This window comes from Furipterus horrens, unplaced genomic scaffold (assembly GCF_987537825.1).
Source record: "Furipterus horrens unplaced genomic scaffold, mFurHor1.1.pri manual_scaffold_13, whole genome shotgun sequence".
Lineage (NCBI taxonomy): Eukaryota > Metazoa > Chordata > Mammalia > Chiroptera > Furipteridae > Furipterus > Furipterus horrens.
The window spans coordinates 18,547,770-18,609,015 of record NW_028327183.1 but is presented as its reverse complement, the minus strand read 5'-3'; the positions used below and the strand labels follow the sequence as shown (position 1 = coordinate 18,609,015).

Sequence of the window (61,246 nt, the reverse complement as noted above, 5' to 3'; positions counted from 1 at the left end):
GTCCTACAATGGCGCAACCTCTGAGGCCTTCCCAGTCACCAGCGGAGTAAAGCAGGGCTGCGTCCTCGCGCCTACGCTGTTCGGAATCTTCTTCTCCATGCTCCTCCAATACGCCTTTAAGGACTGCAGCGAGGGTGTCTTCATTCACACCAGATCCGATGGCAAGCTCTACAACCTGGCCCGTCTACGAGCCAAGACCAAAGTCAAAGAGGTGCTCATCCGTGAGATGCTCTTCGCCGACGACGCAGCCTTGACATCACACTCCGAAGAGGGACTCCAGCAGCTAGTCACTTGCCTTTCCCACGCATGCAAGGAGTTCGGACTAGCCATCAGCCTGACGAAGACGAACGTTATGGCTCAAGGCACGGGGACTCCCCCATGCATCACCATCAACGGATACATCCTGGAGGTTGTCAACGACTTCACTTACCTCGGGTCCACCATCTCGAGCTCTCTGTCAGTTGACTTGGAGGTCAACCGGAGAATCGCCAGGGCAGCCACAGTTATGGCCAAACTGAACCGGCGAGTATGGAACAATTCCAGCCTCACTGAGAAAACCAGACTGCGCATCTACCAAGCCTGCGTACTCAGCACTCTCCTCTATGGCAGCGAGACGTGGACCACCTACGCAAGGCACGAAAGGAAACTCAACAGCTTCCACATGAGGTGCCTGCGACGCGTCCTGCATGTCGCCTGGCAGGATAAGGTCCCCAACACCGAGGTGCTGAAGCGAGCCAACATGAGCAGTTTGCATGCAGTTCTTAGTGAGAGACGCCTTAGGTGGCTCGGCCATGTCAAAAGAATGGATGCAGGCCGTATTCCCAAAGACCTCCTCTACGGCGAGCTAGCAGAAGGCCAGAGGATGACAGGGCGCCCAAAACTGCGGTTCAAAGACATCTGCAAAAAGGACATGGCACAATGCTCCATCAATCTCAACACATGGGAAGTTTAAGCAGAGGACCGCCTAGCCTGGAGGCTCGTGGTCAGACAAGGTACGTCATGCGCGGAGGCTGCGCGCAACGAGGAGGCGGTCCAGAAAAGATCGAGGCGGAAGCAGCGTCAACAGCAGCAACAACAGCCATCTGCCTTCACCTGTAACAAGTGCGGCAGGGATTGTCACTCCCGAGTCCGACTGCACAGCCATTCTCGGCGGTGCAGATAGACTCTCGGGAAGCTACGCCATCGTCTCTCGAGACGGACAGCTGCCGATTCCGAGACCGGGAGATTATCACTTAATGCTCCATTGGTTCATCAGCCTTTTCTGCAGGTTCATCAGCAGGTTGAGCAGGCTGTGCCTTTCTTTGTGGCCTTTCTTCAAGACCTTCCAGGAATGGAGACACATCATCATCATCATAAATCGTAAACTCCAAGTCTTTACCAACAATTCCAATGGAAACATTCTTTGTAGTTAGGTCCTGTTCTGCAGGAAGTGTCTCTCTTAAAGCACGCAGACCATGCTTAACCAATTCATTCAAATTGCACTCTATAAACTCAGACATATGTCTCTCCAAGTAAGTACGAGCTGATTGAGAACGGGCTCCAATGGACATAGCTCTGCAGTCAAAATAGTTAGCAGATAGACAGGTTTGGAAAATATGAGGACCCATATCATCATAACCAGCAATAAGCAGCCCAACGCCATATGGTCTCCGGCCATATCTTTGCGTTGGTATCTGGGTCTTGCTTCCAATTAGAGCTATGAGACGAGACACAGGAAGAGGTCTGTCAAATACAAATCTGGAATCCAAACACTCCTGGCGCATGAAATTACATAACAGTCTAGCATCAGCAGTAAGTCCCGCAATTGAGATACCAATATGGTTGTCAACATGAAGAATTTTTTTCTGATGAGCTGCAAGCTCTGACTGTGCTCTCTTCAAAGCAACCAACACTGCATGGGTTTTTGATTTTAGACCAACTGTGGCTGAACCTTGTTTGACAGCTTCCATTGCATATTCAATTTGATGAATCCTGCCCTGAGGACTCCAAACAGTGACATCATTGTCATACTGGTTGCGAAACATGGTTCCCGGAGACATAGAAGTCGCCTCCTGCAAAGCGGCAGATCACGAAACCAGTAAGTATTTTTTAACCATCGCCGTTTCTATTTCTAAGGCGGTAAATATCGATAGTTTTAACCCACATAAACAAAAGCTCTTTGGGTTATCTCAGTAAGTTTTAAGAATGTAGAGGGGGGAGGTCACATGTTAAAAACATGTTGTGAAAATGATCAGAGTAAGAAATGGCGTAACACCTCGCACCCCCTTCATCACAGCACCTTGTCGGTCAGAAGATCCAGTCCATCTCTGCACTGATAAAAAAAGAAAAGCAGCAGCACAGGACTAGCAAAACAGAAATAACAGAAAACATATAAATGCTGCTGCTGATGACAGCAATTAATTCAACAAAGAGGGGACAAACCGGGGACTGGCAATCTCCTATCATGGAGAAGGAATATTCTGCTAGTAGCGGTTGTGGCTGGCAAATGAAAGAAGTAGAGAAAAATGAAAATGACAAATAGACAACAGAAGAACCTGTGATTGCCCCAGCGTCTGAGAAGGCTGCCTCACTAATTGGTGGTCTACTTCCAGTGAACGATAACAGCAGTTAAGTGAACTAGACTGCAAAGAAGACATCTAAAAAGAGAACAGGATTCAGTTAGCTTACTGAAAATTCAGGATGCAGGTCTTTCATATGAAAGATTTATAGAACTTGGGGATAATGATCTGCTGTGAACTGAGGAGTGCCCTTACATTCACCCTCGGCACTGGAGGGTCCCACACATCCCCAGCTGCCCCGGAGAGAGCGGACACCGTACAGACCCTCTCCCAGGCTCCCAGCGTCATAGTCCATCCTGGAGCATTTTCTCCAGCAAATCCAAGAACAAGTGCAGAGCATGGGGGAGTTGGCCTCAGAAGGAGCAGCTCCCAGGAAGGTAGAAGGGGATTGGGTAGATACCAGAGGCAGTGCATCCATATTGACTACATACAGACCACCTACATCAACCAAGGGATTTGTTCAGTTGCAGGGATAAGGATGGGAGTGCTGGCCAGGTGGGAAGAATCATACCTAATGGAGAAATAGACAGAGAGCGACGGAAGTGGTTGGTGGACCACCCATGCTGTCTGTCATCATTGTAAGTGGATATATTTAAGGTTCAGAGTTGTAGCACCACGGTACCTGTGGTAGTGGGGGGATCAGGGGAGGAAGGAACCCAGTATAGACACAAAGAATCCAGACTGGAGGGCCAGAAGCTGAGAAAGTAAAGTTCTGCAAAAGGCACAGAGAGCAATCCATGGGGTCAGGGCCGTGGGCTCAAATCCCACAGATGTGCACCAGAGGGCATGTTAAACCAGCAACAGAAGCATCCACGATCCATGCTATCATCAACCAGTGCCCTGACCGGGAACTTGCAGCTTGTCAAAGAAAACACATCCCACCATCACTGTGCTTGGCTATGAAGTTTGTCATTGTTTGACAACTACTGTTTGGAGCATGAATTCCAGGCTGTGAGCTATGCTCCACTTGCACTGGGGGTTCTGTAGTGAAGAACCAAAGCAGACCCCGACCCCCACCCCGCCACGCACGGGGCGCCCAGCCTGATGAGGCAGCACAGCATTCCACAGGGCAGATCATCACATACCAACAGGAATAGTCTTGCCTGGCTGAGTCCCACACGAAACGCCTCATCTCTCATCCTATTCATTGTGTTGCTTTTAAGACGACCCCTTTCCCTTACCCTCTGTACCCACCCTTCACGCTCTTTCTCCTGAACCCCAGCCTTTTTTCACAACTCTCACTGCCCTCAGTGATATTTCCAGGATACCATCTAGTCTGTAACTGCCCCTCTTCAGGACCAACCAGGTAAATGTGTAGGGCCCAGTGCTAGAGGAAAACGTGGGGCCTCCTTCTTCAGAAAAATGATTAAACATTTCAAGGCATTAATCCCAGCACAGGGTGTGGGACTGCACAGGCTGCACATCCCCTGGAGCCAGGCCCCCTCTGGACCATGGAGAAATGCACTTGTGACTGCCCGGCACAGTGAAGAACAGAACTAGTGAAGGTCTGTGCCCCCCAGCTTACGATCCCTCGGCTTGTTGTGAGCAGGAGATGGGCCTTCCTCCCTAACTGCTCCCAACAGGACCAGAATCTCACCACTTCCTTTTAAGAGAGAATGAGAAAATTTGTTATAGAACAGAAACCGCATCTGGAATTTAAAAGTTAAGGAAAAACAAGGCCTTAATATTCATCTTAAAAACGAAAGTGAAGTTTTGAAGAGTCCTTCCCGACCACAAAGCTGTGTTCTAAGTCACAGAGCTGGAGCAGCAGGCCCCAGTTTCAAGGCAGGTGAGGATGGGCAGCGTGTTCCCCAGGCTCTCAGTCCAGAGGGGGGATTTCCTGTCTCACCCCCAAGAAGCCCTAAGTCCTGAAGAAGGAAGGCTTCCCAGTGTCACTTTTCTTGGCCAGTGGTTTCCTGAAAATCACGGAAGTCAGGAGACGCTCCTCACCTCAGAAGACAGGCTGTTTCATCAAGGCCTAGGCAGCTGACACAGCTGAGTTCATTAGTAAGCAGCTGAAGAGCCACAGTAAAAATATAAACGGCAAAAGAAACGGTCCCCAAAAGGCAGGGAGGCCACAAGTTCTGGAGAAAGTTTGATACAGCAGAAACTACCTAAGGAGATGAGTTGGTGGGTAAATCCCCAACTTCCTGGTGCCATGGAGCATGGCTCACTCCACCTCACTCAGCATCTGATGAGTGATGAATCAGAAAGCAGTGGAACACCAGGGAAAGAAAAGTACAAAGTCTGGCGTGTCAGGCCCTGACGAGCCCAGGACCACATACTATCCACAACAGTTCAAAAGAGGCAGCCTCCTCCTCTTCTGCACGGAGACAGGAGGCATCACTGTGCCATAGCAGGGGCAGCAAAGAAGGTGTGCAGCCTGTGCTCTACTGGGAACTCACTCAGGACGACCATCACACGCGCCTTCAGAAGGCCATCAGCAGCAAGGCATGGCCCTGCAACCCTGGTGAAGTCAGAAAAGAAAAGAGTGAACTGAAAAAGGTACAGCCTTCCAACCCCAGGTGAGACCGTGTGTGTCCCCCCCACACCCCCCACCGTGGGCACGTGCTGGAAGGACAAGGAAAGCAAGGTAACGAGGAAGGTAGCACTCCCTGCATTCAGTCTGCACACTCTTGGACACGAAGCAGTGAAACCACGCAGGCCTCCACGAAGACCACCAGCAACAAGCCATGTTGAAGCACCGGTAGAAAGTAGCCCATGGGGAAGGAGAAAGAGCAGAAGCTGCTTGAGGAAGTGAAAATGAGCAAGTAGAAAATCCAAGACCTGAAGAAAAAAATTAGAAAAACAAGAAAGGCCATACAAAATGTACATTTGTGTTCTAAACAGGAAAGCCACATACTCTTATTCACGGCACAGAATGTTAAAAGAGCTCTTGCCAGAAGAGGTGGGAACTGCCAGCTTAAGACGTGTTTCAGGACCAACACACCGAGGAGGAGAGCATCTTTCAACAAGCCGTGTCCTTCAAAACAGCTCCAAGAAGTACACAGTCACAAGAAGCTTCCTAGAAGACACCCTCAGCTACCAGAGAGTTCCTCTGGCCCACCCCCCAAAACAAGGTGTGATCTTGCTCCCAGCGTCAGCAAGAAGGCAACATGTGGAGTCACCCTCTTCTTGCTGCAGGAGCCTGGCCTGGACAAGAAGCCCCAACACCAGCTCCTGAGAGCCATCTCAGACCTCCAATGCAGTGCCCAGGCATCCCAACTGGTACAACTGGGGTCCCCCTAATAGATGCAAGAAACCCTTCTCTTCTAAAGAGCTGGGCACCACAGACCACGTGTCATTTTCATAATTTCCATGTTCACACCAAGGTGAAGGTGCCCAGTCCACAGGGGAGAATGCCGCCCCACCTGGGTAAGCCTCGTGTCCATCCACCTAATGGTTCCCCATAGATCTACTAAGAAAATACAATCTGTGCTCTCCCCAAGAAAGAATTTCCCTTTTCCCAAGAGGGTGTATGCAGACAATGATCTGAGGCTTGGAGTTTTAAGGAAACTGACCACTATAAAGACACTGCCAACACTGTTTCTTCCCACCACCAACAACGAGCCAACCTGTAAGGCCCTGCTCGACCCTCACCGGGGGAGTTCCTTATGCCTCAGACAAAGGTCCTAGACCGTCTCCCAGGCTCATCTGAGGCCCCTGCTGTGCTTTGCTGAAACCCTTCACTTTAGCAGGTAAGTGCAAAAGAGCCACCGCGTCACATCATCGAGGAGGAGCCAGCTGATTTCCTACAAGGATGGCCAACCCAGAGCCAGCCCTGCCATCACCTTCCTCAGCAATCCTTACTGGCTATTCCAAGTGAGACTCACCAGACTGGCCCCACCTGAGGAGACTGGCCATTCTCCAGCACTGGCTCCGCTGTCTATATAGCAAATGAAAGGACGCCACACTGTTATGACAGCTTGCACCGCAATCCTTGGTGCCATTCGCCTTCCTTGAAGAAATGTATTCTTGGAGGTGCCATTTGCAATTAACCCCAAACCTGACACACACCCCAGCTCCGGGGCTATATCGTGCAGCCCTCAACACCCTAGTGCCATTGTTCAGACTCCTGTGACAGTAGCCACATTGACTCTGCAGAGAACCACCTCCAATGCTTTAAAATAACCAACAACGTTGCCATGGTGTGCATGCCTTCCCCAATTCTAAACGTTGCAGCATAGCAATGGTGTCACGAGGTGCTGTCACCAAGCTCACAGAGCCAGATGTGCAGGTGGCAGTACAGGTCCACATGACTGCAAGGGGGACTCCGATGGCCACACTCAACACTACTGACATGCACCTCCCAGCACACCAGGCTTCACATCGGTTCTTATTCCCGGGGTCATTGGCAAGATCCCCAAGTACCACAGAGCACAGGACCAACTCAAGGCAAAAACCGGACCAGGTTCCCTTGGTCTAAGGCAATCCACACCCAGAGGCACTCCTTGCTGTATCCACAGCATTTGCAAAGCTTGCCGCCTGGAACCAGGCATCAGAGGCCCAACAGTGAGGGACTATCGTGCCAGTGACCCTGTGACAGAAGGGCTGCCCAGAAGCAAGCTCCATGAGCTTGCAGAAAAAAGCTTCCAAAGTCCGGATGAAACTTCATCACTCATGAGCAATGACACATCCTGGAGTCGTTTTGGAATTCTGGTGAGATGTTAGGCAGATCTAGAAAACTTGAAGCAAGAGGATAGCTAAATAAACCTAAGCCTGATTCATTTGTGCAGGACAATTGATTGTTTTTTGTTTTTTTTTTTTTTTTGTCTTTTTAAATAGAGTCAAAGACCCTCATCATATTTAGGATGCCCCAGCCTAAGTAGTGGGGATCTCCAATGCTTCTGGTTCTTCTTTCACATCAGCTGCCTGCAGGGCCTTCCCCTAAGTAAAGAACTACTGGGTATGAGGTTTGTGGTTTAAAAGAAAAATGTATTCACCACGAAAGAAGATTACCTCAAGGCCTTGCTCCCCACAGAATAAACTGTGTAGTTTTAATTATAGCTCAGGTTTTAATGAGTAGTAAAGGACCGAGTAATTAATATTGCATTGAATGCTTGAAAAATCCTTTAAGTTTGAGTAAAAAGAAATACATTGAAAACTGAGCACCAGTTGGCCCAGCTGCCCAGCAGATTGAGGAACCAGTCATGTGAATGAAACGGCTGGGGTTTGGCATCGACTCTCCATTGGCTTAGATAAACCCTTTGCCATGATTTCCCTGGACCCTCCAGACAGTGCCCAGTGGAGATCACCAGTGCTCAGAAAACAACAGCCACTTAGTGAGGGCTCACTTCACAGGGGACATAGCAAAGCAGTGACTCTCAACCAGAGGCACTTCTGTCCCCCTCTCTGCTCCCCAAGGACATTTGGCAATGTCTGGAAACATCTTTGACTGTCACGACTTGGAGGGGATGTTCTGGCATCACATGGGGAGAGCCAGGGATGCTGCTAGCCAGCCTACAATACACAGTCAGGCACCCCAAGACAAAGAATTACCTGTCCCCAAATGTCAATAGTGCTAAAGCTGAGAAACTCTGGTCAAGAATAAAGCATTTGAATAAATATTAAAAAAAAAAAAAAAAAGATGACAGCATTTGAAACGCCCTAAGCATCCACTCAACTCATGACCCCTCTGATCATCTAAGTGGTCTGTTGGACTCTTCCACTGGGGAAAAAGTACTTGTACACAAATATGCAGACACAAAGCTTTGCAGTTTGGGGCATGGGGCGAGTCAACAATTCCTGATGCCCATTCCTGAGCCTCGCCCCGCCCCCCCATACCAGGTACCCAAGGATATTGAGGTCAAGTATTCTTTTTAGAGAGTTTTCCATTTTTTTTTTATCCTTGTACATAAAAAAAAAAAAAAAAAAAAACCCTCTCAAAAGAAACTTTGGCACATTTTACCTCATTTAAACCTCACAGCCCTCCAGTTGGGTTGGGACTGTGAGGCTCACCATGTAACACAGGAGACTGGGGTGAAGGTAACTTTTCCAAAGTGGCAGAGCTGCAGGTATGGCCCGGACGCTCCGATTCCCCTATGGCTTTCTATCAGGGACCCCTCTCCCCCTCCAGTGCCCTCCCCTCTCTGGGAGATGAAGTCAGCAAAGGGGCCTGGCCAGCCCTATTACCCTGCCCTCACCAGGGCAGAGGTGTGGATGTGGACACCTGGCATGGAGCAGAGGCCACTCCCTTTTCCGGGAGGAGTACCCTGCCCTGAGCCTCCCTCTCTGCTGGGCTCCTGGCTCCCAGCTGCGGGCAGCCAGCCTCACAGTCTCAGTCAGCTCCTTTCCTTCTCCAACCACACTCACCTGTCACCAGGAGCTGACTCATGGAGTAAGCATGTCAGCCCCAAGACCCCTCACCTGTGCTCCCAACCTGCCCACTCAGAAGGCTCAGAGGGCCTCTCTCTGCGCTCCTCTGAGACCAGCAGCCAACCAATATCTGGAAATTAAAGAGTATTGGCAAGTCCCGGAGGTTTCCATGTTTTTTCCTCCATTAAAACTCTCCTTGGTTCTCTCAGTCTCTCTCCGCTTTTGGTTCATTGCATGAGGCTGCTTGTGGACCAGGTGGGGCCTGATGCCCAGGCTCCGACACCCATGGCCCAGAGCTTCTCCTCTGTCCTCATTTCCTGGTGGTCGCCTTTTAGACTGATCACAGGGTTCCTGCTGAAAGCCACCTGGAACGGCACCTTTGCATCCCTGGAGGCCTGTGACAATCAAAAAACTGCCTTCAAGCAATTGTCTTTCAGAAGCATGTTTTTCTTAATTTGCAGATGCACATATACAAATCCAAATGTTTTGTTTCAAAAAACAACAGATTTAACCGATGTTATCCATGCACCAGCCCAGTTTTTTCAAATGTAAAGCTAAGCTCCCTACCCCACCACCCTGCTATTCCTGCCACCCAGCTCTCTCTGGGACAAGCACTATCTGAGTCAACAGAACATCCCATCTCTGGATGTTTCTCACTGAAATGGGACGTTCCTCGAGCCAGAATCAGCATGTCACACTGTCTGGTATGTTTTGACAACTTACAGACCAGGCATTGTACTGCCCACTTCTGGACCCTACCTGAGCTCACCTCTTAAAGGGACCCAGCTCCGTTCCTTGACTGGATGACTTATTCCACCAGCTGTGCATGAGTGGCTTTGGGGAAAGAGCTGGGAAGTGCCCAGCTTAGGATCCGTCCCCACAGTGGGAGAAGGTTTGTTTCTGTGGCCCCGGTCCACTATAGGCAATGCATGAAGTATAAAGCATGGACGGTCAGTACAGCAGCACCACAGCCCTAAATGACTGGGGGCCTGCTCTGTGTGCTAGAACAGGCTGAAAGATATGAACCCACTATTTGGTGGAGGAGAAACGGGGGAGCGGGCCCAGAGAGGGTACGTGAATGTCTCAGGATCATACAGTCACAGTCAATGGTGAGGTAGGGACCAGACCTGCACTCTTGGCCACAGTACATTTGCCAGCTGGTGGCATCATCAGAACCTTCTAACCTCTCACCCGACAGAGAGCAGTTGTGAAGACTGGTCTCCTGCGACACCCTCAACCCGGCCCAGAGAGAAACTGCCAGCTCCTAGGCTGTGAGTTGCTGCATTTCCACTTGTGGGCATCCTGCCACTGGGGTCAGTATCTCCGGTCAATGACAGAGGATTCAGGCACTAGAGGTAGGAATCTAGGTGGGGCCAGACTGCCCCCTGCTGTCTAATTGCTTACAACTCAAACCTTAGTTCTGTCTCTCAGATTTCTTGCGGTCCCTGTCCAGGAAAGCTGAGGGCTGAGTTCAGGGTTTACCCATCCTGGGGAGTTTCTCCTTTCGCTCTAGACCACCCGTGGAGAACCCGCAGGACCCCTGTGGATGGGAAAATCATGACCACCATGTACAAGACACTTTTTCTCTCTTGCTGCATCTCTGAATGTGTCCACTCAGCATCACCTACTGATGGCTTCCTGTAGGCCAGCCACTGGGTCTGGTACTTCGGGACTAGAAATGACAAGACACTGCTCCAACCCAGAAGGAATTTCTTGAGTGAGGCAACAACCAAGGAAGCCTAGTGAGGCAAAGATTTCACACAGGTGAGTGCAGCAGGCTGGGTGGGGAACCAAGTACCAAGGAAATGGGCCAGCGGGACTCTAACAGCCGATGTGGTGATCTCTGAAGAGAAAATAGAGCCACACAGATGTGAAGAGAAAGGAAAGGTATTTCGGGGGGGGGGGGCAGGAATGACACAGCCAATGCCCCTCCTCACTTGTCCCTTGTCCCAGATGCCTCCCCTCCTTCCCTCACTCCTTCCCTCCTACTCACCGTGGTCACAGTGGCTGTTTACCTGAGAATCCACCCACCCCTCCAGGTTGCAGCTTTCCTGTCTGGCCAGGTCCAGGTCTGGCATGGTTCCTGTGATTCTCCCAGCCCTCATACGCTGACCCTGCTAACGAACACCTGGTTTCCTGAATCCTGCATAAGCCTGTCCACAATCTGGGCACTTGAGAATTTGGTAGGTGGGAAATATCTCTTATGCAGGGGATTCAGCAAAGTCTAAATGATCTGTTGCCCCTAAGAAAGAAATCATCCCAAGCAAGGAGAAAACAAAGGTGCAAAGGAGTCATGCCGAGAGAGGTTCAGAGGACAGATCAAGTTCACTCAGGCTGTTATAGCAGGAGGAGGTGGGGCAGAGGGCTATGGACCCCATGGGCAATGGCACCGGTTCGCATGTGTAAGATGGAGAAGGGGAGTTAAGGGCAAAGGTTTGGAGAAGGAAGGCTCAAGATGAGTCTGTGGAACAGTGCAAGGGGGAATCTTTCCCAGTAGGCAGTTGGGAGCCACTCAAGGTCGGAAGCAGGAAAGGGACATCACAAGAAGTGTGTTCATCAAGATTCCCGGGACAGAGGTGTCCCTGCACCGGCTGTGATCAACAACAGCATGCCAGCCAGGGAGGGGGTGCAGGCCTGGCACCAGGCTCCTGTGTGAGCCACTGGGTTCAGCCCCAGGAGCCTCTGTGCTGGGGACGCTGCCTGCAGGGCTCTCCTCTGTTCTTCGGGTCAGAAGCCACCCTGCCCAGGTGAATGAGGATAAACACAGGGCTCCTGCTGAGCTAGGAGAGAGCACAACGCAGGCCTTTGCCCTGAATCTGCCCCTGAACCACTAAGTCACCTTTAAAAAGCTCCCTCTTCTCAGCCTCCAAGGCCTTCTGATGGCCACACTACACCCTCCAAGTCAACCAAGGACCTTTTGCATTCCTAGGTTCACACTATGGGCTTTTGTGGAAGACGTCATTAGAAACTGAAACACAGACATGTTGAGCAAGGTCCTGGATCATGCCCCAAGCACACATCAGCTCCAGCTGGCACTAGTGCTGGGATCCAGGCACCTGCCCCTGGCCCAGCTGGCTTGGCTGCTCCTCCAGGCCTCCCTGCTTTCCCGGATCCTTCCTGTCCCCAGGCCAACCTGGAATTTTTCACCTCACTCATGCTGTTCCCAGGACTCTGGGACTGAGGCCATCAAGGAAATATTTTCAGCATAAGGGCAGCGAGGAGTCCATTCCTGGCAGAGTGGGTCCTGGGGGCGCAGGGAAACCCATCCACCCTGGGCAGCACGAGCAGCATCATTTCTTTCTTTTTCTGATCAGCTTGAGTTTGAATGTGCAGGAACAGAATGGCCACCAGGGGGCAGCAGAAGATAAAAGCTCTAACTGAAAACAGCTATTTTTGTCTCAATTCTCTGCACACCGGGTAGAGCAGTGGTTCCCAACCTTGGCTGCACATTGGATTCACCAGAGGAGCTTTAAACAATACTGATACCAGGTTCCCAACTCCATAAATTAACTTAATTGGTCCGGGGTGCAACTCTAGCATCTCACTTTTTAATTTTTAAGATGGGAAAAGAGGTAGAGGAGGAGGAGCAACCTCGCAGACCATTCTCCTTTCAGCAAGGGCAGAGAACCATTGGGCTAGATCTCTGTCACTCAAAGCGTGGTTCCCAAACCAGCAGCACCTGAAGCTTGTAAGAAATGCAAAATCTCAGGGCACATCCAAACCTACTGACTCAGAATCTGCATTTCTAACAAGATCTCCAGAGAATTCACGAGATTAGAGTTTGAGGAATGCTGGTCCTAGTAACCAGAAGGGCCCTTGGGGGGTTTCTAGTCCAGTGCCATATCTAAAGCTTATAGCTGCAAAGACTGAAGCCCAGACGGAAGAATCCATATGCCCATGGTCATGAGCCACGCATTTGTTGGGATGGCGCAAACCTCACGACCCTGATCCCAGTCCACAGCACCCTGCTTCTCCAGCCCAGTGCTGGGCCTGAGCACCAGATGGCAATAAATGGCGGCAGAAATGTGGGGGGGTTGGGAACTTCCCAATAGCTCTCAGCACACGGACTGTGGCAATCCCAGAAATGGCTAAGATGGCATACCTGGCTCAAGGTGCTTCCATCCTTGTATATAACTTGGGACATACACATGATATGAGCCAAGTACAACCTCTCACCTTGAGTCAGGCTGTGGGATGGTCTCTAAGTCTAGAAAAACAGAGAAGGGAGAAAGATCAGTGCAGATCTATAACCTGGAAAGGGTGAGCTTGCTAAGGGAGAGGGTTAGATTTCAGTGGCTGGTATGGGGAGGGGCAGTATTTCAGGCCAAAAGACCAGGATGAGCAAAGGGTATTAACAGAGCAGAAAAGGGATCAGTGACCAGGGTACCAGGTAAATTTCCTACATCAGTGAGCAATAAAGCTGGGTTAGGATGGCAGCTCAGAGCACAGAAAGGGTCCTGAAAGCAGAGGACTGCGGGGTAGAGCTGATTCAGTCCCCAGGATGAAGGTCACAGGAAGCCATGGAAGGTGCTTAAGCCAGAGGAAGAGGATTGGCCTTAGAAAGCCCTTCTGGGGTGTACTGAACATAGCGCAATGGAGACTAGGACTACGGGAACCCTCACACTGGGAGCTCACTTGAGAACGTGGCTCAGGTTCATGCACCTCAAAGTCACAGGTATTTGGCAGAGCCTTGGCCGTGAGAAGGCATTCTGCAGATGACCGTCTTCAATGGGAGGCCAGCCTTTAACCCAAGGGCCATTTAGTACTCAAGGTCCTGATGAGAACAGGAATTGTAAATCATGGTCTTGTGACCTTGAGCTATATCACAGTGGGGATGACAACAGGAACTCCCTCCTAAGGTCACAGTGAGAACTGGCTGTGATAACACACAATGCATACCTGGCATCTAGCTGGTGCTCCATACCATGACGACTCCATTCCACTTAAAACCTGCTCTCCCCGGGGTCTCTGTGACTTGCATGCCTCAGTATCCTCTGCAGCCCCATCAGTTGTTCCTGCAATCTCTTCTTACGTGTAATTAATGGGAACATTTGTTGAGTACATATGAAAGCAGTTTATACGAGCTCACTTAATCCTACAATAATGCTTTAAAATAGGTTTTGTTCATATCCCAGTTTAAAGGTGAGGAAACTCAAGGACAGAGCTCCCAGGTGCACAGCACAGGAGTTTAAGTTTGGTTATTGGATCAAGCACCCCTCTCCTAGCCACGCTGTCGTAAGGCCTCCGAGCTGAGACAGCCCAGGACCTCCTCCAAGAAATCCGAGCCACACTTTCTCCTCCATAACCCCTCCTCTGACTGTGTGGTGCCAACCTCTATTCTTCGTTTTGAACCTTCATCTTACCCTTTGACTGACAGACCCACATTTCCAAAGGCCAGTGGGATACAGCTACAGGAATGTCTTCCCTGGAAACCCAGCCAGCCCCAAGCTCCCACCCGTTCCTCTAGCCTGAGCCCCGGGTAGCTCATTGCTTTTATCTCCATTACAGCACTAAGTTCATTCTACCCAGAAGTCTAGTTCAGCATGGCCGAGCTGGGCCCCTGCCCCTGACAGTGGGATCCTGGCGAGCAGGAATCTCTCCTCAGGGGGGCTTCTCACAGACCTGAGCACAGTGAACACAGGACTTACCCAGCTCTCAGACCAGTGTCCCCTCCCAGCAACCCCATTTGGCTCCCAGCACAACTGGTCATCTGATCTTCTAAGCTCTGAAACTCTGCCCTTGACCATCAATCCCCCAACGGTCCTCTCTGTCCAGAACTGCCACCCAACTGCCTCTTAGATTGTTCACTTCCCCACATTCCAACAGACCAACTGCTCCTCAGCTGTTGATATTTTGGAAGAGTACTGGCCAGTAATTTTGTAGACTGTCCCTCAGTGTGGTTTCATCTACTATTTCCTTATAAATAAATCCTGATGATGCACTGGGGGCAAGAATAACACAAATGATGTTCTGTCCTCAGTACACTGTATCAACATGTATCACCGTGGCGGGTTTTAACTGTGTTGACTTGGAAAAGGTGATACCTGGCAGGCTTCCCCACTGAAGAATTACAATTTTCTCTTGATGATTCTTAGCTGTCATTATTATTACTGTGCTGTTTGCCAAGTGGTGATTCCCCCGCCTGTCAATATATAGATGTACGTAGATATACTATATACATAATATAAACATATGTATACACAGCCAATTATTTCTATCAGAATGGACTCACAGATATTTTACTCTATGAGTTATAATCAATTACTATCAATATTTATTTATTTTGCCAAAAGGATCCCAGATTTGGCCACTGGGAGCACTTTCAAGTTCACTCCTGAGTCCTCCTGCCAGCCTTCAACATTTGTGAGTCCTTCTAACTTCCTGGTACTGCAACAACCAGGAGTTCACTCTGACACCTTTGATTCCAGCACAACACCAAGGATTCATTCTCGCCATCCCCCTTTCCTCACTCATAACTCCTTCCTCCACCCTCAAGAAACCTGCCTCTTCCACAATGTACTTACTCAACCTACTTAGTCCTACAACACAGTACATTAAAGGCTTTCAGAAATGCTAAACCATTCCCCTGTGAAAAACAAACTTACTAACTAAAGTACAACACCTATGTGCAGACTTTTTGGGGGGTGGTTTCCAGCCTTACATTATCTGATAGAAATATTGTCTTCACCAGTTACACAGCTGAGGTATTTTCTTCTTCACCTCCTTCAGTGTGGTTATATTATTTATCTGACAGATAGTGAGGTTCATGGGTTACTTTTATATTCCATTTCAGATTACCCCCACATCCTGGTCAATTTCAATTATTTATTTTAGGGGTAGATGAAACAAGGTTATGTTTCCAAATGTCAGAACAATATAAAAAGGTGCATAAAGAGAGGCATCACCCACCTTCTCCCTTCTACCCCATTCCTGTTCACCCATTTCCCCACCTTGGTGACTAATTTCATGGTTTCCAGTTTATCCCTCCAATATTTCTTTTCGCACAAGTGAGCAGAGACATGTATAATTTTATAATCCTTTCTTGTTTGTGTACTATAGATTGTCTGCCCTTTGAGTTTTTCACTTAACAGTGAAATTCACCCCATATAAGTTCATAGAAAACTTCCTTATTCTTTATTACAATGCGTAGCCTCACACTTCATGATGGTAGATTTCAAGACCTTGCCCCTCGCGGGGTGGGGGGGGGTGTTCTCCTTTCTTACTCATGCCCGCTGCTGCAGAATCCCGAGAATCCTATAGATAAAGTCAGGACATCATGTCTGAGCTAAGTGTTAAGAGAGAAAGAAGATGGTAAAACAATTCCTGGGGAAGAAGAAAAGGGAGCCCCCCCACCCCAAACATTCCTTGGTGCCTGCTCTGTCCCTCAGCTCCTCACTCCCTGCCCACCACAGTTCTGGGGCATCTCTGATGTCTGACCCCTACAATAGCCTCTCCACGGGTCGCACCTGCCTCTCCTCACAGGTCCTCCCCTCTCTGACCTTGGCCATGTCCCCTGCAGTTCTCACCACTCACCCAACTCACACACCCAACCCCAACACTGACCCCTAGATCAGCAAGTTCTATGCAGGCCTGTCTACAATGTGCACATTTCAGAAATCAATAAGCTAAACTAGTTCTTGTGTACCTGTTGCAGAGGATCCCAAAAACTGCAAACCAACCTCTGCCCCAAAGAAAGAGAAGTCATCTTAAGGGAAGAGTAAGGGAGCAAAGCAGTGATGAAGAGAGAAGCACTCTCTGCCAGTTCTGGGCCACTGTGCAAGAGGAGCCCAGGAAGGAGGGACTCGGTGGATGGCTGCCATCAGTCAGATCAGGGTGAGGGAGGAGGTGGGAAGAAGGCAGGAGCGAAGGCTGGGAGGCAGGAAGGCAGCGGATAGATCTGCAGAACTGTGCACACATGGTCGGTTTCTCTGGATGGTAGGCTGAGGGTCAGCCTTACGGTTGCCGGCCCTGGGGAATATTTCTCCAAAGGCTGAGAGGAGCCACTCAAGATTAGGTGCAAGGACACCTTGAAAAATGTATTCAGGGAGATTCCTCAGACAAACTGAGTCTGTCCCTCTTCAACTTCTCAAGGTGGGGGGAGCTCTGGTTGCACCTAAGAACCCCTCCACTGGGGACACTGCCTGTCCCGCACACCGTCAGTGTCTGCCTCCAGTTCCGGGGGGCAGAATTCGGAGCACCCCAGAGTGAACAAGAGGGGAAGGCACTAGGCCAAATCTCAGGAGTAGCTGAGAGAGAGCCAACGCCGAGCTGCAGATGCTCCCAGCAGTGCTCTTTGCTCGCTGCACACTCTCCCCCCGGTACTAAGTCTGGACAGGAGACGGAAGCAGAGGGTGGCCTGGGGGAGTCGTCCAGAACACCCCCCCTGACCCATCCTTGTGTATGTGGTGTTCCCAGGGTGGTTCGATCCTGTCCCTGGACCACAGAGCGCCCAGTCAATCAGAGGAGGAGATGGGACTGAGAACCTCAAACCACAGGATGCACTACAGTCGTTAAGCCCCCAGGAAACCGGGGAGCGGGGGAGGGGGGAGTCCGTGTGAGCTGCTGCGCCAGAGATGACCTGAAACCTGTTTCTGGTGGAGCACCAAAACCCAGAAAGGGGCAAGTGGGGGCAAGGGGGCTCGTCCTACCAGTATGAAAATATATCCTTGCTCTGGTGAAAGTAAGAACTCCACAAGAGCTAAGAGAAAGAATAAACCAGCACGTCCAAGGCAGTCCTCTTAGCCCCTCGGAACCTTGGGTAAATGGGGCGGGCGACATTCCTCCGGGGCCATCCCTCGGGGCAGCGGCAGCAGACCCTTCCCTGAGGTGCTTACACGCTCTGCCCTCCACCCAGGCCCCTTTCCTCCTCCTGCCTTTGCTGGCGACGACATGGAAACCCTGCGCAGCGGGAAAGGTGCTACTCTCCCGCCCTTCCAGAAGAGACGCCCCTATTTGCAATGAGGAAGCAAAACTATTTGAAAGAAAAGAGAAAAAACAAATACACGGGGTTTAATAAACAAAATATCTGACAAATCCAAGGTAACCATAGTTTCTTCCCTCTATTTTCCTACTGAATTCACATCCACAAGTCCTCTAGATTCTTCTCTCCCTTCCCCTACCTCACCCCTGCCTGAAATCCAGCACAGGGCCTGGAGGTTTCACACCCCGAACTCCCCCCGCCCCTCTCTCCTTTCATCCCCCGCCTCCCATGCCCCCGGGCTTCGCGGGGCCCTGCTCAGCCTTGCTCAGGGGCGCCCCCAGACGCCCCGCAGCGGTGTGGCCCCCGTCGGCCTTCGTCCACCCCGACCGACACCTGCTGTCTATCAGCCACGCCGGCCTGAGCTCGCCTCCCGCCCGCGCCCGCGCCCGCGCAAGCGATGGTCGGGTCGCCGTAGGGACCGACGACCGCAGCTCCGACGGCCGCGCCCAGTGCCCGTCCTTGTCTCCGCCGCCGGCACCAGCCGAAGCGCGACGCATCCACGGAGTGTCCAAGCGGGCTCACCCCTCGAGGCCGGTGTCCCTGCCGGGCCCTCGCGTTGGCCAGCCCCGCTTCTTCAGTTCCCGCTTCCCAACCTCGGGAGCCCCGGGGCACGCGACGGCTCGGTGCCCACCTTCTCCTGGGGTCCCGCGGCGGCTCGGGTCCCGGCCGCACGGGGATGTGCGGAGACCGCCCCTCTCCCGGAAGAGCGGTCCGCTCCCTTCCCCACGTGGCCCTCAAATAGCCCCACGTGTCCGCAGGGTCGGGCGGCTTAGGGATCCGCGGGAAGCCGGGAAGCCGCCGGGTCTCTCCGGGAGAGACCGATACTCCGGCGGTAACTCGGCCCGAGAACGGGGCTGAAGGCGTTTTGTCTTTAGGGGCAAGTAAGACGCCCCACCTCAGCGGCGCACTTGGCGCAGTGGGCAGCGCGCCAGTCTCACAACCTGAAGGCCCTGAGTTCGAGCCTCAGCGACGGCCTATGGCTAGCCGGCCGGACGCTCCCGGAAAACTGACGAAACTCTGCTCGCCCCCTCCCCGCGCCACACACACGACTGGCAAATGAAAGTCACAGCCACCGGGAAATGGATATATCGCGGAGGAGTGGTTCAATCCCCTTTGCGACATCTGTGAAAATCAGTCTCCTCCTGGACCACTTCTGACCTCCTTTTTCCCCAACTTGCTGGGAGCAAGGCGGTACCCCAGGTTCTTCTTCAGCTGTCTGCAGAGACTGTGTCCTCCCTCCATTCTAGACCCCGCTTCCAAGAGGCAGGAAGGCTTGGGCAGTCACTTGCTGGTCCCCTTGTGTGGTCCAGGAGAGCGAGGTGGGGCGAGACTGTGCTGCCCCGGGAATGACCAAGCCTTAAGCATAGCTTTGGCTGAATCTTTTTTTTTTTTTTTTTTTAGTAGGATTTTATATGGAGCCAAACCGACGACATATGCTGGGGAGCAAGATCTCAAGTGTTCCTTGAATCCTTCAATTTTTGATTATTCAGTTTACAGTAGCTCTCAATTACTTTGTGATTTAGTCTCTATTAGTTCTTAATTTCAAAAGTATGAACATTTCTAGTTTTCATTTTACTAATAATTTCTATCTTAATTGCATTGTGGTCATAAAATATATTCTGTAAATTAAATGATCTGAAACTTATGACTCAGGATATGGTCAAGTTTTGTAAATGTTTTGTGTCTGTGAAAAATAATGTATTCTGTAGTGGTTGTATGAATTGTTCTAACTTTTCTAATTGTTATTCAACTCTACTATAATTTTTTGTCTGTTTAAACTATTAATTACTGTAAGAGAAAGATTTTTCTACTTTTGTCAATTTTTCTTTATAAATGTTGAGACTACATTAATAAATGCATAGAACATAATAGAATTTTTGTATCTTCCTGGTGAATCCAGCATTTAGGAAGTGTTCACTTTTATCTCAGATATTGCTCTTTTAGAGCATATGTGACCTAAAATTAATATATCAGCTGGCCTTAATTTAGTGTGTAATGAAATACCTTTTAATTTCATACTTTTTATCCTTATATTTTAAACATATACTTGAGAATTTTTAAAATCCAGTCATATAATATCAATAGAAAGAGTACACTCTAAAATAATGGTAAAAAGTATAGTATAGTAAATATGTAAGCCAGTAACATAACCATTTGTTATTCAAGTATTATATACTATACATAATTGTATGTGCTGTACTTTTATATGTATGTTTGTTTACATCACGATCACCACACATGTAAGGCTTTGGGCTCTGACATCACAATGGCTACGTCACTAGGTGACAGGAATTTTTCAGCTCCACTACAATCTTACAGGACCACTGTTGTACATGCCTCCCCACATTGAATGGAACAGTTGTTACGTGGAACCTGACTGCATATCCATAAAACCACAATTTGTTTACCTATTCATCCATGAATGGATATTATAAATTTTGGTGTCTATTTGTTCCTATACCCAAGTAGGATAGGTCTACTGTTGGCTTTTACCCTTTGTATCATATTTTTCCATAGATGCTAGTTACTTACATTATTTAGAGGCATACTGGCTACAGCACAGTAGGCGAACTACTGCCAGCAGACCAATCTGGCCACTGCCTGTTTTTATAAATAAAATTTTATTGGAACACAGTCCTACACATTCATTTATGTGTTGTCTATGGCTGCTTTCATGCTACAGCAGTGAAGTTGGGTAATTGGGGCAAAGACCATATGGCAAAGCCTAAAATATTTATTACCTGGCTCTTTAAGTTTTCTGTTTCCAGGGCTATAATAACAAAGACACTCTGAAATTTATAACAGCTCCAATATAAATTTATTTCTCTTCCATGTAATAGTCTGAAGTGGGCAGCTTTTCTCCACGCTTGTGGACACAGGATGTTTCCACCTTACTGTTCTGCAGTCTTTGGAGCTTCCATATCATTTGACCTGAGCTTGTGGAAAAGGACAGGAAACCTGGAGGGGACATTCCTAGTCCTTTAGCCTTGGCCCAGAAATGAGACACATTCTTTGCTCACGACCCATCAGCCAGAACTAGGTACCTGACAACATCTCATTGCAAAGGATGGCACATTTGGTCCCAGCTTTGCAGCCTCCTCCAAGTGACAACTCGAAGCTACAAATTTTAGTGGGCAGCTATGCCTCAGCTATGCCAACACCAAGCAAAGAAGAGACAGGACAGAAGAGGGTTAGAAAGCAGGCCTATCTGGCCTGGTTTGGGGAGCTGGGGCTTTTTCATCTTGGAGGAGGCCAGACAAAATATTACATCATCACATCCTCAAATGTGAGGAAGCCACCCTAAAACAGAGGTAAGTAGCTTTTGACTGATATCAAATGCCAGAATTAGGATCAGGACTTCCAAAGACTCAAAAAAGGTGAGGCATCATGAAGCAGGAAGCTAAAAGGAAAGCCTTTCCTCAGGGTACAGATAGACCAGCTCATGGAGTCTTACTCTGGATCAAGAGCATTATTGGTCTAGCAACTCTGATACAATCTGAAATTTTGTACATATACATACATTTCCTCTTGAGCCTTCTTAAATTCCAAGAATTTCCTCGCTCCTCTGACCCCCAAAAGTAACAAACAAAACTAAATCTGGTCTAAAATTCTTACCCCACCCTGGGATTTGCTGAATGGGAGCATAAGCAATCCACCACAATGAGTTTGTTATTGTAAAGAACTTACCACATATCCAGGCCATTCTGGTTTTAGCTCTTCTATTTTATTAATTATAAAGGCAAGTTTCCCCACCAAAAGCCAGCAATCAGTGGTGGAAAAATAATACAATGAAAAATCCCTAAGCTGTACAATAAAAAACTAGGAGTATAGGCTAGGGGTGTATTTAGGGGGTGGGGCAGGGGAACACAGATGAGCTGCCATTGAGGATAAGGTAGAGGTGTACGTGGCATCAGAAGTTCTCCAGCACCCAAGCTCACCCTCTCAGCACTCCGGCCTTCTTTGGTTCTTCATTAGCAGGACCACGTGTACAACTTCAATACAAGAGCTGGTAAACCATGGCACAGTTCTTGGAGCCCGTGACTAGATACTGGTTGTCGGAGGACACATCACAGCACACGATTTCTGTAGGCTCCTCTTCCTAGAGGAAAAGAGAGGCCACAAAAGGGACTACATGCAGGAGTCAGGCTTGGGCAAGAGGTGAAGGCTTCATTTAGGGCTCTTTCGAGGCTCAGCATAGATCTGAGACTCGGTTTGGAGACAGGTCCAGATATCAGGGCTCAAGGTGGAGCCCCTGGGTTTATAGGACCTTAAGTCCTCATTCCCCCCATCAACTAAATGGCCCTGGACACCATCTCAGAGGTACTTTCCTGCACTACCTCTGGGACCTGACCAACTGCGATCTGGGGCTACAGCTCCAAGTGCCTGGGTTTTCACATCCCTCTTTCTGGTACCTGAAACAACCTCTGTAGAGAAGGTGCAGCTAAGCAGTGGATTGACTCGCCCAGTGTGGCCACAAAATAGCTCCCTGTGAAGGAAAGACCGATGGAGGGGCCAGATACTGCATTCCAGTCCCAGCTCTGTTCCCTACTGGACTAGGGAAAAGGTTTCTCTGCCTTAGTTTCCCTAAATATAAGAGACACGACCCAATCCATCCCCTCACCAGCCCCCCACCCCGCTGCCCAGCCACACAGAGGATCATGGTGAGCATCACGGAACAAAAGGACACTCAGCTGGGGCTTCATGCCTTTTCTGTCTGTCTGTGTCTTCCAGCTGTCATTCTGGGGAGGGAACTACATTTCAGAGAATCAGAAAAGGATAGGAGGTGAGCAGAGAAGGCAAGAAGGACAGCCAGGCTATCAGCAGGAAGCGGGGGGAGGTGATGCAGAGTGAGAGCAGTGGGAAGGTGGACACGTGGATCTCTGCTTGGCCAGCGTCGGGGCTGGAGGGGGAGGAATTAACAGTCTGAAATAAGGCTGGGCCCAGACTCTACAAGTAAGTAGACACCCTGAAATGTGACAGGACACCCCGAGGTGTCACCTGGTTTCACACTCACCACAGGGGGCAAACTTCAGGTTGTGGTGGTGGACATATTTATTCATGGAGGCCTTAAACTTCTCCTTTCGGTGCGAGTGCAGGATTATGATATCGCTTGTCCTCAGGCCCACTAACACCCACTCCTCACTGGGGTCGTGGGTAATGCTAAGGATCTGACGAGTAGAAGGTCTGGAGTTAGTGCTCAAAGCTGCCAAACCTCATCCCTAATGCCCACCTCCAAACTCTGGCCTATTCCTGCAGGCACCCACAGCTCTCAGTCACAGGGGACCACACTCAGCCTACAGGTAGCTGATCAGGCACCTCATGGTGTAGACTGAGTTGCTGCAGCTTCTGGCAACTCCTCAGGTCCCAGGAATACAGTCTGGTGTCTTCACCTCCTGTCCAGAACTTATTGCCCGTGAGGTCCACACATCGGGACCCATATTCAGGGATTTCTTGCTTCCTGGTGGGAAACAACCCAGAGTTTTGTGTATTTGTTGGACTCCCAGAAGTTTGGGGCCCAGAAAGGCCCTTGAATGACCCCAGATATATTTTCCACACTAACTCACCTAGTCCTACTACACAGAGGGGAAAGTGAGGTCCAGAAAGGACACATGCTTTCCCAAGCGCCTCACCATCAGCCCCTCCCCCAGGTCATACCTGATCAAGATTTGGTTCTGCAAATCCCAAATCTCAACGAATCCTTTGAAACAAGCCAAGCAGATCTGGGCATTGGAGGAGAGGGCCAGAGAGTAGCATACGGGGCCTGTGGAGGCCAGCTGCGCCCTGATGCGAGGTGTGGGTGCCAGATCCCAAAGAGTCAGGGTCCGGGACATACCCCCAGTGATCAGGCTCTGCTCATCGGGGAACAGCTTGCAGGTGAGGACACAGTTCTGATTGTCCTGTAGGAATGGTTTACATTCTCGTATCACCTCCTACAAGCACAGGTCCCAAGTCTCCTGACAGAACATTGTCTGGGTTCCCCCAAACCCTCTAGAATCCCCCTCACCTGAAAGTTCAGCTGAGCCTGAGGGGCCTTGTTCCAGGCATGCAGAGCACTCTTATCCCACACCTTGATGTAGCCATGGCCACATGTGTACACGTGGTGAGTTGAGCTGCTGATGGCAATGGCACAGACCCTCTTGCCATGGCGGAGTCTGCCAACCTTCCAGGGCACATGTGGGATCCTCGGCCTGACAACCACTTCATCTGCAATGGGAGGCTGAGGGGAGAAGGGGGGTGGCCAGGAATGTAGCATAGTCTTGGGCCACCCTCATCCACAGGGGCCTGCTTGCCCCTGTCCTCGGATTCCACTCCTTGCCATTCATTCAGCAGCTCCTCTCTCGCCCCATGCAGTATGGTGTCCTCATCTGGGGACCCCACCACTGACACCTTCTGCACTAGCTCAGGTCATGCCCAGGTTTCCCTCCTTGATAAAGGAGGCCACATTTTTGAGACATCTGAGCAACAGCAGTGAGTGCAGAGCGTGGCTCAGAGTTCCTTAGGATGCAGCTCTAGAGGTGGTGACTCTGTGAGTGGAAGATCCTGTGTGTTGGTGGTGAGAGAAGGGGGGCAGCCTAGCTCAAAAGCAGCAGGGGGCCACAGGACACCTGCCACCTATGGGAGAGAGGATGAGTATGGACACAGGGCACACCCTCACCTTCTTCCTACTAGCTTCTTGTTTGGTGGAGGGGAGCAGAGAAGGGGAAGATCACAAGTTTTTTGGTTTTTTTTAAAAAGAAGACACTTACGATTGCCCTGAGGAATGACCAGACTTCTTCACGGGGAGGAGACGGAGAACAAGCCTGGCCTGCAGGGAAACATCAATGCCCACCTGCTCAGAGAGGGTGTCTGGCAGCCTGTTCTCCTGACACTGGGGCCTCGCTCCTGGTCCCGTCTGAGGACTTTGAGTACCGCCCTCACTGCCCACACTGTCCCGGTGGGACTTACCAAATCTGGATCCTGGGAGGCAGCTATGACAAGTGGAGAGAAGAGAGGGATGAGACAGAGCATAAAACGGAGAGCTCCGAGCTAGGATGCCCCCTTGCAGGTCAGTTCCCTCCCCCACCAACCTGTGCAAGGAAGACCTACCTGGAGCCAAACTCTGCTTCTTCTTTTGGCTCTCCCTCAGACAACCAGCTGGACTGGGCCTCAGACCTGTTTAGGGCCCTCTGGGTCCACTGCTGTGGAGTCAGAGAGCTCATCTCCTGATAAACTGGGCTGGGTTGTGCTGGGGAAACTGAGGGCCACTGGGGTGTACCATATACCCCTTCTAGTTGGGACCGTGTTTGATGCCCATGCTCAGTGGAAATGCCAGAGCTTTCTGGCTTATATCTCCTCCCCTCTGGCTCATCATAAATTTTAAGGATAGTGAACGAGTTCTCTTCCTTCTCTTTATTCATGTTCTTAGATCGATGAAGTGCCTGAGCCACCTGGTTGTCGGGCTTGAGAAATGGGTCCGTCAAACAGATGCTGGGCTCCCAATTCGTCCTGATCCCTTGTAGCAAGAGAGAAAAGAGATGTGCTGTTTGCGGCCTATTTAAAAGGGTCAGAGAATACCTCTCACAGTGAGAAGATTCAAAATATTGGCTGTTGACTAAATTTTTATACAAAAAGTTGGCAGCAATGATGAAAAGTTTCACACAGACATTTTGAGATGTTACCAGGCATTGTTTTTCCTATTAGACACATGGACTGCATTTCTGGTCCTATAAAATCAAACTGACCCTTCAATCTGGTGGTCAATTTGTCAAACAAAGGTCATCCCCAGTGTAAATAAGACAGAAGGCAACAGGGAACCCCACTAACATCACAGGGCCTCTCGCCCCCTGGCGGAGACAGTATGGAAGAACCCTGAAGAAGTCACACAAACATGAGGTTCCATTTGGATGTGGCAAGGTTGCAGAGTGATGAAGAGGGTGGCTGGTGGTCGCAATCTTTCCTACCCAATGGGAGCACTCTAAGAACTGAATGGAATCATGCATGTAGAATACTCAGAATACACGCAATAAATGGCAGAGATTGCATTTATTTGCATACTGTGCCAGAGACCATAGCTTGGAGGATTTAAGGCAAACCAAGTACTTTCATTCAGGCCAAACCCAGAAGGCCCTGGGGAGGCCCAGTGTTCCATTAACAGGGACTAGTAGAAGCCTCAGGGACAAAATGATGGTGGGGCTGGGGAGGGCATCTTCCAATTGGAACCAATGCCTCATTGACCAGGTTTAATCATTGGCTCTCAGACACCACCTCTCCCTGAATGCTCCAGCAGATACCCCAGAGAACCCAGGCCGCATGCCCTTAGGGAAGTGCAGGGGGCAGTTGTATTGCAGCCTCCATGACTCTTGACACCTTTGCGCTAATGCTGTATGTTTGGTCATCAACCAAATGCTTTTCATAGCTTAGCCCATTTTATTCTCACAATTGTGTGCGTCATATGTTACAGATTTTAAAAACTGAACACAGAGCAGGTGAATAAATAGCTAGAAAGCACAGAGAAGAGGTTCAAACACTGCCCTGTCTGGCTCTAGGTAGTGTCCTTTCCCACCACCTCATCAGAGGAAGGACAGTGATATCCACCATAATTATAAGTGTAGTTTCCCTTCAATCTAGCACTTCCACTTTAAGGAATTTATCCTAAAGGTGCACTTGAACGTATGCAATAAAATATATGTACAAGCTGGAGCATTATAGCATTGGTTATGAGCAGATGATTGGACAAACCTAAAGGAGGGGAGTGGTGAAATAAGTTATAGTATTTGCATAAAGTAGAATACTATGCAGCTGTGAAAAACAAGGACATTAACGCAAGGCTATGGAGATTTCCAAGGAGTGTTAATGGGGAAAGGGTTGGATTCAGAAAATATTCAGCCCTTGTGTAAAAGAATGGAAATGAGAACCTTTCTCTGCATATGTTTACATGCACATATTAGGAAGAGTGGTTGCCCTTGGGGAATAGAAATTGGCAAACAGAAAAGAAGAATGGAAGGGAGCTTTGTCACTGTGCTAGTTTTTGCATATTTGTGGCTATTTGAACCTAAATTTAAAATTGTTGGAACTTGAGTCTTTTTCTCAACCAAATCCTTTTTTTCTCATCTCTCCCCCTCCATGATAATTTGGGGCCCTCATGATTTCTAGTTACTTGTTTAAATAACAAATTCATCCTGATGCACATCAGTCTCCTTTAACTGGACGCCAGGGTTGGGTAAAAGCACAGAGCACATGTGCTCCCGGCCCAGTCTGATGAGAAGCCAGCTGCCCAGGCTCCCACTTGGGGGTTGGGTAAAGCTTGAAGGCAGTGAGGCCATTTAACCAGGATTTCACCCTAAGAATAAGATAAGGCTTTCTAGAAGGAGCAGAAGGAACAGTCAATAGCTCAGTTTCCCCCCCTGCTCTATCTCCAGAGCTGGGAATACAGAGATCTCTCCCTTACCAGGCAACTTCCTCTTTCCCAAGCTTCAACACAAAATGCTAGATCTGGGAGTCAACCCTGCCAATAAGATAAGCACCCACTAATCCTCATGGCAAGAAACTCACCTCTGAAAGCCGAAGGTCAAACCCTGGAGATGGGAAGTCAGCAAAGCTGAGATCTAGCTCTGAGCTGGCAACCCTCCTCCCCTAGCTCTGGACCCTCCCTTCCACACCCAGGCACTGTCCTTGCCCCTGCAGTGCTGCAGTTTTTAAACTTGAGCCTAATTATAATCAAGCCCTGGGTCAGAACCTGGGTCAGGTGTCTGGCCCATGAAAGGCTCACCTACTGGGCGTGGCCACAAGCACAGCCAACCGCAGAGCCACTGCTGGGCTGCCATTCCCAATTAACCCCTGTGTCCTTGGATGAGGGGCAAGATGGGGACCTGCCAAGTAAATTCATGGCAGGAGGAAAGAGGGAGTAAGAAATTTTTAGAGGGACAAATTTTTGGATTGTGTTCAGGCGACCCCACAAGAGCCAGTGTTTGCTCAAAGATGGATGGCTGAGTTGGGCTATACACAAGAGCCATTTCAAACTTTCATCTCTGGGTGAATCCCCTTTTCTTGGGAATGCTGGCTCTGGGCTGACGTGGATATGGGCGATTATGGGAGGAAGGAGGAGCCACTTTTCCTTTTCTGCCCCCTGTCTGACTTGAGCTGGTGGTTTTCTTACCTTTGCTTCCCTAGGAGATGAGCCAGCAAGCTGCCGGTGCCCCTGCCCAGAGACCCAGGCCAGCGAGTCAAATGTGGTGATGGTGGTAGGGGGAGCCCCGGCGCTTGGTGGACGAACACTGAAGCCAGAGTTTGGTTCCGCAGAGCCGGGCCTCAGACTTCAGCCTCCAGATGTTTCTTTGGAGGCTGGAGCGCCCTCCGATGGGCAGTAGGAGAGCAACCCAATTCTCACCGCCTGTAAGACGCTTGCGCGCACAGCCCTGTGCACTTGACGGTTGTGTTTAGGGTACTTGGCCCCAATGCCCACCCCACCGAGCACCAGAGCCCCGCTGGGAATTCAGCTGTACGTCTGTTGCTGCCGAAAATGTATACACACCGTGTAAGCATAGCCACAAAACACTTCTCTTACCGATCACTGACATCGCCCCCCTCCCCCACAGTGAGCTGGAAGAGGCGATCAACCAGCAGCTCTGAGTAGAAAAGGGGTGGGTGGGTGGTAGGTGGGTGTGTGGCAGAGAATGGGAACGACTGGACGGAGGAGAGAGCAGAGAGCTGAGGGAGGACACAGCAGGCTATGCTGACCCAGGAGGCCAGCAAGGGGGAGATGGCTTTTGGCCGAGCTCCGTGTGAAGAGAGAGGGGAAGTCCCCGCCACCAAGAAGGGACACTGCATGGCATGGCCAGGACTCTCCTCACTGTTCACATGGTCCCTGTGCTTCCTCTCTTCCTCCCTTTGTTATGGAGCCTCCAACCACCGTTCCTTATCATGTGCCCTTCCCGGGGGAGCATGGCGGCGGTCCCATCGCCCCCATCTTGTGCTGTTCTTACCCACCTCACATCCGCGGCCCTGCTGCGGACCGCCTGTGCTCTGAGTCCTGCCGATCGACTGCGGCCCGGGACGCTGGACCTTTCACCTTTAAACAAAGCCCGCTGCTCTTCACTCTGCCGGCCCTGCTGGCAACTGGCCCTTCTTCACAGCCCTCCACAGTAGCCCTGCTTATGCGGGTTTACGGTAAGGGCCTCTGGGCTCCGGCGTCATGCTTCTTTTAAGAAAAGTTTGCAATGCGCTGGCCTAACCGTCCCGAGAGTTCTTCAGGCTCTGGAGGGCGCCAGCTCCCGCCGGCGCGCAGTCAGGCGCCCTCGCAGGCCTTCCGGGTTCCTCGGATCATGTGCACCCCCGCCCTCACGCCGCCCTCAGGCCCTCAGGCCCTCAGGCCCTCACGCCCTCAGGCCCTCAGGCCCTCAGGCCCAGCGGTCACGCCAGGGCTCTTAAACCAAGCGCTGGGGTCAGCCTGCCCTTGGGCTTGTTTTCCGCCCCCACAGGAGAGCGGGCGTCGGCGGCTCCTGCCCTGCAGTGAGCGAACCGGCCACCAGAGGAAGCAGGAGGCCGCGCGGCCCGTGACTCCTAATGGCTTCTTGTCCAACTGCAAGGCTCAGGCCGAAACAGGCCCCGGGCGAGAAGGCGCGCGCCGCAGGCCGCCCCGGGAGTGAAGAGTAGCTGGGGAAGACCGGCCGCCCTCTCCTGACCCTGCGCGCCCGCGGTCCAAGGCGGATGGGACCCGCGGCCTCGCGTCCACACGCTTGGAGCACGTGGGCTCCGGGCGCTCCGGCCAAGGGCGGCCGGCGGACACGCGGAAGTACCCTTACCGTGGCGGGCTGAGGGAACTGGCCAGGAACGGTGGTGCCTGCAGCTGGGAGGGCTTCCTGGAGGCTGGGCCTGGGCTGAGTGTGGGTGGGGTTTAAGTGGCCCGGAGGGGAAGGGGGCCACAGTTCAGGGTCACCGGAACCACGGGACCAGCCCGCGCGGGTACAGCTGGTGAGCAGTGGGAGAGAGAGCTGCAGCAGGAGTGAGGCTGTGCCCGGGCGGCAGGAGGGCAGGCGCCGGACCCAGCGCTCTGCAGGGCAGGCTCAGCCCGGGCTCGCCCCCGACCCGACCCCGGCCCCCGGGGCGTCCTGGGAGCTGTCGTACGTGCTGAGACCACGTGGTGGGCGGCGCCTGGGAGATGCGGGAAGGGGCTGTGAGAGGGCCGGAGCTCGCTCCCCTCGGTTCCCCGGCACTGGGCGCTGGCCCGCGGCAGGGGCCTGCCTTCCACAGCGTTCCTCTGAATGGAGCGGGCCGTGTAAGGTGAAGGGTGTCCTCCGATCCTCGTCAGGTAGGACAGCAGACCGAGTGAGGTCGTGGTCTGGCGAGAATGGCAACTACCGAGGCCGAGGCGCAGAAGGCCCTTCTCAGAACCCTCGGGGCCACCGCGGGGAGGGGAGGGCTGCTGTGGGAGGGGGTGGAACGGCGCAGGGGGGATGCCCCCCTCCCACCGCCCGCATGACTGAGCCCTGCCTGCACCAGCTCACGGACCCACTTACCAACGCCCTGCTTGGGCCTCTCGGGCCAGGCCCTTCCCTGACGTGCTGGGTGCGTGCGGCAGCCATGTCTTTCTCTGAACCTCAGTTTCCCCTCCTGACCTGGACAGGGCAGAACCATGTATTCTCTGAGGGCCCTTCCAAAGTGACAGGCTGGGGTGGGCAGGCGCCCTGTGCTGCAGGGACAGAACACACTAACCAAGACTGACAGACTAATCCTGGCTTTTCCAGGCCCAAGGGTCCAGTTCATAAAAGTGCTTTTATAAGGGGGCAGGGTGTCTAGTACTGTGACTCCATTTTGTCCACTGGACCCAGGGAGTTCTGGGCGATGGGGCCATGGGACTTCAGGAGGCCTTGCAAGCGTCTGCTTTCTCATGGTGTCCTTGGGGTCTGAACAGAAGGACCTGCTGTGGACAAAACCAAACATACAGAGAAGTAGGAAACCCTTAGTGACCATCCAGATGGGATGGACCTGGAGGCCTGGGACCAGCCCCCCACCCATAAGCTGACCAGGAAGAAGCCTGAGACCCAGAGAAGCCAAGGTCACACAGAACATTGGTAGCAGATCTTGGACATCAAATTGTCTCCAGTGACTCTTGACCCTCCTTGAGTTCCCGCTTAGTTCCTGCCACAGCAGAATCTGCCAGAACATGCTGGGAACCAGGATTGTAGGACTTCCAGTTCCCACCTCCCCTGACCAGCACATCCAGAGGCCATCTACAGGCTGTCCATGAACCAGGACGGTTAGAGTGAGCTGTGGCCTTCTAATCTCTGGCCTGGATAACTGACATCAGCCACTGGTTTGCCTTGTGACCAGGGAGAGTGCCATCCATTTGGGGGCCTGTTTCCCTATAAGTAAATGAACTTGGACTCCATGACCTGGGACACTTCTGGGTCTCAGTGGTCTGGAATTTCACTGAGGAGCAGGGCCAGAGGGTCAGGGGAATTAGGGCCCTGCTCCAGGGTCTGCCTCCACACATGCTCAGCTCCCAGCGTTGAGGCAGGGGAGAGGGGAGCTTATACAATGGCATTTCTGGACACTGCTCAAGTCCTATACTGTCATTAGCTTTCTGACAGGGATACTTCCTTTGAAGTACTCAAGGCAGTACTCCTAGCCAACACTGCTCACTCAAGCTCGAGAACACAGGAGCAGGTATGCCTGGGGCAGGGAGGTGACCTACATCTGTGTCTATGTACGTCCATGTTTGATTTGTGTGACTATAGGAAGGTCTGTGTGTGCATCTTGTGTCTGTGGGAGAGAGGTTTGAAGGCTTCCTGTGTGTGGTTGTATGCATGTTTTAATTTTCACTCCTTGGAGTACTACAGACACTAAGTATTTTAGTCATTTTTATATCTTTTCAAAAGCTGCCTGCTAGTGCCTTTTGTGGGGTTTTACTAGATTACTTATCTTCCTCTTTATGGTAATATCTCTTTACATATATTACTTTTATATAACAAATTTAACAAAAGTATTTCTACATTTCTGCTTTTATCTTTTAACCTTATTTGGGATTTCAACAAAAACAAGTATTTAATTTTGAAGTCAATTTATCAATATTGTTCCTTATATTTGGTTTCTAAATTTCATCTGATGCTTAGAAAGGTTTTCTCTTTTCCATACAAATAAAATAATTTACTCACATTCTTCCTTTTTTAAGAAAATCTTTATTTTTTCCTCTTCACAAAAGTGATGCATGCCTGTTGTCAAAAATGAAAGGGAAATAATTTAGGTAGAGTGAGTATCTTTAAGGTTTGCTATCCAAGAACAAGGTTCCTGTCTCTCCCCCTGCTCCATTCATTTAAGTTTCTTTTTTGTGGCCCTCAGTGGAGATCCATGTAAGTCCTGCATAATTAAGTGTATTCCTAGAAAAATCTGCTTCTCTTGATGGTGTTGGGAATGGAATATTTTCTAACTGGTTGTTGGTATAAAACAAACTATTTGTTTTTGAATGTTACTTTTTTAACTGGTCATCATTCCTGATTTAAAATGGAATAAAATGAAAAAGGTTTGTTTCCATGTGAAGACTGCCATATTCATTTCTCTCTCAGGGTTTTCCACCAGGGTAAAATCTGACGATACCTGATTCAGTTCAGCATTAATCTTAAGAGTTTTCTACATTCTTCTCACTAAGATTTTCCTTCACTATGGACACTCTGATGCTGACTAAGTTGGAAGCTAAACCTGAAGGCTTTCCCACACACATTACACACATAGGGTTTCTTCCAAGTGTGGACAGTCTGATGTATAATACAGTCAGAACTATAGCTGAAGCCTTTGCCACACTCCATACATCTAAAAGGTTTGTCTCCAGTGTGACTTCTCTGATGCCGAATTAAATGGGCATTAACATGGAAAGCTTTTCCACACTCCTTACATTGAAAGGGCTTCTCTCCAGTATGGATTCTCTGATGTACAATATAGTCAGAACTACAGCTAAATGCTTTCTCACATTCCATACATTTGAAAGGCTTCTCCCCAGTGTGTATTCTCTGATGTCTAGTTAGTTTGGCATTGATACTGAAGGCTTTCCCACATTCCTTACATTGATAAGGTTTTTCTCCAGTATGGATTCGGTGGTGATCAAGTAGGTTTCTTTTAGAAGTAAAACATTTCCCACACTCATTACATTCAAAGGGTTTCTCCCCAGTGTGAATCCTCTGATGCTGAATTAGTTTTGCATTGACACTGAAGGCCTTTCCACACTCATTACACTCATAAGGCTTTTCTCCAGTGTGGATTCGCAGATGCTGCCGAAGCTGGGAGTTACACCTGAAGGCTTTTCCACATTCATTACACTTGTAGGGCTTCTCACCCGTGTGGATTCTCTGGTGCTGGATTAACTTCCCTTTGTCACTAAAGGCTTTTCCACATTCAGTACACTCATAGGGCTTCTCACCTGTGTGGATTCTCTGATGCTGAATAAGTTTTGTATTATTACTGAAGGCTTTCCCACACTCTTTACACTGACAGGGCTTTTCTCCAGTGTGGATGCTCTGATGCTGCCTAAGCTGGGAGCTACACCTGAAACCTTTCCCACACTCATTACATTCATAAGGTTTCTCTCCAGTGTGGATTCTCTGGTGTCGAATTAACTTCGCATTAACATTGAAAGCTTTCCCACAATCATTACACTCATAAGGTTTTTCCCCAGTGTGGACTCTCTGATGTGTGATATATGCAGAACTGCAGCTGAAGCCATTTCCACACTCCTTGCACTGATAGGGTTTCTCTCCTGTATGGATTCTCTGGTGCCTGCTTAGACTCCCATTAACACTGAAGGCTTTCCCACACACCTTACACTGATACGGCTTCTCCCCACTGTGGACTGTCTGATGTGTGATGTAATGGGAGCTGTAACTGAAGCTTTTCCCACACTCCACACATTTGAAGGGTTTCTCCCCACTATGAAGTCTTTGATGCCAAATTAATTTTGCATTAACGCTAAAGGCTTTGCCACATTCCTTACACTGATAGGGCTTCTCCCCAGTGTAGCTATCTTCATGATGATTAAGTTGAGAGTTATACTTAAAGGTTTCCACTAATTCTTCACATTCAAAAGGTCTTTCCCTAGAATTACTTATTTCATGATAAGTAAGTTTTGTGTCGAAGCTCAAGGCTTTCTTCAATCCCATACACTTAGGGGGTTTCTCTCCAGCGGAGATAATGGTATGACACTGGTTCAAGTTTGGACTCTGACTAAAGAAACACTCCTCCATTGGGCTTGTGTTATCTTTCACAGTTCCATCAACGAGGCTGCTGTTTTCTTTCTTCATACTTCCTACTAGGTGGACTTCCTGTTGTTGTTTCTCTACAAAAAAGGCCTCTGAGAAGTCTGTTTCCTGGGAAAAGTTCCCCTGAAGTACAAATGATGTATTATGTTCTTCTTTGTACAGTTCCTTTGTTATATTATTTTCTGTCTGAATATCCATATCTCCTATTAAAAAAAACAACAGAAAACATAAAATGTCATGTAAGAACCATGTTAGAAAAAAGAAGAACTGTGCTAGAAAGAATAAAGGATCGTGGTAATCAAGGGTGTCTTTAAAATCTAAGTCAAAGAATCTAAGGTTCATCCATAAGGTAGATTAATGTGTAGCTGACAAGAAAACGAAGTAAATCCATATATGCTGACAGGAAAAGATGTCCAAGGTATAGTGTTAAATGGGAAAACAAATTGAGAAATAGTATGGAGAGTAAATTCCATTTGTGTAAAGGAAGATAAAAAGGCCTGACATCAACATATATATTTGTATATGCCTAGAAAACTTCTGGAAGAAGATACAAGAAACTGAGCAAACTGATAGGAAATTTGGTTGATTCCACTCCCCCCACCCCAACACACACACTTTATATACTTCCTGTGCTCTTCTGAGCATGTGCCAATATTATACATTTTAAAAGATTACCTGTCTCTAAACCAATAACCAACAACCTGAAGGTTAAAAGAGACAGCAGAGGAACAAAATTCTAGGTCTTATCCACCAAATGTAGGAAGTCATTTGGGAAATGGGAAATGGGAAGTCATCTGGCAGCTATTCTGCTTGAGCCAATTAGAACCTTACTACTTCAAGGTTATTCTGGGAACCGGAAGCACTGACATCACCTGGAAACTTAACAGAAATACAGAATCTTAGCCCTACACTAAACTTACTGAATACCAATCTGCATATTTATAAGACTCCCACATAATTCATTTGCACATGGTTTGAGAAGCATTGAACTGAGAGCACGTCCTCCCTTCTGCCTTATTCCCTACAGCTTACTATATAAAGCTGTCTTCTCCAAAACATCAAAAATAATAAAAGTATATCATCGAGCACAGACTATAAACCATACACATGACACATATTATTTCAGCTAATCCTCAACCTGTAAGACTAGCACTAATAACCTAGCTTTATTATTATTATTTCATTTTCATGGGTGAAAATATTCTTTTTAAAAAGATTTTATTTATTTATTTGTAGAAAGAGGGGAAGGGAGGCAGAAAGAGAGGGAAAGAAGCATCAATGTGCAAGAAACACATTGATCAGCTGCCTCTCACACACCCGCAATAGGGGACCTGACCCAGTAACTGAACTGGTGACCTTCGGTTCGCAGGCTGACACTGAGCCACACCAGCCAGGGCAGAACATTGATTCTTAGAGAATTAAATAACTGACCTACTCAAAGTCACACAACTAGAAACTAGCACAGTTGGAACTGAACCTCAAAGTCTGCTCCAAAAACTATACTTTTAACCACCAGGCTAGTATGACACTTTGTGTAAAAAGACTATTGATTCTGTGTCTTCTCCATTATAGAGACAATGATTAGAGAAAAAGCAAGAACCCTCACCCAAATTATTGAATCCATTTTTTTTTCTTTTTTTGTGAGCAAGGGAGAATTTCAAAATTAGGATTCAAAAGAGTTAGAATGAGGTGTATGAAAAATGAGCTATACTTAGAATTAGAAATGGAATAGCAAATTGAGAAAATAGTCAGAAAAGGTCTCAACTGAGGCTATCTCTATAAATCATCAAAATTTATTTAAATTTTACTCTGTACAGCTGGCCAATAAATGTGGCATGCTTATATGTTGCTAATAATGTTAACTCATGCTTATATGCTAACTTCCTAAAGAGAAACCTTCCTGCATAATGGGCAACATGTGCCTCCCTTACCCGTCCAGAGGCCTGGAGGGTCTGTGCCTACTCCGGCAGCCAGCAGAGATGGGCTCCCCAGCTCACCTCCTCCTTCCAGCTGTGAGATCACAGCAGGTTTGAGAAGTGGAAATCCTGTTTTGGGGGTGAAAAAATAGGAAAGAAGGGTGAATAATCTCCCATGGATGGGTTCCTAAGCCTCTTCTCTGACTCTCTCCACAATGGAGGAAAGGTAAGAGCCCCAGGGTGTCCTCACCTAAGGACTGGTTGGGGGGGTAGTTCTTAAGAGGTATATTGGTGGTGGTGGGGGGTGCTTGAGAAGGCAAGGGAGAAGTTGAGAAGGGCCCAGACCATGGACCCAAGAGACTTCATGCAGAACAAACAAAGAATCTGCCCAAAGGGATACCATTTTTTGAGCTTGGCCTGAGATATTCGCAGTATACTGATACCCTTGGAAAGTCCTAAGATGCAGGCAGGGTGAGGAGGAACCTGAAGATAACTCTGTGAAGCAAGAAGTAGCTTTTTTCTGCACTGTGTTCAAAACACAGCTTCTACAGGATGAATAAAAAAATCCACACTAGTCCCAGCAAAGTCCTATATTGATCGAAAAGGGGCTTGGTGTTTGCTCTTTGTAGCATCTCCTAGGTCTATGGGATTAGGTATCTCAGCCTCTGGGGTTCCCACTCAGTAAAGGATTACTGGAGACCCCACCTGTAACATATAAGGAAAAAGAAAGGAAACCCCAACTGGCAGCATCTGGGTCCAGGGGGAAAGGCCTTACCGAGGGAGGCCACATTCCCATAATTCTCCAGCATCACATCCCTGTACAGGGCCCTCTGTGCAGGGGACAGGCCATCCCACTCCGTTGGGGTGAAGTACACAGCCACGTCCTCGAAGGTCACCGACTTCTGAAACAACAGGTTCCTGCTGCCCTAGGGCCAATTCCATGGCTCAGGCCCTAAGTGAGGGGCAGAGGGCAGTATAAGGGCTTGGGGAGGGAGCTTGTGAAGAGCACGAAATTAATAACAAGGCGAAAGATATGAGAAAAACACCTGTAAAGTAAACCATGTGGAATATCTGACTTCTCTCATGACAGAGAAACCTCATGCCATTTTTATACTTATAAAAAATATAGTAATATAACCACTCCCTCGCTGGCGAGTACAGCTCAGGACTGACCCTCCTGTATTCCCACTTCATCTCGAGATCCTGGCTTCTTCCTTCTGCCCCCTGTGCCTAACATTAGCCCTGTGCTGCTCCCCACCCCTCCCCTCACCCCCAAGGAATGGCCATGGCCTCTATCCCAGCCAGCCCCATCGGTAGCCCGATTCCCATCACCGACCTCCCAGCAAGGAGCTGTGCGGCCTCTGCTTCAGAACCTCCAGCAGAGGAAGCTCAGTGCTGCCCAGATTGGCTTGGGGACCAAGGGTCAAGGGTTGGAGGCAGCAGCCCATTCTGCTTCCAGACGGGTCTTGCTGAAAACCCAACATTTTCTGTTACCCTGTCCCACTCAAGCCTCATCCTTTCCAACTTCACCCAGGAATTCACTGTTCCTCCTCTGGCTGTCCCCCACCCCATTCAGTCTTTTCTAACAACCTTGGGGACACACTGGCAGGGACTTGCCCTCAACTCCGCTCTGCCAGGATCTGTCTTGATTGATTCTACCAACTTCTATCCAGCAACAAATCTAGTCCAACTTCTGGGTTATTCTGTAAGTCACTCACTGGGTGACCATGGGCAGGTCAAATAACTTCTCTGCACAAAATTAAATGCCTTCACTGCCCACTGCCACCACCAGGTAAGTGAGTGTCTCCTTCAGAATTCACATCTCAGCTGGTGTCACACCACCATCTGTGCAGGAATCCTCAGCTAGAAGCCTGGGGATTCATTCTTGACTCCTCCCTCTCCCTTACCTCCACCTCCTTACTCTGACTCTAGGTCCTAAAGATTTTTGTCTTAAGCATTACTTGAATTAGACATCCCCCAACCCCCACTTTAACAAGTGCTTCCTTTGAGGAAGGCCACATTGCCTGGACCAGTGGAATTCTTTCGGAAGTGGTCAACCTGCTTTTGAATCTCCCTGAATGTTATTCCTTACACAGCAGTCATAAGTCTGACAAAGTTCACATCACTGTTTCCATACTGTCATAGGCTGGGCCATTAAGAATCACATAGCGGGCTCTAGCTAGGTAGCTCAGTTGGTTAGAGCATCATCCTGACACACCAAGGTTGTGGGTTTAATCCTCGGTCAGGGCAGCTACAAGAATCAATCAATGAATGCATATATAAGTGGAACAACAAATCAATGTTTCTCTCTCTCAAATCAATTTTAAAAATTTAAGATTTATACAACTGCTGTGTGACCTTGGGTAAGTCACTCTATCTCCCTTTGCCTTCCTGTCTTTTGTGGTGTAATGAGTCCAACACAGTGCCTATCTCAGAGGGCAGTGGTCAGGAATGAGCGATCCACGCAAAGTGCTTAGTGTGGTGCCTGCAGCATAGGAAACCTGAAACGATGTTACTGGAGTTACTGTGACTATGACTATTCCCAACCAGCAGTCCACGGAGGTCCATGGACGAGCTTCAGGGGGGTCCATTAAGTCCCTGAAATTGTATGGAAATTTTGGTTTGCATGAGTATTTTTCTGGGGTAGAGGGTCCAGAGCTCTTAAAAGAGACCTAAAATTTGAGTCACTGCACCCCAAGCCCTGAAAGCCTTTCAGGACATAATGAGACATATGTCCCACAGGGCTTCCTGCTTTTTTCCGCCCTTGACCCTAATCCCTTCATCTTCCCCAGAGTTAGAAGCAAGCCATCCTTTACATTGACCTGGTTCCTCTACACCTGCACCCTGGTCCCTGGGAACCCAGCCCTCTGCTACTGCTGCATTCACACCCATACACGGAGCACCCTACCTGGTCAGCTTCCACATCTCCCATTCCCTCGAGCCCTCCGCTAGGGGAGCCCCTGTACCAGAGGAACAGAGAACCTCGGTGTATCCAAGACTATACCCCTGCCTTCGCACACGCTCTCCTGCTGTTTGCATCCCTTCACATCACCACTCTTTCCACAAGTTCCAGTCTGGCAGGCATAAGCATCATGTCCCCCTCCAGCTTCCCTTCTCAGTTTCTTCCATTTGAAGCTGCTCAGAGGAAGACCTGAAGAACCCACAGCTCACCTGGGGCCAGCCTGTCAGGAGCATAGCTGCTCTTGCGTGGTCTCCCTCTCAGAGAAGGGCTGGAGCTAAGAGAAACACAGAGAGAGGCAAGTGTGAGGCAAGCCACCCCAACCAAGAACTGAAGATCTAAGAGGCAGGCATCCTGTGTCCAGATAGGAGTGTAAGCAGGAGCGAGCACAGGAAGAAAGGGGTGACCTGTTCACTTGCTCAGTACCCAGAACCCCTTCCAGCCATGACAGCAATGCTCCCTACTAGGAACCCGAAGATTTTACAGTTCCAACATATATCATACACACACAAGTGTGAACAGAAAAATGTATGAAGAGCCTAAAGAATAATAAAATAAAGAACTTGTATCAGTGATTCAGTTCAAGAGACAGAACATTGCCAAGATCTTTAACTTATTTCTCTTTCTCTAAACAACTATCATCCTTGATTACACTGCAGGAGAAGACAGTCTGGAAGGGGCTGAGCCCCAGTACAGAGGCCTCAGAGCCAGGCCCAGCGAGGCAGCATCTAGAAAGGAACATCTGCTCCCCCATATCCTGCTTGTTTCCTCACACAGCTCAGTGTCCTCAAAAAGTCCTGATGTCTCTATAGAGACCTCATGAGATCAGCCTTCCTCATAGTCCAGACTTACCTTGGGAAGTTGGGCGGGAAGTGAGGTACCAGGCTGCCTCCTCGGATACTTTCCAGCCTTCTGAGGCCAAGACCTCAGTTACCTGAGAGAGGGGATCCCTACGGCATCTAGGCCCCATGACCCTCAGTCCCTCGTTCATAATATTCCAAAACACATGGACTGGCTAGTTTCTGATTTTCATTAATTCTAAAATCAGTCTTGAAATTTATACTCTCCTAAAAGTTCATCTTGTCTTCCAGGATTTCGACTTTAGTGCCGTCGCAGAAAACACTAGTTTATGATTCTTTTTGTTTCCTTCATATCTAGAGCTACTTTGCTTTTCCCACTTCTTCTTTTGAATATATGTGCTTTTAGACCTTTTCCTTGGTGTTATGGATTGAATGTGTGTCCCCCTCAGATTCACATGCTAAACCTCTAACCCCCAGTGTGACTATATCTAGAGATAAGACAGTCAAGGAGGTAGTGAGGTTAAATGAGTTCATAAGGGTGGGGCCCTAATCTAACAGGGCTGAGACTCCAGAGCTCTCCGTCTTTGCCATGTGAGCAAACTGAGAAGGCAGCCATCTGAAACCCAAGGAGAGAGCCCTCATGAAGAACCAAATCAGCCCTCCAGAATTGTAAGATGTGTTTCTGTTGTTAAAGCCACACAGTCGATAGTAGTTTGTTATGGCATCCCAAACAGACTGAAAAAGTAAGGCTGAGGAGTGGTTTGTCTATTTTAATGTTGTTTTATTGTCAGTGAACCAGCTTTTTATTTATTCGGAACACTGCTCTTTTTTGTATTTGCTTTTATTCATTAAGTTCTGCTTTCTCAGTTTGCTTCTTTAGCTCTGTAAGAAACACCTTATGCACCACTCTATTCCTTTTGTCTCACTTACTCCAGTTCCAGAAGCTTAGATCAGCTTTGTGCAGGTGCAACCTACCAATGCCCTGTAAGAATCTACACCACAGACACCTGACTCCTGTCCTGGGACTTCACAGGTGTCCTGTATAAGACACCTGAGGAAATCTGTGGACACTTGCTGATCCCTGAAGTGCAGGACAGTTAGTGCCTGTGGCGCCACCCTTGACCAATAGGGGACAGAGATCAATGGATAAATGTATGTTTCCCCAATTAGTCTCCCACATGAGATCTCAAGGCTCTTCCAAGATCCTGCAAGATAAAGCACCAGTCAGATGCAGAAGGGCCAGACTGACAAAGCACCCTTGTATGGCTCCCCTGTCTTTCACTCTGCCCAGGACTACATTCTCAAATAAATTACCTGCACACAAACCTTTGTCATGTGTTCTGCTTTGGGGGAAAACTAGACCACAAACGCCTTCTTTTCTAACTTCCTGAGATTGCATGATTTATTCATTCATCTTCATGCTTTTCTATTTGGCAATTAAAACCCATAAAGCCATAGATTTTCCTCTGAATACAGTATTAGCACATTCCAGAGGTTTTATGTCATGTTTTAATTACTATTTTATAGGTAGTCAGCAACTGTGTTTTTCTATGACCAAAGAATTGTTTAGGATATTATGTTGTAAATTTCTTCTGTCCATAATTTCTGGCTTTACTGCATGGAGTTTAAATAGCCTGATATATTTACCCCTGCTTTAAAGATTTTTGAGGTTTTTTTTTTGTTTGTTTGTTTTGTTTTTTAATAGCTGAAGTGTCCATTTAGAATGGCTATAAATGCTTAAAAAGAAAACTTATTCTATGTAGGAAGAACATATAATTCTATATGAATCTAGTGAACCAACTTTACCAATTTTATTACATAGAATTTTCTCTGTAATCTGTGATTACTCCTGAGATAGCTGGTAAAGAGTGAACTCTCACAAAACACTGAGCCCATATGTATCATCGGCAAATCTTTTCAAATCTCAAAAAAAATGAGTAATTCCAACACTATTTAAATGGTGGCAGAGAAGAGCAAAATAAGTTTCCCAGCCTCTTGATCACGCCAATGTTAGATAGGACAAGGATCTCAAGGTCTGGCAGTTCTTACTAAATGCTATTCTTACTAAATGATAAAATGTACCACAGTATTTTGCAGATGCAGCTGTAGCCTGATGAGTTTGTCCACCCAGGATGCGCTTCATCACCCAACCCAAGAGTTTAGCCAACTGCAAAAAAAAAAAAAGAAGGAAGAAAGAGAGAAAAAGAAAGAAATCATCATGCAGTTAACCAAATCCAGAAAAATTCAGCCAACTGCAAAGAGGAAATCAACATGTAATTGACCAAATAGTGTACGTAAGCAATGGCTAAGCCTCTCTTCCAGGGAAACAGCTTTGGATGTGAATCCAGTCTACTTTACGTGCTGCAAGTAGATAAAACTACCTAACAACAACCGCGTCTTGTTCTTCAATAGAACACCCTAAGCAGCAAACCTCTTTAGCTGGATAACACCAGCACAATACTGATATAAAACCATAGATGTCTCATTTATGAGTATTGATGCAAAAATCCTAATAAGAAATAAACTCCAGTAATCCATTCTAGTGACATACCATGAGTAAAAGGGATCATCCCATGAACACAAGTAAAGCTCAGTATTAGGATACAAATTAGTATCCTAATTAATTTTCCACATTAATAAATCAAAGAAAAATAAACATACTCTTCATGTCAACAGATGCCAAAGTGTTTGATAAAATTTGACATTCATGCCTACATTTTAAAACTTATACCCTAGAGAACTCTCATATGTAGGAGATACATACAGAATTATTCATTATCAGCAGTACTATAATCACCAAAAACTGGAAGCAACTCACATGTCTGTTGAGAATACGTAAGTTGTCATATAATTTTCAACAATGGAACATTACCAAGCAGCAAAAATGAATGACTCAGTTATAAACAACAACATGGGTAAATTTAGGAATATTGAGTTAATGTAAGTCCCAGATGACTACAGGCACTATGATGTCATTTTCATAAAGCTCAAAAGCAAACTAAACACATTATTTACATATACATGTATATGTGACAAAATTATTGTTAAAAACAGGTAAGGCTGTATTAACACAAAATTCAAGACAGTTGTTACCTCTAGGGGTGGAAAGCTGGGAGCTGGGTTCGGGAGGAGCACAAACAAGTGCAGCAGCATTGATAATGTTCTTCTTAATGGGGTGGTATGTTCATGGACGCTCATTTTACTACAACGCTTAACTGCCATACTAGATGCAGTCTCGTGTATATGTGAATGGCATTTTTAAAAATTACAGAGCCATCTCTACGATAAAGAGTGATTTCCAGATATACTTGGTAAATTTTATTTAAAAAAGCAAAGTGCAAAAGATAGTGTGCTATCTTCTGTATAATAAAAACAAAAAAGAAGTATAAGAAAATGTGCCTCTGGTCATTTATGCAAAAAGAAATGGAAGGATAAACCAAAAACTAAAGAGAATGCTCGCACCAGGTGTGGGTGGGATGTGGGTGAAAGGAGCCCTAGGAGGAAATTGGGTAGAAGGGATGAGGAGGGAGTGACACTTCTCTGTGTATGACTTTCATTAGTGATAATGAAAAAAAAATAATAATAAACATTGCTAAGAGAGTTACTTAAGATAGAGCCTGGAGGCTCTTAAGAAAGTGGGCCAATGCAAATTTTGTGCTGTTTTCAGAGCTGCTTTTACTTAGCTATCCCTGTTGCTAAACAAAAAACAGGAAACAAAACACGTTGCTAAACTCAGCTCAATGCAGAGGCATAAACATGCTGGAACCATAAACATCTTAGAACAACTGTTCTGTGGACATATATGGACTTTTCCTTCCTTCCTTTGTAGTGCTTTTTTAAAGATTTATTTTTAGAAAGAGGAGAAGGGAGGAAGAAAGAGGAAGAGAAGCATCAATGTGTGGTTGCCTCTCACGCACCCCCAAACTGGGGACCTGTCCCTCAACCCAAGCATGTGCCCTGACTGGGATTCAAACCAGTGACCCTTTGGTCTGCAGGGCAGCACTCAATCCACTGAGCCATACCAGCCAGGCACTTCCTTAGTAGTTTTCACCTTCCTCATTTCCATGTTGGAACTAACCAAACCCTGTTAACCTAGCCAGCAGTCCTTCAACTGCACGAAAGAATTACATTTTGTGGTTTTTGTCTTTAAAAACCCTGCCTTTCTTTGTTCTCTCCAGAACTTAGTTTGGGTTGTTACCTGAATCCACATCTCTTGGATTCAAATCCTTTAAGACCCCCATATAAACTTTCGTTTTATAGCCTCAGATCTTTATTGGTCAACACTAGTAAACTTGCTTGTCATGAGGGTATGAATGAGCAATTCTGGAATTATTGTATGTGTATTCTAGGACTGAGCAAATCAATAATCATATGGTAGCAATCATTCCCAGGTCATTGTCATCCCATGGGCTGGAGAGTAGGGCCCTGTTAAGCTTTTGGACCAGACACCGCTCCAGTAGACAACACCTTCCGAAAGCCCGTTTCTTTTGCTCTCAGGTGGATGGGAGAGGCCCTGCCTTTTCTGCTCTTCCACTGGGCCTTGATTCACGACCCTGTGTCAGGAACCGGGGAGCATACGATCCATACCTGGTAAAAAGCCCTGCACGACCTCAACTGTCAAAAGCCTCGTGATTATCACCATAGGCCGCTGCACTCCCGCAAATATTCCACCCTCTGGCTGCTCCGGCACATCCTCCCCAAAGCCATAGCATCTTTTCCGAACCAAGTATCCGCGGCTTGGTGAATGTGACAGGAACACAAGCTTCGCCTCCCACGGGACAGAACGTATTCAGCCATCAAGTCCAAGGTGAGAGCAGAGGAGAGGCCGCCGCCCTGCTCCCTCCTACAGGGGCGAGGACGCAGCTCCTAACCAGATGGAAGATCATCCCTTACGCAAGCAGAGCCTCCGGGGCAGGTTACCACCCCACTGCCCGGAGCCCCACACTCACCTCCGCGGCTAGCGGCTCCGGAGGGCGCCCGGAAATGCGTCGCTAAGCCCCGGCAGAGCCTCTCTAGCAGTAGCGCCGCTGCCTCTCGGTGGTGCTGCGGCCCGGCCCCTGCGCTCTAGGCCCCAGTGCCCCAAAGCCGTGCGACGTTTGCTCCGTCGGCGGGTCTCGTTGAGGTTAAGTTTGCTCTTCCAGGTGGGCTGCGGAAGGCAAGACCCAAAAGCGAGCGCCGGATTCAACTCTGGCGGCTGGGCCGGGGACCTGTATCTTAGTAAAGCTGCAGGTGCCACCAGATTTGGGAGTCTCAGGTCTGGATCGGTGGTTTACACAGTATCAAACCCAAGGCCACCCTTCTTGTAGCAAATATTTACTAGTGACCACTTTATTCTCCTGTCATGAAAATCATACATAATACTTAGAAGAGCATAGATATTATAAACAACCTATATTTTAAAAATTAATGCCTTAACTGTAATAAAAGAAATAAGAGGAAAATAATTTGTAATTAAAAACACATTTCAATATATAAATGTTTGGTCATGACTGCTGCTGTAGGAGACATAGGACGCGGTCAGATATTTTCCTTTTCATTTAGAATGTGCCTGAATGCCACAGCCACAATGCTGCGTTTCAAATTGGTGTTTCAAAAATCACAAGGTGGGAAAATGGTGAACCCTTTCTGTTAAAAGTGTAAATGAAACACAGTACAATCTTGTCTTGATCACATTCCTGGAGAATGGGCATATGTTAAAAACTGTTCAAAAACACATTGTGTTTATCTGAAAAACAGGTTCTACCTTCAGGTAGTTTATAAGCAATTTTTACCTACATAAATATCCAAGAAGACATAGGAATGTCTGTGAAAATTTGTTCAGTAGGAGGAACCATCCGGTACATTTCAGGATTTGTGGCACTCCTGATTTCCATCCAACACCACCAAACACTGTAACAAAAATATTCCCATAAAATCCTAAAACGCCTTGGGGATGGTGAATGGCACTAAAAGCCACTGGATAAGACCACCGTTAGGGTCCTTCCCAAACCTAATAGTGTTGGCCTTTTTCATCCCAGCTCTGATCCCTCCCTGCACTGGAAGGTGGCTGGAGGGACCCATAATGACCTCTCCAGCCTCTTAGCACTCAGATTCTCACCCCACCTCAATTTCAGCCCCTCTTGCTGAATAGGCCATTTTCTAAACCTACGATGCCCTTCCCTTCCCATTCCTAGTCTCTGTCTTGACTGTTACACGGTCTCAGTTCAAATCCCATTTCCCTTGGAAAGCAAGCCTTCCTTACCACCCAGTATAAGGGAGGCCTGCCAGTTATGAAGCATCACCGCATTCTGTACTTTCCAGTGCTTAACACATTTGTGCTTATTTAATGGTGACTATTTATTTAACTATGTCTTCTCTGGTCAGTCCATGAAGCAGGGACTTTATCTATTGTACCTTGTTCAACACCACTATCCTCAGCTGAAGCACAAGGCCTGGCACAAAGAAGGTATGCAATAAATATTTGTTGTTGACATAATCCAAAGGCTCCAGCGCCAGCTCCGGGGTAGAGCCCTTCTTTATTTCTGTGTCACTGGAGTTAGGATATGTCTTATGCCTGGGATCACTGACCATTGCCAGGAGCCTTTCCCTGCTTTGCCCTGATCCTGATCCTAACTGTTTCCCAAAATGAACAATTTACATGGCTTTGCTTATTCAGACAGGGAAGTGGTCCCACAATTGGGCAGAGTGACTGCTGGGGACTACATTGCTCTTGGCAATAAGAGTTGTTTCCACTTCCTAGGCTCAGAAAGCAGACCTTGAGCTAGGAATAAAGGGTTGTCTAAAGAAGAAATTAGCAGATCAATGTCAACAGAAACTCTGGCCCCAAATGCTGGATCACAAACCAGTCACCTAATTTTATAGGTAAGATAATAAGGCTTCCTAAATAAGCATGAAGCTCCGGCTCCTAAGACAGGCACACACCAAGTAACAAAAGTTCTACAGAAGGCATACAGAAGCAAGAGACCACACATTGTCTGCTCACTTCTGTTCTTCCGTTCTTATAAGGTAACAGAACCTCCAGCAAGACAAAGATAGTCCAGAAAAAATAACACACTCCTCTGTCCCCCTTTAAGCAAAGTGATGCTGTGCCCTTAAAGAGAAGGGACATGCCCTCCCTGGGCCAGTATTCCCCTCCGGCCGTGCCCCCATCAACTACATGGAATGCCATCAAGGAGATGCACGTATCTGCCCTAGACTGCTTACCTTCAGATGATATACAAGTGAGAAATAAGCTTTCATTATACTTAAACCACATTGATTTGAGTTCTTTGAAGCAACAACCAAGACCACATCCTAATACCCCTAGGAATGAGAGATGATGGAAAAAGTACACAATGTACTTCAAAATTTAGGCTGGTTCTCATATATAAGTATTCTGGAAATCTCTCTCTCTCTCTGAGCTGACAGCCATGTTTCCTCCCACCCAGCTGCAAGGCTTCTTCTCCTGTACCCTCTGTCCCCACAATTCCAGGGCCTCCCTAAACATTTCCTCCCTGCCCACCAGGGAAAACTGACTAATCTTCTCACATTAGATTTTCTTTTTGGTGTTCCTAGTATTAAGATGACAGAGTAAAAATTGTTCTTCCTGTTACTCCTCTTGAAAATTGTGGGAAAATAATAAAAGTCTGGTTAGGTTTCATTCCAGGAGTTTAAGGATGTTTCAATATTATAAAATCTTCCTTTATTTATTGACATTGTGAATTAAATTAACTGAGCATTCCACCTACTATGTGAAAAATATACTAGGGCATGGAGAGCTCTTATTCACAAAAGCAACAAACAACCAAAAAATATTTAGGAATAAACAATAATAAATGTTTAAGACACAGATGAAGAAAAATTTAAATACTTAGAGATTAAACAACCACTAACAAAAAGCCTTATATAAATGGAAAGGCACAGGTAATTTTTCAATAGGAAGGGTGTTCATCTTGATTTAATTGGCAAGTCCAATTTCAGACAATTTTGAAAAAGAACAAAGTGGCATAAATTGGTCTATTCAAATAAAACATTATGCCCTGACTGGTGTGCCTCAGTGGATTGAGTGCCCACCTGCAAACCAAAGGGTCGCTAGTTTGATTCCCAGTCAGGGCACATGCCTGGGTTGTGTGCCAGGTCTCCAGCTGGTGGCACACAAGAGGCAACCACACATTGATGTTTCTCTCCCTTTCTCCCTCCCCTTCCCCTCTCTCTAAAAATAAAATAAAATCTTAAAATTAAATTAAATTAAAAAATAAACCTAATACCTAGAAATTTAGGATAAGATATAATTTACAACATCATTCCATAAGCCTGGCTCAAAGGAAAGTATACCCAGATACTAAAAATGAACTAAAACCAGAGATTAGCTGAGCTGATGCTTTGACCAACATAAGTGGAGATGATGGAGGTGTGAAGATCTTGATATCTAAGGAGGTTGAAATTGGGGCTTCTCACACACATATATACCTACCTAACTGCCTAGACCCGTGAAAGGATAAATTAGAAAACCGCCCCACTAACAAAGAGATAATAAAAAAAGGTCATGGCCCTTGCCTAGGTTTTGGGATGGTAGTGAGACGTCCCCCTAAGAATTTATCATATTCTGTACCATTGAGTAGTTCAAAATTAATACTACCTACTTGGACCAGTAGTAACTCATAATCTAAGAAACCAAATTAAAAATTGATTCTGGTAAACTTCTGAGTCAACACAGAATTTGGAGACTATTCTATTTGAACCTATGCTTTCCCTCACTATTGCCTGTACCCATCAACCTTCCTTTCTGTGAAGTCAGGCACAGCCTCCCCATATCTTGACTTGACCCTGATATTCACCTCTACCCCTAAGGAGCTAATCTGTCTCCTCAAACAACCCCATTCTTCTGTTACTGAGACACAGTTGTCCCAGAGACCTCTAATCTCTATAGGGCAAAACTGTGAGGGCTAGAACATGGGCCCTGAGACCATACTGCCTGTCGGAATCCCTACTGTGCCACTTCCCTTGTCCTTGGATGACCTAATGAATCCATTTCCTCAGCTGTAGCAATGAGCTCATTGCAGCACCTACTTCATAACTTTCATGTTAGGAAAACTATCTGACATATGGCGAGTGCCAAAAAAATATTACTCCTGTGACAGTCATCCATTAAAGGACAGCTACGGCTGATGCAGCAACATGTGAAACCAAGTCCCTGACCCTGTTTACTCTAATCCATGGTCTTTTTCCTGACTTTTAAATTTTCTGGCCTCCAAATGATCCCCCTAGAAATAACCCAAATGCCTACCACAAATAAGCAATAAATGATGGTATATTCATGTAATGTATAATGAACCTGTACTGTTGATTCCATTTATGTAAAACTTTGTGGTGGCAGAGGTCAGAATATAGGTCACCATGACAAGGAAGTAATGGCCAAAACAGGATACAGGGAGAGTAACAGAATGCTGGGATGTTCTGTTTCCTGATCTTCACGATTATAAGGCTGTTTTCCTTTTTGTAAAAATTCAAGTTATACAACTATGACTTGTGCATTTATGTCTATTATACTTCAATTTTTTAAAAGCTTGTTTAAAAAGTAACCCCCCAGCCTATTTATTCAGTGGTCAGTCCAAGCATGTGATACAACTGCTCATCCAACTGCTGACAAGTAAGGAAGAGGTGGTGAAGACACCCAGGCAGGTAAGGTCTGGAATTAGTTAGGGTGACTGCCATTCTGGTTGGCAGCAAAGGGGCACATGAAAGAAAAGAGGGCGCAGATTACATTCATCATCCAAAGAAAAGGGCCCGTTCTTTTCCTACTGAGACATCTTAACACTCTCTTAGGAGGGAGGCCCAGAGTATTTCCTTGGCCTACTAATCAGATCAAAGGGCAGAGTGGGCATGCTATTTTAGGCAAACTGGTAAACACTGAGCTGGAAAAGCTACAACAGCCTGGCATATACCAGTTTATTGCCCAGAATCGTATCCATTCCAAATAACGACTGAGTAAACAAAATGAAAGTTTTAGTGATGGCTTTTGGTTAGATAGCTAAGACTGCTGAGAATGGATTCCTGAGTTTTGTAGTACTGCCCTAAACACTTGTCGCATAGCTCAAGCTGTTACAAGTTCTGGTGTCCTAATGTGGCCTTGACTGTCGTGTGTCCCACTGGATTTCCCATTGTTATGCTCACCAGGGCTGCTGGGACTAGAGCTGAAGACTTTTCCACACATCATATCCACAGAACATTTCTCCTTCATCAGGTTATCCCTGAAGATTATTAAAACAATGATTATAAATAACTGTTACACTGATAAGGCTCTGTTCCAGGGAAAGAAAACTTAATTCAAACTTGCTTGAGCAAAAAACAAAAATGGAATTTATTGGTTACTGAAATTTAAAAACCCAGACGTATTTCTAGCTTCAGTTATGATGTAATGTAATTGTTCAAACAAAACTGTCAAGGTTGTTACTCTCCAACTCCGCTCTCTTTTCTGCTGTGTTGACTCTATTCTCAGCTTCCACAAGAATCCAGGAATTCCTCTCAGCTTTAAGACTAAGAAGAAAAGATGAGTATTTCTTCCTGTTAACTTTGGCTATACCCTGGGACTCTAACTGGACCATCTTGGGTCACCTAGTGACGTCTGAACTAGGGCTTGGGAGAAGGAATGTGCTCCTGAGCCAGGCCTGTGCCACCCATTCTGTTCCTGTGATGTGATCCCAAAGGAGATTTAATATACTATTACCACTCGAAGGGGATAAAAAAAACTCTGGGAGGCCAAAATGACATATGTCCATCTCAAGTTTCTCTCCAGGGTGGACATGCTCATGATCACCTAGCTGGGAAGAAGTCCTAAAAGATTTGTCATACTTGACACACTCATAGAGTTTCTCTCCGGGATGGAGTCTCTGATGCTGAAGAAGATTTCTTTTGGTAATCAAGACTTTTCCACACTTACCACATACACAGGAAGACTCTTGCGTATGGATCGTCACATGCCTTTTTAACTGGTCCTGCACTGAAGGCTTTCCCACAATCTACACAGTCAAAGGGTTTCTTCTCGCTGTGGACTCTCTGGTGCCGAGCTAGACTGTCATGAAATTGAAGGTCTGTCCACATACTTTACAGAATAAGGCTTTTCCCGTGTGAATACGCTAATATTTTTTAAGACAGGAAGTCCTTCTGAAGCCTTTGTCACACTCATTGCGTGCATAAGGTTTCTCCCCAGTGTGGAAGCTTTTTCCACACTCCTGGCAGTGACAGGGTCTGTCCCCACTGTGGATTCTCTGATGCCTGATAAGATTTCCATAACCAGTAAAGGTTCTCCTCCCACATTCCTCACTCTGATAGGGTTCTTCTCCACTGTGGATCCTCCTCTGAATTAATGTTGACTTAACAGCAAAAGCTTTTTCACATTCTTTACACTTGTAAGGTCTCTCCCCAGTGTGACCTCTCTGGTGTCTAACATATTGAGAAAAATAGCTGAAACACTTCCCACGGTCCTCACATCTGAAGGGTTTCCTATCATCATGGATTCTTGGAACCTTTCCTGTAATATTTTTCACTGTGGAAATCTCCTGATGCTTCCCCAGTTTACATGTTTCTAGGAAGCTAGTTCTCGGAAGAGCGCTCTTCTGCAGACCACAACACAACACCACATCTCTGTTTTCAGAAATTGCCTGTATTGGTGTGGACTCATTGTCAACGCTGGTCTCAGTATCTGACATAACAAACAGAAAACACAAGTGCCACCTGAGAATTACACTAGAAAGAAAAGAGCATCAAATACAGGGCTTTTAGAGATTACTTTTCAACCTCCACACAGGCCTGGCAGCAAAAAAAGTGGGAAATATCAGACAGGCAGGGAACTGTCGAGGTGGAACAAGGTCTCAGTGTACACATAACACATCAGATTGCTTCCTAAGCTCTTCCAGGCTCTGTATTTGAATGACTTCTCCCTAGTATGTTCTAGTATCTTACGACCTTATGATACTCATAGGCCTACAAAATACCAAAGAAGGTACATGCTCCAAGAGCAAGTATAATAGCATCATTGAGGTGGCAAAATTCAAGAGTCAGAAAGTAAAACTGAAGAGTCAGAATGTAAGGCAATGAATGAATTGTTATTCTTTTTAAAAATTCATACCCTGCAGAAGTGCCCCAAAACGGGAGACACTGAGCATTAAGGGCACTGAGCTGTGGCAGGACAATCACAGAAGCGCTTAGAGGAAGTCACTCCCAGTAACTGCAACTCCACAGATGACAAGTAAACACCCTAAAACTGCTGGCAAGTGTTGTCTTGTTATCAAACTCTCAAAAAAGTCTGACCCTCAACTATGCAGAAACTACCACCCTAAGTAGACTCTGCCTATTCAGAAAGGGTTTACTTAGATACACCAAGGCTGCAGAGTACTCCTTGTATTAGTAAAAAGGGGACAAGCAGCCACCTATAAAATGGCATTTTGTGCTCCTGAACATTGGATGACATGTTAAGTTAAAGCCAATCTATTTTATATAAAACACATAACTAATTTTGGTTTAACGTTAATTTAGGTTATCTGGTCATCTGCTGATTGATCCAGTTCATCCTCTGAGTGCAAGTTAAACGAGTGGGGGCCTTCAGGAGGAGAGACCTGATACCAGAGTGAACAGGGTAATCAACAGTCTGGAAGAGCGGTTCGTTCCCACACTGTTCCTCTTTCTTCCTAGGAGGCTGCTCAATGTTGTAAAGTCAGGATTGAGCAATCTGTGACCAAAACGCTTACTTTTCCTGCTGCCCCATACTCCACCATTCATCTTAATCAGAATGCCCACAGTTCTTCCAAGCAACCACCCCCCTCCTTGTTCTCCTGTGATTATCACCTCCTTCCTGCTGGAGAAACAGCTGCCCAGATGCAGTGCCCTCATCTTCCTTCCCTTCCATTTCCACACCCTCTTATCACAAGCTTCAAACTTCCCAACCATCCCAGATGCCACCTCCTCCCTTCCCCTGATACACTGTCCCTTGTCTTCTTCTTCAACCTTTTTTCGATCTTCAAATCCAGTTGGGCATAACAATCATTCCTTTACATCAAATTTTTCTCATTGAAGTGTTTTTCAAATTGCCTATTATTAGTTGTGAAACTGACATATTGTGTAACTATCAAACAATTTTAAAAATGAAAATACACTGGCCTATATGAGAATAGAATAGAATAGAATAGAATAGAATAGAATAGAATAGAATTCACACACACTGTAATGCCAAGGGTAAATTTTGTTTCCTGATACTCTAGTTCCCAGGACATATGAGTATACTGGGTTTTGATGCAAAATGTAACAACTACTGAAGCTCATAAGCAAAAAATGTTTGAAAAACATTTGTCACAATTCACTACACTTTCTTTCACTTCTAAACTAATCAAAATAAGAGGCTCAAGTTCTGTCTCAATTTTGTCATCTCCCATTTACTCCCTCTCTGCTCTGCAAATGCTCTCCCCGGAAACTGCTGCCCTCGGCACCGGTTTCACTGTTCCCAGCTGGTGACCCTCCTCTCCCTGTCTTTCTCCTCCTTCTCTCACTAAAATTAAATTTTCCTTAATACTTAAGATTCAGCCCTCCTTTTTGCTTCCTGGGGGCCATTTCAACTAAAACTCTGTAGAGTACACAGGCATCTGAACTTGTAGATCTGACAGTTACCTCAGACTCTACACCTGCCTTCTCAATGGCCTCCTCTAGCCATCCACTTTCATATTCTAAAGGAACTGCAGACTGTGTTCATATCCGAATTTCAATGAATTCAGAAAGCTCCTCCTATGTTATGATGTGACAGTGTTACCTGATTCAACGATTCCCTTTTAAGGATGAGTTTTGGTTAAGATCTGGTCAATTCTAGCTCCACAGACTCCTTCCTCCTCCATTTTTGCAATACCACCATTCCCCTACCCAATTCACTTACTCAAAAGTTAATGCCTCCTACATAATAATAGTTTAACAAGATTTTATGTCTTCAATTTCCTTCATGCCTATCAAACCACATACTATGTTAATACTTCTAAGACACAGCAATTACAGGCCTATGTCACTAGCGGCAAGGTCACTGTGGCAGGGGTCACTGCTCCTGCTTCACATGGTTTTGCCTACTCGCTCATTCCCGTTCCTGTGCCGCAAATTCTTCAGGATAGAGCCCTCAGGTTCAGCACAAAATCTGCACTCTAGGGATTCTACACAATGCTGGGTGGGTAAGCCACACCAACTACATTCATCCACACCATCAACTACGTAAAGGGGGGTCAGGGTACACTGCAGATTCTGAGCCCACCTCAGATTCTAGGAAGTCTTGCTTAGGCTTTGCATCCTAAGCCTCATGCTTTTGCACTGCTTACTAGAAAATACAAACGAATCATCACAGACAGGCTCCAGAAAGAAAGAAAAAATCAATTTTTAAATAGTACCCCTCCCCCAGGTGATTCTCCTGCACATTAAACTGCAAAGTTCTTCACAATGATTTATTGGATCTTTTATTCCCTTACTCAGGCCAGATAATTTACCTTCGTTTTCTCCACATGGTATCCCATGTAACCTGTCAAATTTGGAATAAATGGCTCTGGCCCTGAAGAAGCATCATTTGAGCTTCTAAGTGGAAAGTACACTAGCCTCTCCTGCTGTGCTCCCACAGTCCACTGCCTACACACCAACAAAAGCATTCAAAACACACTTTTTAAAAGTTTTTACATCTGTCTCTGCAACTCGTATCCTCCAGAGAGTCTTAAACAAAGCTTGGCACCCAACAAGTGCTGAAAAACTGCTCCTAAACAAACCTATCCTGTCCAAGGAAGAAGGGCCACGGAGGTCGGCCAAGCTGAAACTCAGAAAGAAACAATGGATTCAAGAATTGCATATGAGAAACATGAAGTGGAAATATGTTATCTTGATAAGAGTTAAAATTGGTGGGAAAGGTTTCATATTTTACCTATTAGGAAAAGTTATCTACTTTATTTAAACCCTTACCAGCATGGTTCCTTTTAAAATACACTGCTCTGTAAAGCTCTACCATTGCCAGTTTTAAACCTGCTTCACTTACCTTTACCGATGTCTGCAGTTCTCTCTGCAGGTGGGTCATCCTGTGCCTCTAGTCCCCAAGGCAAATCCCCTCCCTCCAGAAGTGAAGTCAGGGAAGATTTGGGCACTGTGTAGCCTGAAAAGGGAAGAAAATGGCACCTTTCAGCCCTGTGTCTGCTATGTCAAAAGAAGGAAAACCCCAAGAGCCTCAGTAAGAGGCTCAGGACTGGGGAAAGCAAAGGAGATTTTGTTGAAGAAGAAACTGACCTCTTCCTATATAAGAATGGGTAAGTTAGTGAGGCCCTGCAAGACAGGTGCAAACAAAGGGAAGGGTTCACTCCCTTCCCAAGACAATGGGGGAATAGCAACAACCTGAGAACTTGGCTCTAGCAACAGAAACTACTTATTCCTTACTGGGCAGAGCCCCTTAGAGGATGGGACTATTCTTACAAGGGGACCATTCCCTACATTGGGACCAAACTGATCTAAGACTTTTCCCTACCCAGCAATCTCTGAAGTGGGTCATTTGGCCTCAGCGTGGAGCTGTGCAGTAGGGGATACCAGAGACAACCCCTCCTTCTCCACACTGCAGCCCAGCCCGTAAGGAAAAAAGAAGGAAGCAGGAAGGCATAGATCTGAGTCCCAGGAGGAAAGTGGCCTTACCCAGGGATGTCAAGTTCCCATAATTCTCCAGCATCCCACTTCTGTACAGGGCACTCTGTGTGGAAGAAAGTCCAATCCATTCTGCCCGAGTAAAGTCCACAGCCACATCTTTGAAGGTCACCATTTCCTAAAACAAGAGGTTCTTGTTGCCCCAGAGCCAATTCTCTAGCTCAAGGACAGAGTGCGGGACGGGACACGGAGGACAGTATAAGGGAGGAGTCTTATTAGGAAGGCTAATGAGAAAAGGTGGAAGAACTGGGCATTGGACCCTTAAATGACTATTTCTACAACCAAAAATCTGGATTTCTCTTACTATCAGAAGCACTTCCATCAGGATATAAAATTTACTGTTATAAAACATTATTAAAAAAAAAAAAAAAAACACTTCAAAAACCCTGGAGAGTCTCCCATTAACTAACATGCCCAGAGCAAAACCTCTTTAATTGATTTTGTTAATCCTGTCAGTCTTTTACTGTTACACCTACAAATGGGCAATTAGCTTCCATATGTCCACTCACTCACAGGCAGCATCTCACCACTTACCTGTTCCCCCTTCACTAGCCCCAGTGCCCAGCCAATCCATCTGTGCCCCACACGTGCTCACTCTGCCCCAAGCCTCAAGCCCGCATGACAAGAAGAGTCATGGTTTGCCACCATGAGCCCCTATCAGCCAATGCCCATTTGTTGCTTCAAGGGGCTGTGCTGCCTGTGTTCAAGAACATCCAGCAGGGGGAGCTCAGTGCCACCTGGGGCAGTCTAGTATTCTGCTTTCTGAACTACTCTCTCGGGAAAATATGCTTCTGGAATTAAATCACTGCTGGGTGGCTCCTTTGGCCACTTTTTATGCCCCCAAGACCATCTGTAATAGCTTCTGCCATGCAAGTTTCCTGTTTTCTCAAGAGTCATCCTTTCCCCTCCCTGATGGCCCCAAGTCTACCTACACAGAAAGCTCCAGCATCTGGTTTAGACCCTCTATTCACTCCTCAGACTTGGTTACCTGAACGTGCAGTGAATATCCTCCCACTTTCCAACGCCTCAGCTGATCCTGCAGATCTCCACCTTCCATTCCGCTGGTCCCAGCACTGCCTCAGCCTCTGCTGACCCAGCATGTGTGTTACCCACCAACACTAAGCTCATATGCTCCCACAAACTGGCTCCCAGACTAATTCACATAAACTAACTGGTACAGTGAGTGACAATTCTCTTTCCCTATCTCAGTTGATAGTACCAATTTCAGCCCCATCTCCTATACTAGGAACTTAAGATTCACCCTAGACTAACTTGCCCCAGGCACTGCTCACTTCTACCAGTTGGTAACCAAATCCTGCCAATTTGATAGCCAAAATATTTCTGGAATCTGACCCTTCTTCATTAAGGTACAATCAGTACACTAGTTCATATGAGATGGGACACTTGAACAGCTCCAATTCCAGGCTGTCCTGCACTGAATCCATCTCTGCCACACATACAATGACCTACTTTAAATGACAATCTGACTCACCCAATTGAATGATGTAATGAGTCACCACTCACTACAACAGTGGTTCTCAAAGCGTGGTCCCCAGAGCAGCCACATCTGATAATTGGTTGGAAAGGCAAACTGGTCCCCCCACCCCACCCTCGAGAGCAATTTTTGCATCAATGAGCCCTCCACGTGATTATGATGCACCCTGAAGTCTGAGAAACCTGGGCTAGAAGGAAAAAATCCAAGTTCAGGAAACTGAGCCGTATCAGGTGACCAGCAGACAGTGATGGGGAGGCCCAAGACTGTATATAGAGAAACCAGCTGGGAAGGAGCTCTGCAAACAAAATCCCAGAGAAGAAATAAGAAGCCTTGAGTGAAGGCAATATAAAATATGGGACAGGTGGAAGAGAGAGCAAGCAGAAGCAATGAGACTTGGTGACTCTCTGAAGTGGTACCTAGGAAGAAGCATCAACAAGTACTCAGCAAGCTGGAAACTAAGTGGTGAAGACTCTGAGACGGAGAGACCAGTGACTCACGGGCGCTTACAGAAGATCAGAAGACGGCGGGAGCCACAAGGAAGACAATGCATCAGTGGAAGAGTCAGGCAGAGAGACCTGCCAGATGTCAGAAATCTGGGATGGGCACTTGGGATACGGTTCATGGATGCTAAGGTACAGGATAAATAAGTCCCAGGGAGGAAACAATAAAGAAGCAATACCCGGCAACTCGTCAGTCTGAAAAAGTGATATACAACTCAAAAAAATCAATTTCCCTGTCCCACAAACGTACTTAGTGTTCATGTCACAAATGAAATCAGTTAAGATGCAAAGAGGTTAAGTGACTGGCTCAAGGCCATGGATGGGGTCCCTCATTTCAGGTACCCTGTACCAGCACAAAGCTTTCCTGCCGTAGCCTGCTGCCTTGCCTTAGCCGGCAGCATGGGCCTCAAGGAGGATCTATTTTCCTTGATTCTGAAGCCAGAACTTCTTTAGGAGGATAAATGATATAAGCTCCTTTTTCCTTTTCATCCTGCCACTCTTCTGTCACCATATCCCTGGAACCTTGCGACCAGATGCCTATACCACTAGCCTGGGTCCCTATTTCTCACAGATGCCTCTAAACCTGGGGACCCTCCAGTTCAGCAGAAATCCTCAGAGTGTAGGAGGCTGTAATTCCACTCCCCAGGACACTCTCTTTAGCAATTACTTGGTGGGCTTCTGCCTGCTTAACCCCTCACCATCCAGCATCCAGTCCTACCAGAGAGTAGCAATAAGGGCCTTCCTACTGCTTTGGCTCTAAGACCTGCCAAAATCACCCCTCTCATTGCCCATCTCCTTCCAATCAGATCTCTGGAAGGCCAACTTGAGGGATTTTTGTCTCACCTGGTGCCAGGCCTTCACAGGCATGGCTGCCATCACCTGAGCTCCCTCTTGGTGAAGGGCAGGGACTGAGGGAAGAAGCATAAAGAACCACGAGTGAGCCTGGTCCAGTCAAAGGGTCTCCTTTAAACCAACAAACTTGCCAATAACAGCAGCAATCATTTACTAAATGCCCACTGGGTAAGTAGTATATAAATATTTCCTTTTTTAAACCTAGATGATACCATGAAGTTGTCAATGTAAGAAACATCCAAACCTGTAGAGAATTTTTTATGAGTTTATTTGAGCCAAACTGACAACTGCCAGAAAGCAAAATCTCAACAGATCGAGAAATGTTCCTCTGGAAAACGACAGTTTAACGCCTTATTTTATACACGGCAATCAAAAGAGGAGGTGTAAAGGGGTTATAGGAAATCCACTGGTGGTAGATTAGGGAGGTGGGGAAAAGGAAAGTAGGGGAGAACCTCTGGCAATAGATAAAAAGTAAAATGATAAGACACTTTACACAGGTGGGTACAAGTTAGTTAATAGCCAACAATTAACATGATAACAATAACAATGAGGGGATCAGTAGTCTCCCCCTAGTGCAGTGCCTGGGCTTTGAGGGGTCCAGAAAAAGAGAATCTGACATTCCAAAAGTACGGTATCATAGATGCAAAAAGACAACAGACAGGTAAAGATTGACCTATGTTTGGAAAAATACTGGCCTAGGATAAAACTACCCACCATGAACTGCTTTTAGTTTGCAAGTTTTAATTTCAGACCATCCTATGTGCTTACTTTAGGTCTCCAACAGACTTCGGTTTCAGAGTTGTAGACGGGAGAAATGGGGTGAGGACTGGTGTGCTGGCATTTATTAGCTTCAGAAGCCTTCAGCAGTAGCTCAGAGGATCTCTAAAATTTCTTATCAATTTTTTTAAAAGAATTTATCTGTGCTGCTTCCAGAAGATTCTAATTTCCAAGTCAAGATATGCTTCCCATTCATTCAGTTTAATTTTAGAGCCAGCATTTTTCTAATTCTGCATGCAAAAAAAATAATTTAGGTGCCAAAAGAAAACTGCATTTTGGCCATTTTAAGTTGCTATTATTTCTAGTCAAACTTTCCCATTCCTGGAAATGCTCTTGCAAGTCAAGGCTTCCTACCAGGAGTATTAATGATGGCTGGGGTCTAGGAGGTTCCAGCCTTGGGAGCACAATTTCCCATGTTAATTTTAGTTTTATTTTTGGATCTTTAAAGTCTGCACAAGCTTCTAGGGATATTGTGCAATGAGTTAAAGTGAGTTGTGAGTTGAGTTCCACGAGGCTCTCACCCCTTGAGTAGCACCAACCCTCTTACACGCCTGGGTTTCTCTTCCTAGCTGTCCAATGCAGTCGTGAGGACTCGGAGCATCAGGAGACCGACCTTTATCCGCCGTCCCCAGATGAGTCAACTGGTCAATTACAGTGGGGTTGGAATCCCCTACAGAGCTCCTGCACACCGTGGGGGATGCCCCTGACACCTTCACAGAGCTTCTTAGTCACCTAAGAATACCCGAGATTCAGGCTGGAGGGAGAAAATGCCCCTATTCTTCGAAGCCGAACAGTTTCAGGCTCTCATTTACCCAGCAAAAGGTTTTTGTGCAGACTCTCAAAGAGCAATTCTAATTATAAAGTCAAAGTTAAAACACCAGCCGCCTATTTTTCCTCCAATCTTGCCTTAGTCCAAGTTCTCACTCAACCCTTAAACTTCACTTCCACCTTGAAGATTTAAAAAGCTCAAACAAAGTCAGGGCCTCATACCTTAAAATAGGGAGGTCCAGAATTCCAACTGAAACTCGCCCAAGTTCACGCTTTGCAAAACGAGGAGCAGGCAGGCTCAATGCACCCCTTGGGGGACCCTAACACCGGATCCGGTTGGCGGGGTGCTCACAGATCGATTGAGAAATGCTCCTCTGGAGAATGGCAGTTTAGAAATTTATTTTATACATTACAATGAAAAGAGAGGGTGTAAGGGGTTTACAAGAAATTCACTGGTGATAGATTAGGGAGGCAGAAAAAGGAAAGTTGGGGAGAACCTCTGGGACTGTATAAATACAATGATAGAAACTTTTACACAGGTGAGTACAGGGCAGGTAATAGTGAACAAATCACATAACAATAACAATGAGGGGATCGGTGGTTGTCCCCTGGTGTGGTACACGTGCTTTGAGGGGTCCAGAAAAAGGGAATTTGAGGACTTCCGGCCAAGATGGAGGCTTAGGCGGACACGCTAGGTCTCCCTCTACAACTAGAGAGGAATACAACTACTTCAAAACAAAGGATAACTAGAAATTCCAGAAAATAAAACTACACGGAAGTCCAACATATGAAGTTATAAACCAGCGGTGCCATTTGGGCAGGTAAGAGTTAAAGAGGGCAGTGCTGTTTGCGGTCGCACCCGGAGTGGCCAGCGCGAGGAATCCCGGCTGCGCAAGCCCCTGGCGGTGCACGACCCCGGCGAGAAGTCCCAGCTACGCAAGCCCCTGGCGGTGCGCGACCCCTGCGAGGAATCCCGGCTGCGCAAGCCCCTGGCGGTGCGCGACCCCGGCGAGGAATCCTGGCCAAGCCCCAGGCGGTGCGCGACTCCGGCGCTGGGGAGAGCGGCCGCATCGCCTTGAACAGTGAGGCCCAGGGGGGCGGGAGGACGGATCCCGGTCTCCTAGCTGAATAACTGTGTGAATCCATCTTGGACCTCCGCCCCCACAGAAAGCACCACAGGGCTGCGAAATAGGTCGTGGACAGGCAGGCGCCGGTTGCTAATTTGTGACGCGTACACAGGCACTGCCCCCGCCAGCCAGCCCAAGAAAACAAAACGCATCTGTCAAAATGAGGCAGGCAACTATAGAAATACCGGTAACACAACTCACCAGGCAGCAGATAGAGAACCTGACAGATGAACAGATAAGAAACCTGTCAGAGGCTCAGTTCTGGGCCATTGTTAACAGGTGGCTTACAGAATTCACAAAAGAG

At 47.3% G+C, this 61,246-nt stretch overlaps 3 protein-coding genes and 1 pseudogene across 3 annotated transcripts; all 4 read right to left on the bottom strand.

Annotated features, from left to right (window-relative positions):
* Positions 1–1,220: 1,220 nt before the first annotated feature.
* On the bottom strand, positions 1,221–2,069 carry LOC149994178 (proteasome subunit alpha type-1 pseudogene; annotated as a pseudogene).
* A 19,778-nt stretch (positions 2,070–21,847) lies between these two features.
* TLE7 (TLE family member 7) lies at positions 21,848–25,250 on the bottom strand. The gene is made up of 10 exons (XM_090261237.1): positions 25,089–25,250; positions 24,940–25,019; positions 24,799–24,821; positions 24,600–24,658; positions 23,858–24,070; positions 23,509–23,750; positions 23,170–23,311; positions 22,868–23,021; positions 22,266–22,339; positions 21,848–21,952 (listed from the first exon to the last, which is right to left on the bottom strand). Exons 1-10 carry the CDS (start codon positions 25,248–25,250, stop codon positions 21,848–21,850), a joined length of 1,254 nt encoding a protein of 417 aa, XP_090117363.1.
* Positions 25,251–32,020: 6,770 nt separating this feature from the next.
* Positions 32,021–41,237, bottom strand: ZNF23 (zinc finger protein 23). The gene is made up of 4 exons (XM_090260744.1): positions 39,164–41,237; positions 36,768–36,894; positions 36,008–36,121; positions 32,021–34,279 (listed from the first exon to the last, which is right to left on the bottom strand). The coding sequence occupies exons 1-4, from the start codon at positions 39,185–39,187 to the stop codon at positions 32,472–32,474; spliced, it is 2,073 nt and encodes a 690-aa protein (XP_090116870.1). The 5' UTR covers positions 39,188–41,237; the 3' UTR covers positions 32,021–32,471.
* A 3,471-nt stretch (positions 41,238–44,708) lies between these two features.
* Positions 44,709–58,294, bottom strand: ZNF19 (zinc finger protein 19). Its single transcript, XM_090259019.1, is given in 8 exon segments — positions 44,709–44,897; positions 46,145–46,272; positions 50,457–50,728; positions 50,730–50,802; positions 50,805–51,431; positions 54,774–54,887; positions 55,415–55,541; positions 58,262–58,294. Coding segments are annotated over 8 exon segments (1,563 nt in total).
* Between the last annotated feature and the right edge of the window lie 2,952 nt (positions 58,295–61,246).

Coding starts and splice junctions, on each gene's coding strand:
- TLE7 (XM_090261237.1), bottom strand. CDS start 25,250: ATGAATAAAGAGAAGGAAGAGAACTCGTTCACTATCCTTAAAATTTAT. Junction 23,022..23,169: donor AACTCAGTCTACACCATGAG/GTGCCTGATCAG, acceptor TCTACTCGTCAG/ATCCTTAGCATTACCCACGA. Junction 21,953..22,265: donor CTCTACAGAGGTTGTTTCAG/GTACCAGAAAGA, acceptor CTTTTCCTCTAG/GAAGAGGAGCCTACAGAAAT.
- ZNF23 (XM_090260744.1), bottom strand. CDS start 39,187: ATGCTCCTGACAGGCTGGCCCCAG. Junction 36,895..39,163: donor TCCTGACAGGCTGGCCCCAG/GTGAGCTGTGGG, acceptor CTGTTGTTTCAG/AAGTCGGTGACCTTCGAGGA. Junction 34,280..36,007: donor CCCTCCAGGCCTCTGGACGG/GTAAGGGAGGCA, acceptor TTTTTTTAATAG/GAGATATGGATATTCAGACA.